This window comes from Abramis brama (genome assembly GCF_963993115.1).
Source record: "Abramis brama genome assembly, chromosome: 12".
NCBI lineage: Eukaryota > Metazoa > Chordata > Actinopteri > Cypriniformes > Leuciscidae > Abramis > Abramis brama.
In genome coordinates this window covers 23809709-23881797 of record NC_139974.1, presented here as the reverse complement: position 1 = coordinate 23881797, position 72089 = coordinate 23809709, and the positions used below count along the sequence as shown (strand labels likewise).

At 38.1% G+C, this 72089-nt stretch overlaps 2 protein-coding genes across 2 annotated transcripts; both read left to right on the top strand.

Moving 5' to 3' along the window:
• Nucleotides 1-36922: 36922 nt before the first annotated feature.
• lin28ab (lin-28 homolog Ab) lies at nucleotides 36923-50976 on the top strand (the record flags this gene model as incomplete). Its single annotated transcript, XM_084131168.1, has 4 exons — nucleotides 36923-36971; nucleotides 37797-37972; nucleotides 45980-46158; nucleotides 50757-50976. The coding sequence occupies 4 exons, from the start codon at nucleotides 36923-36925 to the stop codon at nucleotides 50974-50976; spliced, it is 624 nt and encodes a 207-aa protein (XP_083987294.1).
• A 4967-nt stretch (nucleotides 50977-55943) lies between these two features.
• pdik1l (PDLIM1 interacting kinase 1 like) lies at nucleotides 55944-70554 on the top strand. Its single transcript, XM_084130762.1, has 3 exons — nucleotides 55944-56138; nucleotides 58258-58557; nucleotides 63804-70554. The coding sequence occupies exons 2-3, from the start codon at nucleotides 58273-58275 to the stop codon at nucleotides 64542-64544; spliced, it is 1026 nt and encodes a 341-aa protein (XP_083986888.1). The 5' UTR covers nucleotides 55944-56138; nucleotides 58258-58272; the 3' UTR covers nucleotides 64545-70554.
• Nucleotides 70555-72089: the final 1535 nt, after the last annotated feature.

Sequence of the window (72089 nt, the reverse complement as noted above, 5' to 3'; positions counted from 1 at the left end):
TACAGGAGGTGTTGTTGGTCATCATCAGCAGGCACTGCTGGTTCATCATCACTGACACTGACTGTGCTGATGGGTCCAGCCTCGCTATCCTTGACCTTTGCTGTAATGCTAGAGCCATCAGAGCCTGCTGAACTGCAACTTCCCTTAGCGCCAAACGCATAATCTGTTCATTTGAAGCATTTCACAGCATTTCTCCACCTTTTCTTTTCTTCCACCTTTTCATCCATGGACAATTATTTGTAATTATCTGCTCAGAGAAATTCACTGTAACGGATCAATCTCTCTCTCTCTGTTAATGAGACGAGAAAGGGGGCGTTTCAACATACGCAATGGAGTAGACCAAACTAATTAACAGGGAGGGAGGGCAATACACTCACATGCAGACAAGACACCAAAACACACTCCTTGTCGGCCGCGCCCGCGCGATTGACTCACTCATCCATTTGCGTAGAGATGTAATATTATGATTTCCGTTATTTAAAAAAAAATATGTTTGTGTACTGGCCGGGTGGACCGGCCCACATTGGCCAGCGGCCCACCGGGAAAAGTCCCGGTGCTCCAGATGGCCAGTCCGCCCCGCTTCAGGCTAACCTCGTGGTAAACGACGGAAAAGAGGAGGCACAGGAGGAAGACATACGCAGACAGGAGCCGGTAAATGTTGGCGCTTCGGGACCGAGCGCGACATTCAAGATTCAGCCCCCAGAGCCCTTTGATTTTTCCAAACCGCAGGAGTGGCCCAGATGGATTCGACGATTTGAACGATTTCGTCAGGCAAGTAACCTGCAATCATCCACAGAGGGAAACCAAGTAAACACTCTAGTTTATTGCATGGGTGATGAGGCGGATGATATTTTGCAAGGTTTAAAGCTCACGGACGAGCAGAAGAATGTGTTCCTGACAGTAAGAGACGCATTTGACTCTCACTTTGTTGTAAAAAAGAATGTGATTTACAAGAGGGCTAGATTTAATTTGCGTAAGCAAGGGGACAATGAAACAGTGGAATCGTTTGTGACGGCGCTGTATACTCTAGCTGAACACTGCAATTATGGATCGCTACATGACAAGCTCATAATAGACAGATTGGTAGTGGGTCTGGCCGATCTCAGACTGTCTGAACGCTTGCAGCTTGATAAAGATTTGACTTTAGAGAAAGCTATTAGCATGGCCAGACAGTCAGAAGAAGTGAAAAAACAGCAATGTGCTCTAAGAGATGATGCAAAAGGAGCTCGTTCAGTTGACAGAGTATATAAAAGTAATACTGCACAGAGCAAATGGAAATTTTCTGATCAAACCTGAACAAAACAAAGGCTGAAAGTAGTTCATGTCCAAAATGTGGAAAATCTCCTTTCCATGCAAAACACCAATGCCCTGCAAAGGATGTAAATTGTCAACGGTGTGGAAAAAAAAGGACATTTTCAGCGTGTGTGTACATCAATTAAGGCAGTTCATGAGGTGACAGAGGAAAGCACTATATGTGGACCCATGGATAACTGAAATTGGTGGCAGGCACAAAAGTGAAATTTAAGATTGATACTGGAGCTGATGTAACTGCTATCTCAGAGCACACATTCAAGAACATTTTTGCACATATCAAAAAGCCTACTGTAAATCCTGTGACCAGGCTGCTCATGGGACCAGGAGGACAACCGTTGGAGGTAATAGGCATGAGCAGGTTAGTGCTGCAAAAGGGAGAAGTTGAAGCAATACAGGATGTGTATGTTATTAAGAACCTGCAAATGGCTTTACTGGGCAGGCCAGCAATAACTTGTCTAGATCTAGTCACGAGATTTGACAGTATTAACATAACGACGCTAAAGAAAACTTACCCAAGACTGTGCAGTGGTTTGGGGGTCATCAAACAAGTCATCAAATGGTCGTATGACATCAAGCTCCAACCAAATGCAGTACCTTTCTCGCTTAAGACTCCGAGGCGGATTCCTTTGCCACTTGTGTGCAAAGTTAAAAAAGAACTGCAGCGTATGGAAGAAATCGGTGTCATAAGCAGAGTGGAAGAGCTGACTGACTGGTGCTCTGGTATGGTGGTAGTACCAAAAAAAGATGGTACTGTTCGGCTGTGTGTGGATCTAACAAAGTTGAATGAAGCAGTGTGTAGAGAGAAATACATACTGCCATCTGTGGAACAAAGTCTTGGTATGTTGGCAAGGGCCAAGATTTTCAGCAAGCTTGATGCAAACTCTGGGTTTTGGCAAATTCCACTAACCCCTAACACTGCAAAACTCACAACATTCATTACCCCTTTCGGGAGATTCTTCTTTAACCGCCTTCCCTTTGGCATCATTTCAGCTCCTGAACATTTTCAAAGCAGGATGGTGTCGGAAGTTACGGAAGGTCTGGAGGGGGTCAACTGTCATATGGATGATGTGCTTGTTTGGGGAGGAACTCAGGAAGAACATGATGCACGTTTGCATAATGGTCTTACAAAAGATTCAGAATGCTTGCATCACACTTAACGTGGATAAGTGTGATCTGTCGAAAAGTGAGATACACTTTTTGGGACATATCATCTCAGCTGATGGAATCAGACCTGACCCGGTGAAAACTGAAGCCATAAGGAGAATGCAGCCACCCTCAAATGTGAGTGAGGTAAGAAGTTTTCTGGGGATGGTGAATCAGTTGGGAAAGTTCATACCCCAACTTGCTGAGAAAGATAGACCGCTTAGGGATCTATTGTCAAAGCGAAATCACTGGGTCTGGGGAGCGGAGCAGGACAAAGCTTTCAAGGAGTTAAAAGTAGAACTTGCATCTACTCCTGTGTTAGCAATGTACGATCCTGAAAAAGACATCAAAGTGTCTGCGGATGCTTCATCATTTGGATTAGGAGCGGTTCTATTGCAGAAATGGGACAACGAGTGGAGGCCTGTGGCATATGCTTCATGTTCTCTTTCGTCGGTGGAGCAGCGTTATGCTCAAGTCGAGAAGGAAGCCCTAAGTCTGACGTGGGCATGTGAACGTTTCAAAGATTTTCTTATCGGAAAAGAGTTCAAGATGGAAACGGATCATAAACCTCTCACCAGCCTTCTTGGAACACAGCCTCTAGACTCTTTACCCCCTAGAATTCAACGTTTCAGGATGAGACTGATGAGGTACTCATATTCGGTGGAGCATGTTCCTGGAAAGAGTTTGTGGACTGCTGATGCACTCTCACACAAACCCGTAAGCACAGAGCTCAAAAGTGATGCAGAGTTGTTGGAGGACACAAATATTTATGTGGACATGCTCATGAATGATTTACCTGCCAGCAATTCATACCTCGCTACGTTAAAAGAACACTTGAAAGCAGACAGTGTTTGTGCGCAGGTCATGAAAATGTGTATGGATGGATGGACTGACAAAAAGCGGTGTGAGACTCCATTACAACCGTACTGAAGCTTTCCTCACAGTTCAGGAGGGACTACTTCTGAAAGATTCCAGGCTTGTAATTCCATCTGCACTCAGAAACCAGGTTCTGGACAAGCTCCATGATGGACATCAGGGAATAGTAAAGTGCAGAGAACGAGCACGACAATCCGTATGGTGGCCGGGACTCAGTCAACAGCTGAATAATCTAGTGCATAGATGTAAAACATGCATAGAGCAACGAGTAAATCCAAAAGAACCACTCATTACCACTGAGCTTCCAGGACGGCCTTGGCAAAAACTTGGAGCAGATTTCTTCATGCTGAAAAACAAAACATATTTGCTTGTGGTGGACTATTATTCAAGGTATGTAGAAATTGCACACCTGTCTCAAACAAATTCTGTGAATGTGATTGAACATTTCAAATCATTCTTTGCGAGACATGGCATTCCCGAGACTTTGATTACGGATAATGGACCCCAATTCGTAGCTCAGGTATTAGCAGATTTTGCAACTGCATACGAATTCAAGCATGCAACTAGTAGTCCAAGGTTTCCACAAAGCAACAGGGAAGCAGAATGTGCTGTTCAAACAATCAAAAATCTCTTGAAAAAGGCCCCTGATCCATATATCGCACTTTTGGCGTACAGAGCTACTCCACTGCAAAATGGATATAGTCCAGCCCAACTTCTCATGGGGAGACGACTGAGAACAAAGGTGCCAACGTTTCCTCAGTTACTCAAACCTTCTCTTCCTGATGTTGAAATTGTACGTTCAAGAGAGGAAAAGAGGAGAAGGGTGGATTCGGAAAAGTATAACGTGCGTCACAGAGTCAGAAACCTGACTGGTCTGCAACCTGGATGTGATGTTTGGGTTACAGATATTAAAACGCCTGGGACTGTGGTGAAAGAGCACAGTACTCCACGATCGTATGTGATAGATGTTCCACATGGTTCTGTTCGGAGGAACAGACAGCATTTGATTCCTATCCCATCTCTGGAAAGAGAAAGCAAGTTTGAACCTGTGACTGGTCAAGAGCTACCCACGGCACCCACACCACAATCTCCTGTGTGTGTGCAGCCTGAGACACAGAGAACCAGGTCTGGCAGAGCTGTGATTAAACCAAATAGACTAAACCTGTGAAAAAAAAGTAGAGAAAGTATGAATGTGGCTTAACTGAAGACATGTCTGTATTGTTTTCTAAGAGTTATAGTAATCGTAACTTTAAGAGTGAAAAAAAATTGTACTTGTAATCCTGTTCTATTACAAAGTTTGGAAACTGTAAGGTGAATAATTATTGGGTTAAGATTTGAAAAGGAAAAAACAATGCTCGAACTTGTTACATGTTTGCTTAAAGAATTGTTGTAAAATAGTGGGGGGAAAAAATCAATGTTCCTGTAAAAAAGAAAAGAAATGGGAGATGTGTGATATTCGTGAGAATACGGTAGTTTGGGGAGGAGCATCAGGTGGTGCGGAATGAGAGTGAGGTGAGGGACGGCTGGAGGTTGAGATGAATAAAATGTAAGTTCCTGCAAATGATGGACTCACGAGTGATTTTCTACAAAGAGAACACGACAGAGGTCAAACCTCTGCCTACTACAGTCAGATATTCCTTCCTAAAGCCAATAGAGGGAAAACAACCAATGGTTACAAGTGTCTCCTCGCTCTACCAGCCGCTCGCTTCAAACCCCTGTTGCCAGTGACTAAACCTCCCGTCCATCCTATTAGGCTATCCATTCATAAATACAGTCGTTCGCTAAGTAAAATAAATGATGTTAGGCTATTTTGAACGAATCGGTTGAATAAAGGATTCAACTCACTCATTAAAGCAGTGACTTGCTGCCACCTCCTTTGTTTTTCATGTAAATATTTGTTTTACTAGTCTCATTAACACAACTTTTATTTAGACAAAATAAATGTATTTACTTTTACATATAGATTTATATGATCACATGAAGTGTGCAGTCTTTGACTCTGAATAAGACAGTGTAAAAAAATATTGATATAATATATATTGATATAATAACTTATTTGCCTGGCTAAAAGCGGCATCCACCTCCGACTTACGGTTATTAGCGGCAGCTGACGCTGTCCTTCTCCAACCAAGCAACCATCCTTCTCGGTTTCATTTCAGCCTCCGGCTTTTGGGGGCGTTCAGACTTGAGTAAGTCAATGTTCCGGATGGTCTTTCCTGTGTACTCCACATACTCGCTCTCCTCATCCTCTATGTCAACCAGGCTGAGTTGTGAAGGTGACTTAAACGGGGAAGTGAACGGCTCAGGCTTCCGGCTGGGAGGACGTCTTAGAGCAACGACTTCATCATGTGCAGGAGTGGGGCTTGGAGGAAGTCGTTTGGGATGACGTACTTGGGATGAATAGTGTCGGAGGGAAACAACTTCATCGGGACATGGAGGAACCGCCAACAGTTTGGGAGGATCCACTTGAAGCAGAGAACATGGCAGGGATAACACATCCTCAGGTGCTGGAGCTGGTTTCTGAGGATGCACGGGAGCAGGGCCATCGCTAGTGGGGTGAAAGGTGGTGACAATTATAGGGGCCCCCGCTGCCCAGGGGACCCCACAAAATCCAGCAGTTATACTATATAGGCCCCTGTTGTATAAATAATTATAATATTTATATTAGTTGCATGCCTGAGATTTAAATGAAAACCAGAAAAACATGCAATTTGGTTAAATATTTTTTCCAAATATCTGCTTCTCTTACCTCCCTAAAAATGGTTTTGTCCGATCTAAAGTATTTATTAATTATTAAGTCAGTGACAAACATCAGATGGACCCAATAAAATTGTAAGTCCCACCCCAGCTCGTGAACAGAACCAATCAGAGTTGAGGCGGCAGTGCCTGAAGTTAACAATGAAGTTGGTGGAAGAGCAGGAGACTGACTGACTGAAAATTTCGGGGAAAAGAAAACATAAATCAGGGTACCAGAAATGCCATGAAAAGAATGAGAGGGAGGCCAGGAGAGTTGTTGTATCCCAGTCGATCAATACGTTCTTAAAGACAGGTTGCATTGTTATTTCGCTGGGAATAAGAAAACTACCGTCGACTAAAGCCTGCCGGCCGGGTACTGTCACTTTTCATTATCGCTGCGCACCACAATCGACCGAATGATTACATGGTCAAAATTCCTCTTTTTACACTAATGTACATAGAGTTAAAAAATTTACACGAGTCACGACGCATTGCACCTGACCTGCTGGCTGATGAAGTATTTATTACATCAAGAAAACACGAATACAACACACTGCACTTGGATGAATACATTTATTAGCTTTATTTAATAATATATTACCAGTTCCATATTATCTTTATTAAAAAATAAGACAATAAATGATTTTATTTTTTAAATTTGACTGCATTCTTGTCCATTTCTAAATGTTTACTTTTTGATTTATGAATTATAACAGACTGATGGGAAGAAAAAAAACATTATTTTGCTGTTACTTTTTTAAAATTGGTTTTATTATTATTCAACAATTTCTAGCTTTTTGTTAGTTTTTATTAGTTGTAATTTTTATATAAACATTTAACTTTTAAAATAAAGGTTTTACAACAACATCACCATCTTCTGTTATATTTGGGCCTCCATGCTCATCTATTTACAGTATATGATATTGGTGGAGGCTGGCGCGGATTAATGCACAAGCTTGCCTAGGCTGCAGCCTAGGGGCCCCACGTGTGCAGGGGCCTCGGATTGGCCAGACAATTTTTTTATTATTATTTTTTTACTTAAGCGCAAAGGCACGGCGCCAGGATTCCAGTTTTGGATGGGCCAGACCAATTGTGGGTGGGCCTTAAATTAAAAACCTTATCGAATCACTGTTTAACCTAATAAAAATTACTGACTAATAGGCCTATACTGTTATATTATATGTGCGTATACATAATATAGATTTTAATAGCTTGATGCTCTTTAAATATTTTGTTGCATTGTAAAAAGTTTCGGTGCATAGGACGGACCTATCCGCGATCGCTCTCCATGGTTCTGACCAAAGAAGAGCGCTTTGGAATCTCCATTACGCATCATACGCATCATACCTGGGCTGCGTTTCCCGATAACGCTGTCTCTTAGCGCGCTACGAAGACTCATAGGTATAACTTAACTAAAGGTATACTACCACTAAAGGTATACCATTGCTAGGCGTCTTCAGAGCTATCATCCACTCGCGAGGCAGAGACGCTGAGAGGCAGAGGCGCTGGCGCCCTCCTAGCAACGGTGCTGGTCACGCTAGCTGCGCTAGCCGCGCTAGTATCCTGGGGTGGCAGAGACGAAGATATGCTAGGTGATGTGGATCTCAGCTCTCTTCATCTCCTGGTTGCAGCAATGACTCCGAGACTGTACGTGCGCGTTTAAGGTAGCCTACCTAAACAACGACTGTTGCAACAGGGCCGAGGGCTGGTTAGAACATATTTGACGTCATTATGTTTTTTTAATTTAATCAATGTTGATTATGAAAGTGAGCATGCAGCATGAGAAAGATATTATACATCATGAGATGCGCAATGTCTGGAGACATGGAGTGGGTAAAACATGATTTTGACCACTTCATTGAGTCTTGTTTTGTAGAAAGTCTCTTTTTAAAAGATTTTCGTTTTGTATAAATTGTATCTTAATTTTGATCAATGTTTTATCAACCAATTGCCTGTATTTACTAAATAAGAAGAAAATATATAGCAGACAATGTAATAAGGCGCCAACACGATCACTTGCATTGCACGTGAACTGGAGGGCGCCGAAACTCAGCTTGTGCCTCACAGATTTGAGAAATATAGGCTATCTATTATAGAAAGCTTGAAATGTCTACTTGCAAACGAAAATATTCAAAACCAAAAGAAATAGGCTTCTCTCTGAATATGTCATCTTAAATGTGCATTTCTCTCTGGCGTTCATGGCGAGTTAGCATCGTCATCTTTGCAGCGACACAGAAATCACCAGTATATCAATAAATAATGAAATGTCTCCTTGCTTTTTAGACACATTCATAATCATTACTTTTACCGGTTTTTGTGGCAAGCTTTATGCGTGCGTGCGCTTGAATGCGGCTATATGTAAACGCTCTTAGGGTATCATACCGTATAGCCTAAGTAATTAAATTAATATAAAGGGGCGATTTGTCCACGAATGGCTTAAATGAACAACTACCCAGCTAACAATTTTAGGTTATAAGAACGTTTCCATAACGTTCCCATTAAGTTATAAAAACGTTATTTCTGAATGTTCTAGAAACATTCAAAGCGTCCAGTTTTTTAGACGTTGTATTAACGTTATTTCTTAGTTATAAGAACATTATTCAAAACGTTATTAGAACGTTCAATTCTCCTGTTATATAAACGTTGTATTAACGTTCTTGCTTGGTTATAAGAACGTTGTTCAAACGTTATTGGAACATTCAATTCTTAGGTTATAAGAACGTTTCCATAACGTTCCCATTAAGTTATAAAAACGTTATTTCTGAATGTTCTAGGAACGTTTAAAACGTCCAGTTTTAGACGTTGTATTAACGTTATTTATAGGTTATAAGAACATTATTAAAAACATTATTAGAACGTTTAATTATCTCGTTATAAAACGTTGGGTAACCCTTCCTTTTACAGTCCCCTAATTACTAGGAATTTACCTGGTAAATATATGGTAAGTTATAGTTGGTTATTGGTAATTACCACAGGTAACAAGTATGTAAATGCAGAGAAACTACAAAATAATTACTAAGTATTTACTGGGTAAATATATGGTAAGTTATAGTTGGTTATTGGTAATAACCACAGGTAACAAGTATGTAAATGCAGAGAAACTACAAACTAATTACTAAGTATTTACCTGGTAAGCATATGGTAAATTATAGTATTTTAGTGTGTAATTACTTAAGGTGATTAGTATGCAATTACAGAGAAACTACCAGGGAAAAAAACACCACTGTTAAATATCAACTCAACAAAGTACTGTGTACTTGTTACCTGTTTAGGTTGGTAATAACTCAGATTTAATTGTGTACTTCCTCAGAATGTAGGCAGCCAATTTTTAGAAACACCTCCAGTATTACCCATCAATTCAAGTTAGGTGTGTACTAGTTATCCTAAGGTTATGTTGGTAACAGTCCATGTTTATTTATTACTACCTTGAAATTAAGATGGTAGTTTCCAATAAATTACTTTGTCTTACATAGTTGTTGTTCATTGTTACACCCATTTATAGAGGGTTTATCAAATAATTTACCTTACACTTACCTGGTAACTACCCCGCAGGAACAGTTTTCCCTAATGTCATGGTACATCTTAAATACTGGGTATGTTCTTGCAGATGTTTTTACAATTTACTCTGTAAGTAAAGTGCAACTGTACTGTAAAATGAAGCCTTGTTTATTTCCATGGAATTACTGGGATCTTGCCCTATAACCTGATCATTCCCTTTTCCATAGTCACATTTTTTTTTACCTCGTATGTCCTGCAACGTTACCAAGGAAAACATGACAATTTACTCTGTAAGTAAAGTGCAACTGTACTGTAAAATTAAGCCTTGTTTATTTCCATGGAATTACTGGGATCTTGCCCTATAACCTGATCATTCCCTTTTCCATAGTCACATTTTTTTTTACCTCGTATGTCCTGCAACGTTACCAAGGAAAACATGACAATTTACTCGGTAAGTAAAGTGTAACTGTACTGTAAAATGAAGCCTTGTTTATTTCCATGGTATTACCGGAATTGTACCATATAACCTGATCATTCCCTTTTCCATAGTCACATTTTTTTTTACCTCGTATGTCCTGCAACGTTACCAAGGAAAACATGACAATTTACTCGGTAAGTAAAGTGCAACTGTACTGTAAAATGAAGCCTTGTTTATTTCCATGGAATTACTGGGATCTTACCATATAACCTGATCATTCCCTTTTCCATAGTCACATTTTTTTACCTCGTATGTCCTGCAACGTTACCAAGGAAAACATGACAATTTACTCAGTAAGTAAAGTGCAACTGTACTGTAAAATGAAGCCTTGTTTATTTCCATGGAATTACTGGGATCTTACCATATAACCTGATCATTCCCTTTTCCATAGTCACATTTTTTTACCTCGTATGTCCTGCAACGTTACCAAGGAAAACATGACAATTTACTCAGTAAGTAAAGTGCAACTGTACTGTAAAAGGAAGCCTTGTTTATTTCTATTGTATTACCAGACTCTTACCACATCCTTTGCTGCTTAAACATTTTTGAAATCACAAACTTTTACCATGTGTGTTCTGCAACTTAACTAAAACATTCCAGCCTGGTCTCATTAATAAGTAGTATTAATACGTAATTTTCAAAGATAGAAAACTACATAGGCTACAATTATGAAGAAAAACAACATACGTGTAATCACAATAATTTATTTATTGCGAAAATGTCAAAACCGGTACCAAAAGTCGTTCACATGACGATGTGTTGCAGTCACAGTCCTCTCTCTCAGTATATAATAGTTTTGAATGAGGTACAGAGCATAATTTAAGTTATTAATCCATGAAAATGTTAATCCGGCTTCCCTCTGTTCTCTAAACATTAAGAGAACATTTATATAACGGGAGAATTGAACGTTCTAATAAGGTTTTTAATAACGTTCTCATAACCAAGCAATAACGTTAATACAACGTTTGGTAACCCTTCCTTTTACAGTCCCCTAATTACTAGGTATTTACCTGGTAAATATATGGTAAGTTATAGTTGGTTATTGGTAATTACCACAGGTAACAAGAATGTAAATGCAGAGAAACTACAAACTAATTACTAGGTATTTACCGGGTAAATATATGGTAAGTTATAGTTGGTTATTGGTAATTACCACAGGTAACAAGTATGTAAATGCAGAGAAACTACAAACTAATTACTAAGTATTTACCTGGTAAGCATATGGTAAATTATAGTATTTTAGTGTGTAATTACTTAAGGTGATTAGTATGCAATTACAGAGAAACTACCAGGGAAAAAAACACCACTGTTAAATATCAACTCAACGAAGTACTGTGTACTTGTTACCTGTTTAGGTTGGTAATAACTCAGATTTAATTGTGTACGTCCTCAGAATGTAGGCAGCCAATTTTTAGAAACACCTCCAGTATTACCCATCAATTCAAGTTAGGTGTGCACTAGTTATCCTAAGGTTATGTTGGTAACAGTCCATGTTTATTTATTACTACCTTGAAATTAAGATGGTAGTTTCCAATAAATTACTTTGTCTTACATAGTTGTTGTTCATTGCTACACCCATTTATAGAGGGTTTATCAAATAATTTACCTTACACTTACCTGGTAACTACCCCGCAGGAACAGTTTTCCCTAATGTCATGGTACATCTTAAATACTGGGTATGTTCTTGCAGATGTTTTTACAATTTACTCATTAAGTATACAACACTTCCCCCAGTGTTGTATTAAAGTGTGGTGAGATTAGTATAAAAGCACTGGGATGCTGTACTTGCTCATGCAGAATATCTAATTAGATTTTCTGACCATTTACAAAAAGTTTAATCTGCTTTGGAATATTGGGAGCGCCACGTCTTTTAAATTCGAACACATTATTCTCTATGAGTGTACACACACTGGCGGCAACTAACACAGTGTTGTTCTCAGTGAAATATGTTATTTAACTGAGTTTGTTAAGCAGTTTTTGAGATTTCAGTATTCCCCAATTCAAATAGATAGTACTTTCCCAAAAATAGCTGCCTAGAGGAATTGAAAATATGGCCTTCCATACACTGTATATTATAAATTAGCACAATTTACTATACTGATGGTTGTTAAAACGCGTAATTACAGTCTGTGAAAAGGGTCCATTACTGTTGTCAAGTGCGCGATCAAAATATCAAATTTAAGAGGAGCCTGGGGATATCCTTCCTTTTTTTAAATGTCACATAGCAGCTTGTTATAACCTGTAAAACTGCAAACACAGTGGACAACTTACACGATAAAATTACAAATAAGTTACAGATTTCAATATGACGAACTTGACACATGAAACCAGGGGCGTAGGAGCCATTATACGAGGGGGGGACATGTCCCCCCCACATTTCAAAATCTAAGTTTTGTCCCCCCCACTATTTCCCAATGTAAGATTTTGTTTTGCATTGCCTGCCTATCTCTGCCGATTTCGGAGTCTCCAAATGAATCCATTCTGCAACTTTTAAATAATTAAATTTTTTTAAACGAAATTATAGGCTTAAGTGCAGGGTCGAAAGTTGGTCGTTTTGTTGCTATGGTTACACTACACACACACACACAGTTGGCGGAGCGCTCAAAGTCATCTGTCAGTTGTGCAGTTACCCAAAATCTCCTGAATGAAGATAAAACCCATCATGTCACTAGATGAAATAAAATCGACTAGCAAAAATACAGGAGGCCGCCTTATTCTTGTTCAGCTGCTTAATCTCGTTGTCCAGTCGACCATGATCGCGCACCGCTCGCGCATGCCATGCGCATCTAGGTAGGCTACAGAACTCCGACACGGATAAATGTACGCAGCAATATATAATGAATGTTCCTGGGAGATCCGTAGTTGCGCGGGATGTGGAAGCGCGCAAAAGTTCCATAACCTTCTACTGCCTTGAAAAAAAAAAAAAAAAACTCACGAGCTGCTGGCCGCCGCTGCAGATCAATTTTGTCAAGTTCAGCACAACGTTGGTTGTACAAAAAGTGTCCTGGCCTTGAATGACAAGGTAAGAAAAATATGTTTGGCACATTGTATGGGTCACTATATCATAACAAGGTAATACAATGTGTTATCAAGTGATGTCAATTCCAGCGTTATGGACGTGACATTTGCAGTAAAAACTTGAAATATAAATTCTCAGAAAATGCATTTAATAGGCCTACCAATATATTGAAACTGTTTATATATCCATACTCCCTTAATAAAGAAATATCAGTCTACACATTCGTTTTATATTTAATATGAGGGAAACAGGCTACACATGCCATGGACATGACACAAAAAATCTTTAACTTTTAGGTGGCAAAATATATTTTTTGTAATTCTGTGAATTAAACTGCAAACCAAAGTACTACCCACCGAATGAAGAAGGGTCAGCTCTCCACAGAACAGAACAGAACATATTCATTTTATTTTATTTTTCACGTTCGCATTTATGAGGAAAAAACAATGTTGCGGACTGAGCGCTCTGAAAGCGGCACTAAAAGACTGTTTCACAGAGACCTCAAACAGGTTCACAGAGACCTCAAACAAAAATGAATTTCGTTTTGTATTAATGATATCTTAATTTTAATCAATGTTTCATCAACCAATTGCTAGGATTTAATAATTAAGAAGTAAATATAGCAGACAATAGGCACCGACGCATGAACTGGAGCTCGTCTTACAAATGAACCGAAACTCAGCGTAGGCTATAAGGTAGCCTACTTGCCTGACAGAACTGAGAAATATCTATAGAAAGCTTGAAATGTCTTATTTTAAACAATACAATTCAAAACGAGAGAAAACAGACTGCTGCTTGTGTAATCCGTATGAAATGTGCATTTCTCTCTGGCGCGTTCACTACTGCGAAGATCGCGAGTCAGCATCGTCAACTTCATCTATGCAGGGCACTGACACAGAAAACACTTGTTTATTAATAAACAATTAAAATGTCTCCTTGCTATATTTTACATATTCATAATCATTACTTTTGCCGGTTCTTTGTGACAGATTTTAGGTGCTTTATTGGCAGCGCCACCCATAGGAGATTTTTTTCAATCCCTGTTTTGGCAGGGGAAAAACTGATCAGAAAATGTAACGAAACGTTGTAGAAATGTAGTGGAGTAGAAAGTATAATAATTGCTGCAAAATGTAACGAAGTAAAAGTCAAAAGAAGGCCTATGCACTATTGATTCTACTTAAGTAAAGTAACCTACAGATAGGTAAAGATACAACTACGTGAAAAATGTAGCCTACTTCAGTAAAGTAACGAAGTAGGCTATTTGTACTTAGTTACATTCCACCACTGCAGCTGCTGATTAACAGTAATGTAAATACTAAATGTCCTAATAGCCTAATATGCTCTTAAACTTGCAGTTTTTCACATATCTTGGAAGACTCAATTTCTTCATTTCTTTGCACAAAACTCTCCAGAAAATGCCATTTAATGGTTTATTTTTCAAAAAAAATTCACGGGGGGGCATACCCCCGGACCCCCCTAGGGAGAGGCCCCCCCCCCCCCCCCCCCATATAATAAATCCCAATTGAACCTGGTTGTAGTTATATTAGATTGCTTCTCTGTTTTTATAATCTACCCAGTCCGTCACTGCATATACCCTCTTACAACCAAACTAAGTAGTACAGTCTCTTCCCAAAAGTCATTAGAAATGAGCATTTAAGTACTTTATATATAAAAAAAATAAATAAAAAAAATTAGGGGAATTTCCCCCGAACCCCCCTAGCATTTACTGTCCCCCCCAGGTTCAAAATTGCTCCTACGCCCCTGCATGAAACAGATAACTGGAGGGGAAAATGCCCAGGCCATAGCTAAGCTAATTGAGTTAACGTTAGCCGATTAACTTTTGAATCTCAAGAACGCGTTCAAATTAAAATCAGTTTAGCTATATTGAAAAAGCGAACAAGGACACTGGAAAAGGTGAATCTAAATAAATACATCAATGTAATTTCGCGTTTATTCTTCAGTTTTAACTACATATTTGTGTAGTGTTGTTAACTGCTCTGTGGACTGCGGGAGCAGTTAAACTTAACGTTACGTTACTTAAGACAGTTCAAGCAGACTGATGATCTAGTTAACTTCATTAAAACAGTAGCAACTGCTGCAAAACTAAGTTAATTAGCACTGATACAAGTATTTGATTCATACAAGCAAAATTCAACCAACTTACCTAAAAGTTGTCGTCTCCATGTCCGACGTCCTGTCCCGCTGACGCAGCGCTGTGTTTGATTGACGGGCCGTGCCGTGCGCTGCAAAACCACGCCCATCTTATCACGCTAAACGTTCGGATGTGGGGAATGATCAGATAAAACTACACATTCCCTGTTTCCTCTTTGACTGTAATTGCAAAAGTTATTAAAAACCCTAGTTGTAATTTTTTATTATTTTTTATAACGTTTAATGCTAACGTTTTTAGAACGTTTATCAATGAAGTTAATCAGCATTGTGATAAAAGTGTCTAATTCATACAACAAGCAAAATGCACTCAACTTAAATGAATACTGCTATTTCCTGTTGAATACATAATTATTTTATATTCTGGGATTTTATTTTTCTGACCATAAAAAATAAGTTAAATAATGTCAGTGCATTGTGCCATTAGTTGTGTCACTGGATTTACAAATTATGTTTCTGAAGTTGATTTGCCAAATAAAAAGCTGTATAACTAATTTGTAATGACTAATATATATTTTTTAACATAATAACGTTTTTAAAACGTTCCACTAACAACATAAGAATAACGTTTTAATGCTAATGTCTTTAGAACGTTTATCAATGACATATAACGTTGGCGCAACGTTATAATAACGTTACAGCAAGAACGTTTTTGATAACTTTTAGAGAACTTTCAGAGAACGTTAGCCAATGTTCTGAGAACGTTCCCTGTTAGCTGGGTACTAGTCGACTAGAAAAAAATTTAGTCGGAAGCAGCCCTTATTCCACATATTTTCGAGCCAGGCAGCAGGACATTCTTCTGTGTTGAGCGTGTGACCCTGCGGAATGAACGAGCGGAGCGGAATATTCAGAAATGCGCTCTCCGCTCACGAGCTCTGATCGGAACAAACCCGAACCTCACTGTCTGCTGAACTTGCACAGAAACATCAAAATAGACATAGCCAGCTTTTTAAAATTGTTCTTAAAACTAAACATTTAGACTATTTTAGCACAAATTATGAGCTTATTGACGATTTTTTACAATTCTTGACAAATTAAAATATATTAAAAGTTTTTTTTTGAAGAAGAAGAAAAACAAACCCATAACCGCGCCGCGAACAAAAAAAGACCCTAATTGGCCCATAAGAAAAAGAAAAAAAAAACAAGTAGGTGATTGGGTAGATGTGAATTGGCCACCACGTGACTTGAAGGAATGTAAAGGAAACATTGTAGTGTTGGCTCTCTCTTACGCCAACATATACGCCCGTTTCTACGCAAGAATGATAAATGAGGGCCAATGTGTGTATGCCAGTTCACCGTAGTTGCGTGTGGACCATGCATGGCACTACTAAATAAATTTTTAGGGGGGGCCTCACACAAAGAGCAGCCTAGGGGCCCCTGACCACCTTAATCCGCCCCTGGGTGGAGGGGGCCCACATCAATATTTTTTCAGGGGGCCCCGAATCCTCTAGCTACGGCCCTGCATGGGAGGTTTAGTCACTGGCGACAGGGGTTTGAAGCGAGCGGCTGGTAGAGCGAGGTGTCCGGAGACACTTGTAAACATTGGTTGTTTTCCCTCTATTGGCTTTAGGAAGGAATATCTGACTGTAGTTGGCAGAAGTTTGACCTCCACAAGAAGTGGCAATGGCTCTGTGATCTTCCGTTCCTTATGTTTTCTCTCCTTCCTTTTCTTTTCTCTAGCTTCCCTAAGCTCACTTCCTCCCTCCATTAACTTTCCAGACTGTGGACTACCTTGCGGCGTCTCCTCCTGCATTTCCTGTCATTGGCAGTGGTGTCGAATGCCTCACACTCCTCTGGAAGTTTCTCTACTGCTGCTAATTCTTGCGCTGCACCATAGACTGTAAAAAATATGGACAAAGCGTCTGTGACGTCACCCATAGACTTTCTGAAGAACGGTTTTGAAGCCGTTTATGGGGGGTATGGGCGGCGCCATCTTGGAAAATCCTAACCCCGCCCACCTTCTGGCCAATCCATATATGGGTAAAGGACGCGAGTCCGATTATTCCAAGTACAGAACAGCGTGCGTCACTTAGCTCGCTCTGCTACTCCGGTTATCTCTGTATGTATATTTTAGGCAACGAAATATGTTATAAAACACCATACTAACTCTTTTCATTTTCATTTAAAGAAATCTTAAACATTATAGCCACACAAATGTGGTTCAGGCAACGCAAATTGATTATATTGATTATATTCACTGCATATAACGTTTGCCTACGCTGCACACTGCTGTGCTCTCTGAGGTGTCCCCTCTCTGCGCAAGAAGTGAGCAAAACACTCAAACAGTTGTCTAAATACACTGCTAAACAGCGCCATTATGGACACTGAATGCTGCAATTGAATTCAATATTTGTCGTCAATATATCTGTAGAAAGTCTCAAAAGGTTTTCGATCTATTCACTCCTAACACACCAACAGCAGACCAGAGTCAGAGCTGTCGTTTACAGTTGCCATGACGGAATCTCCACTATGATGTCACGAGCTCACGACCCCACTGAGTGAGAACTCTGAACAAACTAAGCAGCTCCAGAAGCAGCAAACACACATTTTCACACTAATGGCACAAAAATTAAATACTGACTGTTGCCAAACAAGTTTTCCAAACACTCCTCCCCCCTCCCTGAATATTAAACTGAGATAGTAGAAATAAATTGAGATCCCTGGTTGTAGTTTCATATGGAAAAAAGTAGCCTATTGTTTCATTTTTTCAATCAATTAAAATTTCTACATTGAATCTGTTAAAACATAATTTATGCAGTGTTGGGTAAGTTTCTCTCTAAAAAAAAAAAAAAGTAATTAATTACAAGCTATTAATTACATCTTCAACAGTGTAATTAGATTAATTACTCTCCCTCAAAAGGATTCCATTACTTATTACTAATTATTTTCTCAATCCCATATCAACATTGAGCAGTCGAACAGTGCAAAGCTAGACATGAAACTGCTCTTTTAATTCTTTCAAATAAATAATATAGAATTGCAGAAATTATTCACTGTAAAAAAAAGCCAACTTACTGAAAGCTCTCCAAATAAACATAAAACAGTAAAATGAACTGAGATATTTTTATTGGAAGTGTTCATGCATCATACTTAAATGATGAAAACATACAATGTTTTGTTGTTCAAACTAAATCGTTTTAGTTTTCATTGAAGTTCGCGTTTTTTGTTTGCGCGTGCGCAGTTTGAACCCTAAACGCATGCGCAGTTTGAGACTTCAGCTACTCAGCGGTTAGGTGTCTGTCTGTTGCTGGTGAGAAGTCGGTAGCGGAGTGCTGCCTTCAATTCAGCGTTTCTGCTGAATGAATCACTGGTATGTATTAATCATTTTTATAATCGACTGTATGTTATTTGTCATATATGATGCATATTGTGCTCTTCCCAAACTGATGGCCTGATCTAATTCACCAGTAGGCCTACTGCCGATTTCGCCCACTTTTGGGTGCTTTTGCCAATGCTGATGTTAATTAGCGGTGTCCTGCCTATTCAACCCAGCGTTTCTAAAGAGTCACTGGCATGTATTAACGACATTGACGGGAATATTATTCTTTGTGTTGTTTACTGTATCGCTTGTTTATACAGGGGGTTTGTTACCGCCGGCGCTCTCTGGAAGACTACATTACCCATCACTGCCTAGAACTACAGCAAACTACGGCAACTCAAATAGCTCAAAATACACAGCACGTTTAGTTGTTTTTTTCTCTCGTGGTGACTCTCCCTGCATTCCAAATGGCGTAATGTTATGTATTTTAAAAATAATGCTTTTTTATTGTGAATACATTTTTTTTATTTTAAATTAATTCATTAATGATTTAAGTAATAAACTAGCCTAGACATTTTTGAAGTAGAAATCCGTTTTGAAAGTTCAAAACACTGTTAATTACAATAACTAGGTTAGCTGAAAGAAATATTGTTTAAAAAAAAAAAGGTATAAAGACTTGACTTGGACTTGGCCTTTACAGACTTGTGAACATGTCTGGTATTAATCATTTTTATAATCAACTATGTTTTGTCATATCAAATGAGATGTTTGCTCATTACACTAGTTGAGGAGTTCAGAGAGAGATGGCCTGCCGCCTGCACTTTTTCTAAAGGATGAGGTAAACCATTTAATACCAACTGTCGATATTAATTATTATTTTAATTATTATTTCTAAAGATTTGGAACATTTTAGTAATACTTATAGTAGTAAAACTTTGTGGTGATTCAAATTCCAATTTTTATTTATTTTTTACAGATCTCCATGGAGTTTTCATGTATCTGTAACGTCGACCTTCTGTGGAAGTTCTACATATCCCTTGAAAAGTACACAATACCTCTCCTAAAACTCTACTGGAAGAATGAATGCATTTAGAGAAGAAATCAGGACTCTTTTGTACAAGCTGGATGAACAGGTACTCTTTTAAGATCCTTTAATATATTCAAAACACTGCAGTATTAACAGCTTTCTGAATAAAACCATTAATGCAAGTTTGCATATTGTTTCTATATAATTACATTTGTTGTCCAATTTAATGTTATTGTGTTGCAAGATTAATCACATGGAAAATATCACTCTAAGAAAACCCATTACTAAGCCAATTTTTTTTTACTTTAGTTAACCCTGAAATGATGTGTATAATATATGTATATTATATGATGTTCTAAACCATTATGACTTCCTTTCTCCTGCAGAACACAAAAGGAGAAATTTGGAAGATAGAAAAAAATTCAGTAATTTACGTACAGTGATATTTGAAGTGTTTTCAAGGCCTTTTTGCATTCATTCAAAATGGTGTCTCAAGACATGCAGGAACCACAGGGATTAAAGTTCTCCATTGCTACGACGGATTTCCGTTAATTGCAGCGAGTCTATGACGGATTTCCGTCAATTGCAGGGTTCCCGTCTGTCCTTAATGTCTTAAATTCACTTTTCATAATTTTAAGGCCGTAAATAGGCTTTCATTTCCCAAATAGTGTAATAAATGTCTTAATTTTAGTTTGAATATGTCTTAAATTAAGGAAAGACGAGGTGTATTCACCCTGCTGAGGGGGATGTGATCAAAGCCTGAAGTGGAGCGAAAGCACGTTCCTCTCTCCACCCTAAGCATTCTGTAATTACTTTGCTGATGGTCCACTCCGGGTTTTCAATTCCCGCTCATGGAAAAACTGCTCCGTGTTCACTCAATTTATCTTAGTTTTGGAGAAGTGCATGTCAGGCTACAGCTGAGCGCTGATGTAGAACTATAGGCTATTTCAGTTACCATGGACACACTTATAATGTAGGAAGGCTCTGACGTATCAGAGTTCGTGGGCTAAAAAAAACAAACAGCCAGGTACGTGTCTTTGCACAGTATGTCACAGGAGACTTCAGTATGGCAATAATGGCAAAAAAGTGCTAGCTTGCCATCAATCAGGAGCTAGTCACAATGCTGCCGTTCGTGCTCTAGGGGTCCCCAACCCCCGGGCCGCGGGCCGATACCGGTCCGTGGGACATTTGGTACCGGGCCGCACAGAAAGAATAAATAACTTACCGTATTTTGCGGACTATAAGTCGCATCAATTTAGACATTTATTTCACAAAAAAAAAAAAAAAAAAAAAAAACAATGTTACAGATGGGACGGTTCTCCATTACGGACGTGAACGCTCTGAAAGCGGCACTAAAAGAATGCTTTAAAACTTTCACAGAGACCTCAAGCAGAAAGCACAAAGCCTGTCTTTAAATTTAATTTTGTTTTGTATTAATTGTATCTTAATTTTAATCAATGTTTCATCAACCAATTGTCTGTCAGTGCAAGTGGGAAAAAAAGGTGCTGGTACTCTCTTGCATTGGCAAATCATGATATTTGAGATTTCTACAGTGAAAAACAAAACTTGGAGATATTGCTGGTACAACAACAATTTATTGTTATTTATTAACAACATAAATGTATTTAAAAAGTCGTGTGTGTATGTGTGTGTGTGTGTGTGTGTGCGCGAGTGTGAAAATGGAACTCCTCCAAATCTGCAAGTTCAAAAATACATTTATGGTGAGATCACTACATTTTATTTAATTAAATGCATTTATGGTGAGATAATGATTATTATATTTTCATGTCAGTCTGTGTTCATTTTGACCACGAACTGTCACTGTCACTTTAATTCAGCGCGTGCAGCACAGCAAAAATAGACTCGGCGTGGAAACGATCGCTGCACTGCTGTATAAGCACCGCTCCTGGCTGGAACGCATTGCCGGACCGCATGCGTGCAGTGTGAAAGCTCTAACCTGTTAACATGGGTGCGGAAAAAATACGCACTGCAAATGGAGTATATGTGAAACGGGCGTGACACTGACGCTTTTTCTGTCAGTGGTAAAGTACCGGCTTGATACGAGAAGTAGCGGTACACAAGAAAAAGTACAGGTACATTTAAGAGTAAAATGTAGAAGTGCCGGTACTGTGTACCGGTGAGCACCGCCCCACTTCGAGCACTGGATTTAATAAATAAGAAGTAAATATATTTGAAAACAGATGATCACGACACAGAGGCGCCGGCGCGTGAACCTGGAGCTCGTCTCATAAATTAACCGAAACTCAGTGATAAGGTAGCCTACTTGCCTCACAGACCTGAGACATATATAGAAAGCTTGAAATGTCTACTTTTAAACAGAACAATTCAAAACGAAAGAAAACTGACTGTTCTCTGCTTATGTAATCCGTATGAAATGTAGCCTACATTTCTCTCTGGCGCATTCACTACTGCGAAGATCGCGAGTCAGCATCGTCAACTTCATCTTTCCAGCCGACACTGACTTAAAAAAACTGGTTTATTAGTAAACAATTAAAATGTCTCCTGCTATATTTTACATATTCATAATCATTAATTTTGCCGGTTCGTTGTGACAGCTTTTAGATGCTTTATTGGCAGCGCCACCCTTACATGTTACATAAACGCATCAGCACCGAAAACATGGAGATTGGGGACCGCTTCTCTACAGTACACATACTCCCTGCCTGGTGCGACAAGTAGGCTACCACAACAGAGGTTCATGCATCTATGGCCGACCGTGTGTGCGATCTAAAAGTGCGCATATGTTCTTTCATGACCTGTCGTTCACAGTCTCACATATTTTATTCATAGATTAAAATGGCTTTTAAAATACGCAAATTAATCGATATTAAAGCGGCAATATTAAAGCGGTTTAAAACATCTCCCCTTAAAACGCTATTGGTCTTGACTATTTAAATAAAGTTAAAGGAATATGACTTGGCCTGAAAAAAAATTCAGTCAGAAGAATTTTTTTCACTTTAATCCCTGGAACCAGTGGCGTTTTGCAGTATTTCAGAGGTTAAGCAATAATCAGTTGTTTTTTATTCAGCCATGAGAATCTACTTTGAACACATATAGAGAGGAAAATAGTCAGTAAAGAACTTTATAAAATCAGTTATCAATATCATAAACTTCATAATGACATCAGTCTGTTTTTCATTCAGTTTTGTCAACTGGGAAACAGTGCATGTTTTGTTGACAAATTTTATGATTTTACTTTTTTGATACCACTGTATGTAAAAGAGCAATCTGTACATTCTTTAAAAAAATCTTTGTTATGGACCAAGTCATGTGGATTTGGAATTACATGAGGGAGAGTAAAAGATGACAGAATTATCATTTTTGGGTGTGCTGTACATTTAACTGCCAAAGCAGTAGAGATCCCTATATTAAATAATTAAGAGTTAAGGTCATAGTGCATCTGCAGATTTAAAAAAATATATATATATATATATATATATATATATATATATATATATATATATATATATCCATCCATCCATCCATCCATCCATCCATCCATCTTCTTCCGCTTATCCGGGGCCGGGTCGCGGGGGCAGCAGTCTAAGCAGAGATCCCCAGACTTCCCTCTCCCTAGACACTTCCTCCAGCTCTTCTGGGGGGACACCGAGGCGTTCCCAGGCCAGCCGGGAGACATAGTCTCTCGATGTGGAGGAGCAGCGGCTCTACTCTGAGCTCCTCCCGAGTGACCGAGCTTCTCACCCTATCTCTAAGGGATCGCCCAGCCACCCTGCGGAGAAAGCTCATTTCGGCTGCCTGTATCCGGGATCTTGTCCTTTCGGTCATGACCCAAAGCTCATGACCATAGGTGAGAGTAGGAACGTAGATTGACCGGTAAATCGAGAGCTTCGCCTTGCGGCTCAGCTCTTTCTTTACCACGACAGACCGGTACATCGACCGCATTACTGCAGAAGCTGCACCGATCCGTCTGTCAATCTCCCGTTCCATCCTTCCCTCACTCGTGAACAAAACCCCAAGATACTTAAACTCCTCCACTTGAGGCAGGAACTCTCCACCAACCTGAAGTGGGCAAGCCACCCTTTTCCGACTGAGGACCATGGCCTCGGATTTGGAGGTGCTGATTCTCATCCCAGCCGCTTCACACTCGGCTGCAAACCGTCCCAGTGCATGCTGAAGGTCCTGGCTTGATGAGGCCAACACGACAACATCATCTGCAAAGAGCAGAGACGAAATCGTGTTGTCACCAAACCTGACACCCTCTGGCCCCTGGCTGCGCCTAGAAATTCTGTCCATAAAAATTATGAACAGAACCGGCGACAAAGGGCAGCCCTGCCGGAGTCCAACACGCACCGGGAACAAGTCTGACTTACTGCCGGCAATGCGAACCAAGCTCCTGCTTCGGTCGTACAGGGATCGGACAGCCCTTAGTAAAGGACCCCGGACCCCATACTCCCGGAGCACCCTCCACAGGCCGCCACGAGGGACACAGTCGAATGCCTTCTCCAAATCCACAAAGCACATGTGGACTGGTTGGGCAAACTCCCATGAACCCTCCAGCACCCTGTAGAGGGTATAGAGCTGGTCCAGTGTTCCACGGCCTGGACGAAAACCACACTGTTCCTCTTGAATCCGAGGTTCTACTATCGGCCGTATTCTCCTCTCCAGTACCCTGGCATAGACTTTCCCAGGGAGGCTGAGAAGTGTGATCCCCCTGTAGTTGGAACACACCCTCCGGTCCCCCTTCTTAAAAAGAGGGACCACCACCCCGGTCTGCCATCCCAGAGGCACTGTCCCCGAACGCCACGCGATGCTGCAGAGGCGTGTCAGCCAAGACAGCCCCACAACATCCAGAGACATGAGGTACTCAGGGTGGATCTCATCCACCCCCGGTGCCTTGCCACCGAGGAGTTTCTTGACTACCTCGGTGACTTCAGCTTGGGTGATGGACGAGTCCACCTCTGAGCCCTCAGCCTCTGCTTCCTCAATGGAAGACGTGACAGCGGGATTGAGGAGATCCTCGAAGTATTCCTTCCACCGTCCAACGACATCCCCAGTTGAGGTCAACAGCTCCCCACCTCTACTGTAAACAGCGTTGGTAGGGCACTGCTTCCCTCTCCTGAGTCGCCGGACGGTTTGCCAGAATCTCTTCGAGGCCAGCCGATAGTCCTTCTCCAAAGCCTCACCGAACTCCTCCCAGGCCCGAGTTTTTGCCTCCACAACCACCCGGGCTGCAGTCCGCTTGGCCTGCCGGTACCCGTCAACTGCCTCAGGAGTCCCACAAGCCAACCAGGCCCGATAGGACTCCTTCTTCAGCTTGACGGCATCCCTTACTTCCGGTGTCCACCACCGGGTTCGGGGATTGCCGCCTCGACAGGCACCGGAGACCTTACGGCCACAGCTCCGAGCGGCCGCTTCGACAATGGAGGTAGAGAACATGGTCCACTCGGACTCAATATCTCCAGCCTCCCTCGGGATCTGGTCGAAGCTCCGCCGGAGGTGGGAGTTGAAGATCTCTCTGACAGGAGAGGTCATTCGGGTACTCAAACCCCTCCACCACGTTAAGGTGGCAGTTCAAGGAGGGGAACCCTCTCTGTAACGTAACATTCTCATTTTCCACTAGATATTTTCCTCTACATCTCATGAGCAATTTCGATTTTGGCACGCTCTGCAGCAGCTGACCACTAAGGAGCGAATGTACAGTGACGTGACATAACTGCTAGATTCAAACTGTGCTTTCGTGCTATGGCTGGTGCTGAGCCAAAGACAGACGTGCTACTGTTCAGTGTTTTTAACCACATAATGTTTATTTTAGGTTTCAGACATTTAAATACATATAATGTATAGCAAAACAATACATTTATAGTTTGTAAAATACACAATGGTGTCAATGGAAGCAGCAATAACAATCCATTCAAATATATTTGCCGACGTGTTTTATTCATATCAGATAGACAGTGTAAGTAACTATAAAGTTAACTCTATTCTTCTCCCAATTGAATGGACGATCTGAAAGACACTAGTCTTTGGAATGGAGAACACATGAGACACAACACTATAAGAAGCCCCATGCCCAAGCCAATAGAGAAACACAAGCACCTCAATTACAGGTTTCCAGCCGTGCCTCTTTTTAATGCCAAGTAGTCTAACCAACATAGATATGGCATCTCGAGACAGTCTGAAGTCAGTCATTGTGTCCATAATTTCTTTTGAAGTACTGGCACACTGGGGTTGACCTTTGCAATTTGCCTTTGGCCCTGAAATTTGGAAGAATAAATATTTGGTTTTAATAATATGAAAAAATAACAATAACAACAATATACTGCATCTAATAATAATAATAATAGTAATAATAATAAATGTATAAGTAGGCTATATTAGTAAATTACATTAGTGCATTATTAGTATGATTATTCATTAATGACTATAATAGGATTGTTAATGATAAATACATTAATTAAATAAGGTTAAGTTGATGATTGTCATGATTAAAAGCTAAAAATGGCAAGTGAAGCTGGTTCATGAGTTTTTACATGTATGCTAATCAAGACTCTAGAGGAAAGTGAGCAGTCACGACTCACAAGATGTCCGTTCAGAGACAAATAGCTCTTTAATGGGTGCAGTTGTGGTTCAAAATAAATAGAAATAACAATATTGAAAATATTACAGATTCAAGACTAGACTGTTGCAAATAAACAACCTGAATCTGGGACTGCATCCCTCTCTGAAAAAGTATTTTCAGGTGCAGAAATTGCCAAATAATTCTGCAAAGTGACACCACCCCTAATGAAAGAGCGACCACGGTCTCCACGGCAACCTCCATAACAAGTGATCAAGGGCTTAGGGCATTCCATTTAAACCTTATGCTCACTACTGGCGGAACCGGTACTTGTGTAACATAAGCAATGGCGCACATCCGAGTGGACGAGACGGAGGGAAGTTCAGGACCAGGGCTGGGAAGCACTATCATAGGCTGTGTAGTAACAATAATCCTTTGTAATTCTTTCGGGCAAAGAATTGACTCTGGTCTTCATTCAGGTTTCAATCGTTTACTGAAAATCCGTGCACAATCAAAAGAAACAACTCCGGTCAAAAACTGTGTTGTTCTGTCTTTCTTTCATTCTTAAAGGAAACGTCCCAATCTTAACAGAAACGCCAATTCATAAAGGAAACCATTACAGAATAAACAGAGGGGTGCTCAAACAATATACATAAATAACATAAACCTAAACTAATTTAAATATCTACTCAAACATTTATGCTTTTAGTGTTACATTTTAATTATTCAAATTATGGCTCTTACATCCCCAGCTCCTAATAGGCAGACAAACTATATCAATTACCAAATTATCTAGAGCAGGGGTGGGCAAACTTTTTGGCTCAAGGGCCACACTGGGTTTTAAAATTTGACAGAGGGCCGGCCCAGTAGCAGATTATGAAACACAATCTCATGAAAGTGCGTATCTATACCACACATTTTATTTCTCGTGCCATTTATACGCCAAAAATGTTTTTTTGTGTGCATATACTGTAATATATACATAATATTTACATACACTGTAAACCCCTTGGTTAGGATTGGGGGTGTGGAGTGCGTACCTATTACACGCCATAAAGTGCGTATCATATGCACGCGAAAACTGCGTATCATAGCACTACAAATACAATTCGTGGTATTCGCACTTTCATGAGATCGGGCTGAGCAAACACATTTACGTTGTGGCAACGTCTGCGCGAAATTCAACAACTGAGAGACGACATTCTGACAATACATTTTTTATGCTAGATAACTGTTATATTTAGCATGTTATGTTTTGAGGTTAATTTTTAATTAGTCAGATGTTAGATCATTATAGCCTATACTTTTTAAATATTGTTTATCCTTATTATTATTTAATGGGCCTAACAGTAAATTAGAAACAAAACACCTGCAAGTGTACACTTAGAAGAGTAAAAATGACAGAAGGTTACGTTAATTCAACTTTATTAAAACTGCATATGGCAATCAATTTGCACTTACAAAAGTCATACATTTGTGGAAAAAACGAAATAAACGAATATCCAAATTTATTTTAAGTAAAATAAAACATAAAAAGCAAAGTCAGATCAGAACATTTAATGAACAAAACCGGGTTCTGTAACGTTACATGGCAGACAGGGGAGCGTAGTAAACGGAATCAGTCAGGATACATCCACAAATCCAGAGGAGCAAAGAAACTAAATAGCAGACAAATCAAAGGAAAAACTAAACGGGTGTACAAGCGGTTACCAAACATTTTTTTCTCTGCGAGTTTCCAAAAAAGGAAAAAACATTAACGTGCAACAAGTCTATGCGCTTAAGTCGCTGTCTGTTTGGTTTCCATGGTGATGCGTCATTGCTTGTTACATGACACACCGCAGCCACAACAGAGCTGAATGAATGATGATCTGCTTTTATGTCATTTTTCCTTTTTTACATTTGTTAGCTATGGCATGAAATATCTGATATTCCGATTGTCAAATATATGCAACGCAATATATAGGCTATATATATATATATATATATATATATATATATATATATAACGCAAAGTATTGCAAGAAAAAGGCAAAATGAATGTGATCTTAAGAAAAATGTTTAAATACTCGACGGGCCGGATTAAACAGCATGTGGCCCGCGGGCCGTAGTTTGCCCACCCCTGATCTAGAGCCACAAAGCTTTAGTTTAGAGTCTTTGGAGTTACAACTTGAACTTCCATTTAATCTGCTGTCAGACAGCTTCTTGTAGAATACATATTTTGGAGATGGGTCGATTCAGTGTCTGCTTTTTGTCTTAACACGTTGCGAACATTTCCCTTAGAGTCTGGAATTGTCTTGATGATGTGACCTATCATCCATGAATTCCAAGGTGCATTGGAATCCACAATCAGAACTGTGTCTCCAATCTCAAAGTTTCTTTTCAGCCTGGACCATCGCTGACGTTCCTGCAGGAGAGGTAAGTATTTCACTGTCCACCAATTCCAGAAAAAATCCACCAGGTATTGAATTTGTTTCCATCTATGCCTTGCATAGACGTTATCTTTCTTGAACACACCTGGAGGTAAGGCTGGTTGTTTCCTCATTAAAAATAGATGGTAATGGGTCAAGGCTTCTAGGGTCATTAAGGTCATCAGAAGTTTTGGTAATGGGTCTATCATTGTTGATTGATTCCACCTCACACAAGAGAGTATGTAAGCCATCATTGTCCAATACTGAATTGAACTCAATTGTTTCAATACAGAATTCAGAACCTTTCTTACAGTGCGAATCTGACGTTCCTAGGCTCCACCATGGTGAGATGCGCTTGTTAAATATTAAGTGTTAAATTCAGTCAATTATTTAATTGTTGACTGATTCAAATTCTACAATGCTTCACACAACTCCTTTCCAGCTCCTGTGAAGTTTGTTCCATTATCTGAACGGATTACTGAAACATGACCTCTTCCTCTAAAGAATATTGACACACGCATCTGTGTCCAGGGAAGGTGCAACTTCTAAATGAATGGCTCTAATAGTGAGGCAGGTAAAAATCACAACTTTTAAGAGTTAAGAGTTCCTCCAACTCTTAACACAGCATCCCCAAGGTAAGGATCCAATCGGAATATGCAGCTGTCTTTCCTGACATGCATCTTTCCTTTCCTCTTCTTCTGGAAATATCTGTTTCTGGCTGTAACAAATTAGATCCAGATCAGCTTTCACCATATTCTCCATGGTAGGTGCACTGTTGGCTTGTTCTTCTTCAGGTATGGACGAAACTACAGCTCTGCTATTACTATTCAATTTTTTCAGTTGGAACCCACCTTGCTTACAAAGCGCTCTGGTATCCCTAGCAAGAGTAACTGCTTTTTCTTCAGTTGCTACTGATTTAAGACAATCATCAACGTAAAAATTCTTCAAGAGTCTCTTGAGCTGCTTCTAGAGTAGTGTCGTTTATTCCATTTAAAGTGCGTAACAAGAACAACTTGGTGAAGAGATTGCACCAAACAGGTGTACACACATCCTGTACTCCCCTTCATCTTATGGGAGTCTTTCTCTGTGTTCTGTTTCTTTCGTTGTGAGTATTCTGCTTTGTCCTTGTCAGCCAGCAAAACTTTTGTGGTGAAAAAACTACCTTTGAAGCCACTCTTCTTCAAGCTCCTCCCCGCTGGAGAACTTGACTTTCCTTTTCTCTCCACTTTAACATCCTGGATATCTCCAAAGAGCGGGTCCTTCAAAACTTGAGCATTCAAGTCAATAAAGTTGACCAAATCTTCAAATATGGTTCTTCCATGTCATTGCTGGATATCAACGGCTGTGTTTCTCTGCGTTCCAGCATTTTGAAATTACTATTCTCATGTTTGTTGGGTTGTTCATCTCATCCATGAATTCAACATCCGCCATGGTATTTCTACATCTAATAAGGAATAAGGTATAGGTCTTCATTTGCTTTGATCTGTGGTCATTTCAGAGCTTTTTCGAGGTAAGCTGTAGCTATCTTCAGTTCATTGCCATAATGCTGCTGGAAGAAACGTTTAGCTTCTTTGTATCCCATAGCAGGACTCATGTTCACAACTGCGAACAAGAGCTTGTGGTTCCTCACTTGTGAACTGTTCAAGATAGTATAACCCGTCTTGTGAGCTATTAGTCTTGTTCTCAATCGCATGCTCGAAGGCCCTTGAGATAAGCTCTGCTGCTTGACCAACAATTTAGTTACTTCGTTTTAGCATTGCATCACTTTGAACACATCAAACATATCATGAACTGACTGTTGAGAATTACCATGATCTGTAATTTGTTTGCTTGGCTTTGGCACCATCTTGTGGCCTTTTCCTGGGTACGTTCGGTGTTTGGTGTTTTTAGCCCCCAACGGGCTGTCATTTGGCAGTAATCGATCAGCGGGGGTCGCTACTTTACAAGATAAATTTACAGGGTGGATACTAAATTATGAAAAAATGATTGTGGTAGATGGATATTACTTGTGATAGATAAGGATAACGAACAATTTGTATTAGTCAATTGTATGCCACCAATAACAACATGAACAATGAAATACTCTTTTTGCATATTGAATCTAGAATTCAGCATTTTATTTTCTTATATCCTTTAGCTAAAGTTATTTGGGAAGGAGATTTCAATACTGTGTTTGATGCAACCATTGATAGATCGCCTGATCCTGAACGGCATCCTTTAACCAAGGAAAACTGGAAGCAAAAAAATAAAAAAAGGAAAAAACTTCCCTCATCCACTTGACACTTCAAAATGGCAGTGGGGATCTATTCCCCGAGGGGAAGTGCAAGGGAAGTTTGCGAGTGTATGTCTAAAAGTGACTAGGCTATAGATATAGAAAGACAGTTCACTCCTATTACTTATGGATAGGAGAAACTGCAACGCGCAATATGGCGGAATACGTCCTGTTGTAAAGTGAACATGGAAGATATTTGTGTTTTTTGTAAAAAAAAAAAAGAAAAGAAAGAAACTATTCATTAAATGGAATGACATTTTTTAACTATTTGAAATTGATGTTAAATTATAGGACTATTTGGAAACAATATCCAAAAGTTAAAAGCAAATAAAACTATACAGCTGTTTAATAGCCTACAATTTTTTTTTTCTTTTCTCTATGAAATACATTTATTTATTAATGGCATGTTTGGTTATGTACTCCCTTGTGTACAATATGTTTTGTTCTCATTAAAAAACAATCAAAGAGACAAAATAATGTGCGTCCTCGCTCATTTGCTCCTCGTTCTTGGCCTGCTCGGAATGCAATTATATAGCGTTCAATTTAAACCACGTTCTGCCAGTATTGGGCACTCGTGCAACGTAGCCAGCAATGACGTAGGCTACATCCGAGTATACGTGATGGAGGGAAGTAAGTGAGGGAAAGGGCATAGAAAATTTGACTTAAAGGGGTGGTATAATGCCCTTTTCACAAGATGTAAAATAACTCTTTGATGTCCCCAGTGTGTATGTGATGTTTTAGCTCAAAATACCCCACAGATATTTTTATATAGCATTTTAAAATTGTCACTTTTTGAGGGTGAGCAAAAACGCACCGTTTTGTGTCTGTTCCTTTAAATGCAAATGAGCTGCTGCTCCCAGCACATGAGGCAGAGCTTCAACAGCTTGCACTCACACAGACATTCACTGAAAATTTCAAAAACTTTTAGCCTTTTATGTTCAAACCGGATTCAGAAAATGGAGACAAGACTCAAGAAGAAGTAACAACATGTAGAACAGGCAACAGGACATTTCTGAATGGTTAGTTGATGAATTTATGTGGCTTATGTGTAGTTATCTTCTAGTCATTGATTAACATTATTCTGTCTTGATAAGCTATAAATCGTTTTCCGAGGGCGGGGTTTATGTAATTTCTAGGGTTGGTGATGTCACTAACCCTGGAGGAATGTTGTGTAGTCCCAACCAGCCGTTTGCTGTATAGTCCTTAAAAAGCATTTTTTTTAAAGCAAATATCTTTCTTTGCTTTGAACTTTGAGTGTTGTAACTTTGCAGATGTTTATGCTCAAACAGCAACATTACACACTAACTAAAGTTAGAAAAGTCTAAATTATAATCAACCACCCCTTTAAACGCAGCCTTAGAGAACTGAGATGTCCTTCAAGATGGCTAACTTTAATCGGTTTCTGGGTCACAGGCCGGAGGGTGAAGGAGCGAGGAAACATCCATTTGAGTATTGAGAAGCACCCTTGATATCACCTAAAGTTAATCTGGTCTTTAGCGTTTGCTGATCATCTTCACATTGCATCCACCAGAGGGCAGTCAAGTCAGTTACCTGTGAATTGAACTGGAACAAAAACTGACATAGAACAGACATAGAATGTCACTGTTAAAACGCTAAAATAAATCTCATCGCCAGTTTCTCTGATATGTTTGTAATATGTGTTGGAATTTAACTCTTAATTTACCAGTAACCCTAACTCCCCCAGGAAATGCTGATTTTTCATATCCTGATTACAGTTGTGAATTATCTTAATTCTCTGCTCATTTAAGACCAACGCTCTGACTCTGGCATGTTTCATCCATATTCCATATAGCATTTTTCCCATATTGATGTTCAAAGAAAGGGGAAACAATTCATTCCACTATTATTTCACTTTTGAAAGCCTACCTAAAGATTAAATTTAACCCTTTGTAACCCAACCTGGCATTTTATCCTTGCTGATTTTTCACAATGTTCTCAAATAGTTGAACCAGCATGTCTGATCTTCAAGCATTAACATTTTCATTGGTTCACTTAGCAGAAACTTTTATCAAAAGTGACTTAAGAGAAAAGTAGTACAGCACAATCCTCAAGTGAATCCTCATGTTGAACAATGATATCAGAAGTGAGGTTGTGGATAAATATATTACATGTCTACATTCCCAGTCTTGTCTAGTCTGGTGGTTGGTGCTTAAGAGATTTTAAATAGCTGTAATACACAAGACATTTATTAACTTACAGTAAGTTTCAGAGAGACCTAATGAGCTGTCCATGGTGCTGAAACGGTATCACCCATTGCTAATATTTAGTCTGCACACACTAACAAAATGTTTTCACACAGCCTTGTTCTGCTAATGCAAAAGAAAGAGGTGAAAATTACAGATACAGGAATGAGAAATAGGTGAGAATGATACAGGAATGAAAAAAAAAACCTTGACCTAGTATTGCTTCAGTTCTCTAGTTTCTGATGGTGAGTCAGAGGACGAGTCTCATTCTTCATTGTCATGACTCACAGCCTGAGAAGATCACTGAAATCAGATCCTAGATGTTTGCTGGCCGTTCCACGGTTTCACACTTGCTTTCCAGGTATTGATTGTCCACCGATTCCCTGAGGTCTTTGAGAAAGAACTGAACTGACATCTTTCCCATTGGGATATGACCCTGATTCTCAATAGTGTGGGCCAAGCTTTCCATGCATATAATTGCAAATGTGGCAACATTAGACAACTGAATCGTTTTTTTTTTTTTTTTTTTTTTTTTTTTTTTTATATATTGCGTGTAGTCTTTCTCTAGAAAATTTCTCAAATGTTCCAAAAAGGTCATTATAATCATTATTCATTTCTACACATTGCAGAAGATCTTTAAATAAAACATGTAAATAAACATCTAGAAATATAATGTGAATCCATCCTTCACTGTGTGTTGAGGAGAGATAAAGAGGGGTGTTCCAAGCACGTGCCAGATCCATTGTCCTCAGTCCGCTCTGCTTGACATGGGTCACCTCCAGGATACCCCTCTGGTTCAGAGATTGAGTCAAGGACATTGGTTACTAAGGATATCTCCATAGTAATCTTTTAGTCTTCATTATGGGAAGCATGAATGCAGCTAGCTGCTTTATCATGATGTTGTTGTGTTACCTTTAGGAAAATGCAACAATATTCATATAGCATGATTACTTTAACTTCTTACAGCAGCCTAAACCTAAAATTAGTAGGAAGATTGTATGGGCATTTGTATGCCTTGTATTTAATACATTTAAATATAGGCTACTTAGATCATTTAAAATTTAGAGCTGAATATCCTGACATATATGTCATAGGCTATCACTGTATTTGTATTATATTTTAATAAGGCGTGACATTATGTTATCACATGACCTTACTAAGTTTATTCTTGTTTCATTCAGTGTCCAAATATCATATCTGGAGACATCAGTCATCTTATATGAACATTTTGGGTGTTCTAGTTCATACTTCATACTGGAAAGCACTGGAAGGTCATGTTTAACATTGTTTGCATTGCGGTGTTACGATCACCCCAATCAGACAATTTGCTATATATACACAATAGCCTAAATGAATTCTTTGCATGTAAGGACTTACTACATTTGCCAACACAATCGAATTACACACAATACAATGTGCTTTGATTTCCGGTGCGAAAATTTGTCTCTTCTTTTTTTATGTTTCCTCGTGGTTTTCAGTATTTTTCCTTAACGTTTATACACACAAATTGATTAAGCAAAAAAAAAAGAAAAGAAAGAAAGAAAAGAAAAAAAAGAAAAAGAAGAGATAACCAGACGCCATGAAAAATGCGACTTAAAAAAAAATTAATGTTAATGTTTTATATGCTTACATGCTGCATTCTTTTTTTTTAATTTTTTTTTTTTATCCATATTTCGTTACTTTTAATAATGCGCAGTAAGTAGTCCGCTTGAAGGCCATTAGCAATCCGTGCAGAGCCAGAGATCCAGCTGCACGTTTGATTGACATTTAATGAGTGCGTCATGTGATCCACCGAGTCATATGCCAATTATGAAGAGAGTTCTACTGGTTCTGTTCGGAATGTTTCATTATGTAAAGCTTCGTGACTAACTCATCTAACAGGTGCTGCACTGTTTCCTTCGACATGAGTCAGCAACCTGTGCTCTTGTTGAGAGTGCGTCTGTTAAGCAGATGAACGCCATCCAAGAATCTTGCATGAATATTTAATTGGAAAGTGGATGCGGCTTTAATTGTGTTTGTGGGTGACGGAACGCATGACAATCCAAATACAGTCATCAGAGCAGAGCCACAGCAGGAGCCCTGACTGACTCACTGCTCCTCATTCATTCACACACGCTCGGCCTATAGCCTATAAAATGCCTTCGAAGAGGAGGAGGGGGGTAGTTGGAAGGCTTTTAGGTTTTCGCAAGGCTGGTGTCCAATCCACATTAGTAGATTTAACAACAGAGAGAAACTTAAAGATTTTCATATCAAGATGCCCCCGGCGAATCCGCATCTGAATCACACAGGTGAGAAATTTATGATAGTCATATAGAGCATTCTAAAATAACTGACGAATAAATTAAAATACTGTTAAAACAGACATAATGTGTATAGGCTATAATAATAATGTATGCAATACGCATAAAATGGATATCTCCAGTATGAAAATATATGGAGCATAAATTTGTAATTTAGGCATTCGATGATGATAAAAAAAAAAAACTTTTACTGATATTAAATATATTTCCCTCCATGCTTGAAGGAATTATGCAAATGCATGTAACTGTAAATTGCTATGTGTGTGAAACACGACGCAATTCACATTCATTACGCGCTGGCGTCAGTGATCAATTAAATAGCATTTACACGGCTCAGTGTCTCATTGTTCTCTTTTGTGATCTCTGCTTGAGGTGTGAGAACAATAAGACACTGCGAACATGTGCGCTTCATGAAGCTCAAACCAGAACTTCTGTCATCTTTCAACTTAGTCTGTCAACATCATTAGCTACAGAGACATATTAATTGATGAGTTTATTTCATATTTTCTGCCATTTGAATACAAAAAAGTGACAAGTTACACAAACAGAACCCTGAAAGTAGCCCTATGCATTTTGTGTGCATTGATTTAAAAAAATACAATAAAAAATGTATTTTCGTAACTTTTTTAAGTGTATTATTTGTGAAACATACCGAAATACACTTTAAGGCCTATTTAAGGACAAATACAGACTTTGATTAAGAGGCACAAATGCCTTATGTTATTTTCATATAGGCTATTTCATTTAAAATATTTCACGTTCTGATCCCTCCCCCCACACACATTAACAACTAGGAAAAAATTACAGTATGTGTACCTACTGTGTTTTGTATAGATAATTCTCATAGCCTAAGTAACATATTGACCTGTTAAATATTAAAATAGGCTAACACATATTAAAAAATATAATGTTTTCGAAGAACACATTTTTTTAAGATGGATGTGAGATAGATTAACAAATGTCTTATGCAACAAATCAATACTTTATTTATGAAGAAAGTGGTCAGGCTGTTATTGCTGTCCCAATGTCTATCCACTATGTGGTGTGTGAGTGTCAGCATGCTGAGGGTCATTTCATAGGTTTAAGAGGGGAGGCCACTTCCTATTCCCCAAGCTTACTTGTTCTCAATCTGTGATTGGCTCATTGGCGAATTTGGACCCTACCGCTGCAGAAATGTGCAATTCATCAGCTCAAGTTGAGCATCACGTAGACTTGACCTAAAACTGAGGGAGGCTAGCCTAATAGAGGAGATGCTACAGTGACCCGTGTCCTATATGATTCACTCAGGAATTAACACTGACCACTGTTTTATGATCTTTTTTCGTGGTGTGAACCAAGAAGAGGTTGAAGACATCCTGGAGACATGGCTGAAGGTGAGGTCGTGGGTGATCTTCCAGTGGGGGGTCAGTGAAGAGAGAGTGGAATAAAGAAGAGGGGGTGGGACGGATCTTCTGCATTGTCTTTCAGATTTGGGGATCTTTACAAAGGACTCTTCCCAGAAGCCCTGAAATTTTCGCGTCGTTACCGCTAAAATGTATACCCCAAATCTTTTGTTTGTTCGTTTCTTCTGGCATCGGTAAAGTAGTATTATTTTGTTTGAGTTTGTTTTAGTTGGAGTTTTGAAATGTGGAGGAAAGTCTGAAGCTTTTTCACTAGCTACACGGGATTTATTTGGAGATTGATGGGCGAGATGGGTGAAATGGGCTCGGTTTATGAGCAATATTACACAGGTGAGCGGGTACATATTTGTGCTTATGATTGATTACTGAGAGTGCACGAGAACGCGCACTGATGAATCAACTTTCAGCTATTTTAGTCTTGTGTAGCCTATCATTTAATGATAAAAAGAGTAGCCTACTTTAAGGGAGCTTGATGAAAAATAGATTTTTGATTAAAAAAATAATGTCGTTTGATAATCTTTTACAATAGGTCTATGTGACGAGTTGATACTCACTGGTGACACATTATGGAAAAAATATAGCCTACCCATTTCAGGCCTATTCAGGTTTCTCATGGCCTGACTACAATATTCCCTATTTTGGAATTTGCATTTCCCAGATTTAGTGATGATTGTAATTTAAAACATAAATGTCTATATTTCTTGAGGGAAATTGAATGAATTATTGCGTTTTCACTTTCAATGCTATTAACAAAATCTGTAAAGAAATAATCTAAGAAAATTGTTGAAGTTACCTGTTGAATAGGCTTTTGATATAGCCTATACTCTCATTACAAAGTATGACATATTTATTTGCGTTACAAACGTTGTTTTGGTTTATATAGTGTAAAATAAGCACTGAACAAAGAGAAACTAAATGTATTCGCAAGGACAAAATCCATTTCGAGACGCATTTCATTCACTCGCGTTTCGCACGCAGCCTAGGCTATCTTCTGGCATTTTCACGCCAAGCGTCATGAATTCACTATGTCGAAACAGCAAAGTTAGAGCTTAGCCTACTGATTTATTTTGTTGATTTATTTTTGTCCACTTTCGATATCGAGATATTTGTGTTTGTAAAGTTAGTTGATATTCTTGTTTTTGTGCTTTTATGAAGGGGGCTGTGCAAAGACAGAGGAGGAGGAAGCCGCGAGCTCCGAGGAAGACTCGGGCTCGTTCCGTGGCGCTGGGGTCTGCAAATGGTTTAACGTGCGGATGGGCTTCGGCTTCCTGTCCATGACCCATCGTGAGGACATCTGTCTGGACCCACCCGTGGATGTGTTCGTTCATCAGGTGAGAGCAAATAAATCCTGCCGTTTTTATGGACCGGACCTGATAGCCTAAGGCCTTCCTCTGTCCCTTATCATAGCTTTATTTTCTCATGGTTTAAACGACAAAAACTCTGGTTACTAATAGCCTAAACTAAATATGTTCAGTAATAGTACATTTATAATTAGCTTGCACCATTTATAAAGCTTTAATTTAGTGTTTGGTGTTGATGCACGAACATTAACGCCTAAATATTCGATAGGCTATCAAAACCTGCATTCTTAAAAATAAAGGTTCTTCGTTCGTTCAGCAAAGAAACCTCTTTTTATCAGCAACCTTTTTTCGCTTTATAGGGTTCTTCAGTTGGCTGTGTGGTTATTTGTTAAGTCGTGCATGGTCTCTGCTGGATGTTTTGTGTGTAGTGGACAATAAGTTATTAGTTTAAAAGGCATCTTTTATTTGACATAGGACTTTAAAGCTCTAATTTTTTTGTTTCTCTAATTCTAGTTTTGGCTCTAATTGGGACCTTTATTTTTTAACATAAAGATGTTGTAGTTTTTATTTTGAGTGATTTTATTTGGATATTTGGGAATTTTTCACATTTCTGGTGGCGTTTGGAGGTTTAGACTGTGATATATTGGTAAATGCTTTTTATGAGAATTGGAAGGGTCAGAAAGCACTATCTGATTGTATTTTTTTTTTTTTTTAAATCAGGTTTTAAAATATGCCAAATTATTAAGCCATTGAAACTATAATCAATGCTATATTTATGCTATATTTATAAGTGCAATTTAATATAAAATATGTGCAGACTTTACTAGTGACACTAACCTCTCTATTTACAATGTTTAGATATGTGACCCTGGACCACAAAACCAGTCACATGGGTCAATTTTTTGAAATTGAGATTTATATATCATCTGAAAGCTGAATAAATAAGCATTCCATTGATGCATGGTTTGTTAGGATAGGACAATATTTGGATGAGATACAACTATTGAAAATCTGGAATCTGAGCGTGCAAAAAAATCGAAACATTGAGAAACTCACCTTTAAAGTTGTCCATTAATGTTCGCGATTGTGCTGCATTCACTCGCAAAAATAAATGTTTTATATATTTACGGTAGGAAATTTACAAAATATCTTCATGGAACATGATCTTTACTTAATATTCTCATGACTTTTGGCATAAAAGAAAAATCGATAATTTTGACCCATATAATGTATTGTTGGCTATTGCCACAAATATACCCTTGCGACATGTGACTGGTTTTGTGATCCAGGGTCACATATATCCTTTGTCTCAATTTTACTTGCAGGCCTGTGCTTTTACATTACTTCCAAGGATTGGCGCTGAAATATTTTGCAAAACAAAAGTGATTTAGTTCTGGTAGAGTTGGGTGAATTCCTGTAGCTCAAACTGTCCCAAAAAGATGCTATTTCTTGTCATTCTTGTCTGAGCTTTCTCACAGGGACACAGGTTCAAGTCCGGCCTGCAGCGTGTCCATGTTCCATGTCCAACTTTCCTTCATTCCCATCTAGCCCAAAAATGAAACCACAGTGAATATCTTAAATCTAAAATCACTCATATTGGCTACAGTGTATATACACACAAAGTGCTATATTTTAAAAATCCTGTTGAGTTTACTGTCTCCAGTCCTGAACACTTACCTTCTCACTCAGCAATAATTTAACAAGCTATTGCCACAGAACAACCAGCAAGTCGGCAAACAGTGGATCACCTATCGCCCCGAACCAAATGAGCTGCTGCCTCATGACTTGAGGTCATTGTGTAAAATTACCCAGAGATTAGAGCATCTTACGGGCAAGCAGCCCTACACATAGTGTCAAGTGATCTCTCTGTCTCTCTAAGTAAGAGGTCTTCGGTTACCTCCAGACTGGCTGTCTGGGAGGCTAAACAGAGGGTGTTAGGGCTTAGCATACATCACCTGTAAGTTGATTGACTGCACATTATGATGTAAAACTGTGATGGGACCAACCAAAACGTTTAAACAAAAACTGATAATTGTCATCATTTACTCACCCTCATGTCATTCCAAACTTGTGTGACTTTCAGTTTTGGTTACCATTAACTTCCATTGTGTGGGGACATTTATAAAATTATCAACGAAAATCATACAGATTTTGAACAAAATGAGTGTGAATAAATACATTTTGGGTGAATTTTGCCTTTTAAAAAATGTCCTGAAAGTATAAATGCATTAAGTTATGTTGATTTAATTAAGTGATTTGAATGCAGGGAGCATTCAAGACTGTTTTTCACATCATATACTGAAAAAAAACGTGTGTTGGATTTACATGATTTTATCATGTTCATCGGTTCTACATGAATCAATTAACACGCACATAATTTGTACAGTTTCAGTTGTGTCAACATCAAAAAATTATTTGAGTACTTGATTGGTTCACATTCGACTTACCTAATTTAATCTAGCAAACTGCACATTTTAGAGAATTACATTAATTGGAAGCAAATCAATTATTTTAAATCATAAATAGCCTAATGATTAAATCAGACAATCTGTTTTCCCCTTTTTTATGTGTTTATGTAAACCTCACATCAAGGTTTTGTGTAAATCTTCATAAACCAGCCAAATGGGCATAGTTGTGGCTTGTTGCTTATTAAAAAAATAATAATAATTGCCAGAGAGCCACCAATGAATCGGCTGATAAATCAATGAATGCATAGCACAACTCCTTAAAGCAATATTTCTCCCAAAATAAAAATTCTGTCATAATTATCCTCATGTCATTCAGTACATGTAAAACTTCCTTTCTTCTTCAAAACACAGAAAACAATTATACTTTTAACAATCTTTTAAATGTTTTTGTTTATACAATGAAAGTCAGGTGGATCCAGAATATCGGCTATCTGTTTTCTATGGAAGAAAAAAGTCACATATGACTGGAACAACATGAGGATGAGTAAAATGATAAAATTTTCATTTTGAGGTCAACTGTCCCTTTATTCACTATTGAAATGTAGGTTAACTGCGGCCAACACTTCAGAGCAAATGCAGTGAGAATTTGACTTTGTTTGCTTGGAGAAAGATTTCCAGACATTTTTGGGTGGTTTGGTTTTTAATAATCTCTTTCTGTGGATGTATTGATAATGCTCAGATTAGAGTGACTGCCATGGGACCTACCAGGTTAAAAAAAAGACAATGGCTGTCATTGTCAAACCTTCAGAAGGAAATCCTGCCTTCCTTAAATCTTTGAATCACTGAATGAATGGTGTTTGTGTGCGAGGATGACCAAAAAGAGGGGTCAGTGGAGAGAGATTTCATAATTAATGGTGAAAAATAGTTGAAAGAGAATGTTGGGAATGGGAAAAAGGGGGGCAGGGAGAGAGTATTTTGGGGGAGGGGGTTGTTAGCTAAATTCATTGACAAAAAAACCCTCTGTAGTAAAAGAGGAGGGTGAGTGGTAGAGAAGGTCAAAGGATAGAGCCGTGGATGGTTTCAGGAAGCTTTGGCGGGGGTTGGGCCTGATTCCTTCTCCAGCGACCCCCTCCTGTGTGAGATGGGTGTCAGAGCCAAGACTGACATCATGTGAGAGCCAAAGCGTGGACCACTGTGGACGTCTCACCTGGTGTAGCCAGCAGTATTGGGAATTGCTACATTGCAATGGTCAGCCTTTTAACAAACTACAGTTTAAAGAAGTTAAACAGCCTAGCTTTTTTCCTCCCAACAGAAGCTCATTGGAAAAATGTGCCTCTACCTTTTAATTTCCTGCAAAACTCCCAAAACACACATCTACAAACAATTCATTGCAGTTTCAAAACAACAACAACAACTTTTATTCCTTTTCACACAAATTATGATTACAGGGGCAAATTATCAATTCATACAGACTCATTTTCACTTGGTTCCTTGCACAATACTATATTGTCATCTCAAAATGCTTTAAGTGAATGATTTGTATAGACTAATCATATAACGGGCTCCAATGTATGGCTTTTCTGACATAGTAAACTTGCTCGGTAGCTCAGCATTGAGACACAAGTCATGCAACTTGATAAAAGAGCTCAAAGACTTGTAGAATCAAGCTAAAACGGCATGGTTACATTAGCAAATGCGTTTTTATCACTCTTTTGTTAACACTATTGGTTAGGTTTTGGTTGGGTTTAGTGTAAGTGGTGCATTATTTACAAATTCGATTGAACATTAACCTTTTTGCGCCACTCACCGGACATTTAATTTCCGAACTGCCCCAAAACACACAACTACTAATGTAATAAAATGTTGCCAAAATAAACAAGAAGAGCAGCCTGGTGTTTTGCTCTTAGAGAGAATGTGTGGAATTTATTACAGACCATTAAGGGCCCTATTTTAACGATCTGAAACGCAAGTGTCAAAGCGCAAAGCGCAAGTAACTTTGTGGGCGGGTCTCGGCGCTGTTGCTATTTTCCCGGCGGGATAAATGGCTCTTGCGCCCGGCGCAAATCTAAAAGGGGTTGGTCTGAAGTAGCTTCATTATTCATAGGTGTGGTTTGGGCGTAACGTGAAATAAACCAATCAGAGCGACATCTCACATTCCCTTTAAGAGCAGACGCGCTTTTTCCTTGGCGTATTGCTATTATAACGGCGGATCTATCTATCTATCTATCTATCTATCTATCTATCTATCTATCTATCTATCTATCTATCTATCTATCTATCGTTTGTAATAATATGATTTGCAAAAATGAAAACTGCTGCTTCTGTGTAGATTAGAGAATCAAAGTGTATGCGCGTTGTGCACGCTATACATTACGGTCAAGCATGCGCCCTTAAAATAGCATAATGAACAACGTGTGACGCGCCACTGACTTTAGACTAGGTTTTTTCTGGCCTGTGGCGCAATTGTTTTATGGAACAGTAAAATAGCACCAGGGATTGTTTGCGCCGGGACACGCCTCCTTTTTTGCGCTGAACCACCCAGGGAGCGCAAGTTCATTCCCTAGTTTAGCGACATGCTTTTGTGGAGGGAAAAGCGCGCTTTGCGCGGGTGCAAAATAGGATAGGGCCCTAAGAGTTTAATGGGTAAAACACTAAAAACATTCTTTTAAAGCATGTCCTCGCGAGAAGATAAGCAATTTTAATATAAGGACATATTTTAAGGTACAGAACCAACACTACCAACTTAGGTAAATACTTCAGTCCCACTTTATATTAGGTATATTTAACACTATGTACTAACATTTAAATTAATTATTTGATACAATGCAGTTAGTGTGTACTTTTACATTGTACTTTTATTTATTAAATGTATTTATTTAAAAAAACACCTGCATTTAATTACATATGTAATTACACTGTTGACCCTTTCCCCTCTTAACCCACCCTTAAACCTATACCTTTAACACCAAACCTGTCCCTAAACTTCCCCGTGTCCCACCTCAATAGCAGCAAGTGTTTCGCAATACAACATGAACACAATACATTTGACTTATTTTTTGATGTAAGTACATAGTAGTTAAAGACACCTAATATAAAGTGTGACCAATTATTCTCTAAACACAATGCATACATCAGCTTGATACCATGATCTCACACATACACCAACTTGTCTGATATTTGGTCTCCAAGTTGTTGTTTGTTAAGAGTACAAGCAAGAAGGTTGTTGTTAAAGGTAGATCCTTTCTCAAGCCCCATTTCCATGCATCTGTAGAGCAAGTATCTCAGGAATGTGAGCTTCCCCCACCTTTTCCCATAGCAAACCCACAGCTTGATGGCCAGGGTGAGATTTAACCAGATGGCGTTATTTTGGGAAAGCTCATCTGCCCATCCCAGTCATTTCAATAGCCGCACGTTCATTGCTTTTTCTAGAGAAACAATAAAGGTGCAAATGTGATGTTTGAGTAACATCCAGTCTCCTAAGATGCTATTGTCTGGTTGAATTTTGAAAGCAGAGATGTATCTTTCACTAGCTATGATATCTTACAATATTCTGCATGTAGGCTGCTGGTTTGAGTCTTCAGTTTCGGATGCAGCCATTGATGGACACAGATCTTCAAAGTTAATTGGTGGTGAGACCAGATGAAGAAGCCGTTTTGAACTGAGTGTTATATGAAGAGGTTGTTGTGTCGCTGCCACAGTGAAAGGGGATGTAGCAAGTAGCAACATTGTTGGGGGCAGGGAAGATTGTGTTTTTACTGGTTCTTACAGAATTGCACAGCTCTGCGAGAAAGGTTACTGCTGAAGTGAATTGACTATTCAGTGTGGCTTAGTTAAACTTATTTTGTTGAGATGGCATGCTGAAAGTGGGAATTTTGCTTAAATGTGCAGTGTACAACAGAGAAGACTTGATCTTCCACCTACAGTGTGAAAAATCTGAAGTAATTATCATGTTTAATTTTCAACTTTTTATTTGACTATACTTCCAAACGTTAAACAGATTATGATGATAAATGCAAAATAATCTTTTTTCATTGCCCAGAACTGGATGGCACTCAAAAGCAACATGCAACAACAAAGTAATATACAACATTTAGCAGAATAGAGCTGGGTGATAATTTACATTTTTCAAAGCAATCAAGCAATTGAGACCATCATTTATTACATATAATTTCTTACATGGCATAAAAAAAGATCTTTAAAAACTGCACATTTGCATGAATATTTGTACATATAATTTTATTTTTATATCAAATTTGTATTAAATTATAATTTGGCAAGAGGAGGGGCTGGTAATCATAAAAATGTGTATGTAGGCTTGGGACTCAAATTTATTCCAGTTCTGGAATCGGATACTTAAGGGGTTAGTTCACCCAAAAATGAAAATTATGTCATTAATGACTCACCCTCATGTCGTTCCAAGCCCGTAAGACCTCCGTTCATCTTCGGAACACAGTTTAAGATATTTTAGATTTAGTCCGAGAGCTTTCTGTCCCTCCATTGAAAATGTATGTACGGTATACTGTCCATGTCCAGAAAGCTAATAAAGACATCACCAAAGTAGTCCAAGTGACTACAGTGGCTCAATCTTAAGTTTATAAAGCGACGAGAATACTTTTTATGCGCAAAACCCCCCAAAAATAACGACTTTATTCCACTATTCATTTCCTTCTCTCTGGGCCTCGAGTTTTTTCACGTAGTATAACTGCGCAGCGCATCTGTGTTGTATGTCACACGTAGGCTCACTATTGGCCGACGCTGGTCATGTGTGTGATGCGTGTGATGTACAACCCAGAAGCGCTGCGCAGTTATACTACGTGAAAAAACTCGAGGCCCAGAGAGAAGGAAATGAATAGTGGAATAAAGTCGTTATTTTGGGGGTTTTTTGCGCATAAAAAGTATTCTCGTCGCTTAATGTGGGTTTAAACCATTCAGTTACAAAAAATGGATCCGTGCATTAGGTCTTAAAGTGATAGCAGCCTAATAAAGGCCCCGATATAATTCAAGTGAAATCGAAGAACAAACTGCTGTAACGTCATTTCGTACAAAATTAACTTGGTTTGGAGTTCGTTTTGGGAGTTCAGTACAGCTAGACAAAGCAAACTTTCTGGAAAAATAAACGGCTGATGATTCTGTTATTGAGAGGAAAGCGTGCAGGAGATATTTATATATTCATCTAAACGCCGCTCTCAGCAGTGTGGGTGGCATCGGATGTTCATATTTTTTCAGCTGCAACAGAATGTTTTGCAAAAAGACAGAATAAATATGTTTGATATCGAAATATTTGACTTTTTTTTACCATATTGGAATCAAAACTGGGAATCGATAAGAATCGAAATCAATAAGCAGAATCAGAATTGGAATCGAAATTGAAATTGCGAAAATTCAAATTATACCCAACTGTAATATTCATGTAAATAAATAAATTGTATGTTTATAAATAGACACAAATGATTACCAACCCTTTTTAAATAAAACTATTTCAATTTATAATAAATATTAAATAATATTATTAATAATTAATTTATTATTTATTAAGCATTTGTTTAGATGCTTAAAAGATAAATCAGCAGTTTCATAATATACATATGATCCAAGCATCTAAAGCAGTGTTTCTATTATATCTCTGCAGAGCAAGCTTCATATGGAGGGCTTCCGCAGTCTGAAGGAAGGGGAAGCTGTGGAGTTCACCTTCAAAAGATCATCTAAGGGTCTGGAGTCCTTGTGGGTGACGGGGCCAGACGGGGCACAGTGCGTAGGCAGTGAGAAAAAACCCAAGGGTGCCCAAAAACGCCGTTCAAAAGGAGATCGGTTAGTGCTGTCTGTTCTCTTCTACGACATTTTCACTTATACTATGTGATAAATGCTTCATGAAGTGCATGAATACAATACTCATCAATCTGAGAATTGAGTCTTTTCACATTCATGCTTTTACCAGTCATTCTCCTAGGGTGGGCATGGTCAATGCCAAGGTTAAACTCTCAAATATAGAATGTAATATTTCACAAAATCAATGGGTAAAATGTGTGTGTGTGTGTATATATTAGCCATATTTTTGTATTAATAAATAAATATATATATATATATATTTATTTATTATCCGAGTCCAAGTCCGAGTACAAATGGGCCCGAGTCGGACTTGAGTCCGAGTCCTTAACATCCGAGTCCGAGTCGAGTCCGGCCGAGTCCACAAAGATTTCAATGATTTGAAATTGACCTTTCACAAAGACCCGCCCCTCTTAGTTACTGTTGCTACGTCTGACAAGCCATTCTGCTCTCAATCCACACAGTGTTCTCACACAGTGAAAAATTTATTGCGGCGCAAAGAGGATACTGACAATGAGCCAACAGACAAGACAGAGCAGGGTCCTTTTGGTATAAAATAAAGTCTCAAAATTTTGTGAAATTCAAACAATAAATACCATTTTGTGGCGCTTTACTGTATAGCGCCTTAGTTCAAGCAGCATGTGAACTGATCATCTATTTTAGTTATAGCACGATTTAAACATGAATGAACATTAGAAATGCAAAAAGATGTCAATACACACCTTTTAGTTTTGATTTGGTTTGTTTGTCAGACAAAAATGGTGGATATCTGCTTTATGATTGGTCACATTATTCAGAATCTGCAAGGTAATGCTCAAGAATATGCAACACGATGCATTAAGAGCCAGGGGTAAACGTTTGATCAAGAAGATAGTGATATGTACATTTTTCTTATTTTCTTTTATGTTAATATCATATTTAGCCTCTGAAGGGCAGTATTAAATTAATTAATGAATTTTTAAACAAAATATGAACAATTTACACCAATTTACACGCCCTGGCTCTGAATGGATGTTTCCTTCTTGAGCATCACTGAATGTTTTCAGTGTTTGTAATACCAGTAGTTGTGTATGAATCCCAGTGTGAAAAGATGGATCTCAAAATCATACAATCACTGCTAGTAAAGAGTCAAATATGCAGAAGATGCTGGAAAAGCAAAGAATGTGCAGGAGCTGGAGGATTTTTCTGAAGACCATTGGGCAGTTTAACTGTTCGGGACAAAGGGATTCATGAACAACCATTACAAAAAACAAAAAAAAAACAAAAAAACAAAAAAAAAACCAGTTGTGGATCATTCAGCTCAATGACACACAGTATTAAAAATCAAGCTTATGTAATTTGTCTTGTAATTTTTTTGTTGTATTTTGTCTTGTGGACTAGGCTATAGCCTAGGCTACTTAAACATCTGTAATGTGAAAAAGATTTTTCAGGGCAGTATAAAAAAAACAAAACGTTTTTATGATCCGTATTATTAAAAAATAAATAAAATAACATTTTAGAGGTTCTGCAAGGTGTATGTAAACTTATTATTAAAGTATAATGTAACAAAAATCATAACATTATTAGACCCCAAAATGTTGCAATGGTTATCACGTTCTCATGTTGCTATGGTTACTATGTCAAATCATCGCAATTTCATGACTCACAGGACTATAATTTAGCGGGTTCACTCGCACATTTAAATGCTGTTATCACTCCTCAAACTTTACAGTGTGAATGTAACCACTGGTCCTCTAGAAGCATGAAAAACAAAACTATTATTTAGATCGTCAATAGCGCTCCCTTTAAAGCCATCACTTAGGCTACTTACCGCGTTCTGCACTCTCACTGAAACTCTCATCATAAACACTGAAGTTGTCCGCACTGCAGTGAATCTCTTATTTACATCGCGTCTAGACTTTGTTGTTTATAAGGAGATTTTTGCGAAAGGATAAAGCTCGCGCTGATTCTGAACATTTTGAGTGAATTATCCACATGGTGACTAAAACGCCTCTGATTTGCCACTGCGTTCATGCGCGTTCACATGTCTGTGATTGGCTACAATGCTCAACGCTGAAACAACACTAACGTTAGCTTCGTTTCGTTTTTGAATAATAAAATATTGTGTCCTCCAGTGCCCGGACTCGACTGTACTCGGCAAATTTTCCGAGTCTAAAATGTCTGAGTCCGTGACAATTCCGAGTACAAATTCACCCGAGTGCGTGACAAGTCCGAGTTCATTCAAAATTGGACTCGAGTCCGAGTCCGAGTTCGAGTACCCCAACTCTATATATATATATATATATATATATATATATATATATATATATATACATACATACATACATACATACATACATACATACATACATATATATATATATATATATATATATATATATATATATATATATATATATATATATATATATATATATAAATGTTCAGGATGTTGCTTTTGAATTGCTCTGACACAATATCTCGAAGAGCATTTCCTTCCAACACCCTGTGCATTGGTGACTTGACCTGCTGAATCAATAGGTTGTTTAAAATCTCATAGCTCAGAATTTAGGCACACACAGTTGCCCACCCCCCACAGCAACAACTGCAGGTTATTGATAAGCACCTCCCACAATCCTCAGCTGTATCTAATCACAGTGGTGGGTTGAGTGTGAATCTGAACCCATCAAAGCGATTGCAGTTTTGACAATTGCGCATGAATGACAGTGTCATAAGCTCAGTTACGCAGCTGTGCATTGTTGCAGTAGTGACAGTCCTGTCATTTCTACGAGAGCAGCTGCCATAATCCGCTATCGCAACAAATTCAACATGAAAATTTTCCATTTAGTAAAATGTACTTTCTCCTGCTGCTTATCATTGCTACTCCATCTTTCTCTCTGTCTGTTGCTCCTGATGGAGGATCAGATCCTGCCCTTTTGATTAATAACAGATGTAGGTGCCTGAGAAAGGTCAGAGGTGAATGCTGCCATAGCAACCCTGAGGTGTGATGTATGTGAACCGGGTGGGGGTGGGCAGGAGAGAGCAGGGATCAAAGTGCAAAGGTCATGCTGCATATTGAAACAAAGAGCCAAAGAGATGCCCAACCTCCTCTGAAGCACACCACCTTCCTCTGGCCGATCAATACCTCCCCCCCTCAGTTCTGCTGCAGGGAGACTGATGGGCTTAAATGCACAGGAAGTTTTCATTTAAACGAATAGCCAACCCCAAAATGGAAATGGTTATATTTTTAGGTGACAGACACTGGAGTATCGTGCTAAACTCCACTCTGCTTTAGGAGACTTGGAATGTAGCACAAATCATGTGAACAAATCATTGTTTATTCATTATATTTAAAATATTATAAATAAAAAAAAGTTATTGTAAACTCCACTAATACTGCTCTTATATTTACAGCTTCAGAAGACTTGGAATATAGCGCCAATCATTTGATTGTTTATTTGTTTATTTTATTAATATTTTAAGTGAATTGTGAATAATCATACTTAACTCAAATACGTTTATTTATTTATCTGAAGAGTAAATGAGTTGTGAATAAGTCCTCATACTAAACTCAAATCAATTTAATTCATTTTTATTTATTTATTTATTTATGTGAATAGTAAATAAGTTGTGAATAAGTTATCATACTAAACTCAAATTTATTTGTATGTATTTACTTTTATATTTTAAGTAAACCATATAATACTGAACTCAAATTTATTCTTTTTATTTATTTATTAAGTGACTTATCATATGTTATCATATTTAACTTATATTTATTTATTTGTTTTGTTTGTTTAAGTGAGTCGTAAATAGGTTGTGAATAAGTTATCATACAAAACTGTATCCTCCAATTTTTTCTTGTATTTATTTCTTAAGTGACTCGTAAATAAGTTAACATTAAACTCCTATTTATTTGTTTGTTTGTCACTTCATTTCAATTCATTCTTCAATTCATTAAGTCACTTGTAAATAAGACGTGAGTAAGCTATCATACTAAACTCAAATTTATTTATATATTTATTATATTTAAGAAAATCGTGAACAAGTTATACTAAAGTTGTTAATTTATTATTATTATTATTAATCATCATCAATCATAAGAAGAATAATCATAAGTAGAATAAGAAGATAGTCATAATCCTTTTTGGAGCTCAGTTGTATCCATCCCCATTCATCTTTACTGTTCACTCTGCTATTTTTTTTTTTTTTTTTGTCATTTCTGCTGAACATCATAAGGGTTAATAAATCAGTCTTGGATTCTATGGTGCTGTAGATGTACACAAAACATTGTCATTCTCCTTTTACATCATTGTCTTTACATAGATAATAAGACAGGATAATAATGCCATGTAAAACATCTCGAACTTTAAGAAAGTTGTGCATACTAGTCATATTGCAGTTCCGTTCGGTTAAGCAACAAGATGTCTGCCTCATAATCATAATCATAAACGCTTCACATGCTAAATACTAATTGGCTCTCTCATATATTTCCTACCCTGGATTGATAATTCTTTCACAGTGGCCCTTGATTTCAAACATTTGACTGCCCTCTAGTGGTCTTTCATGCAAATAACACCTTTGTTTTCCCGCACCATTTCCAGATGCTTCAACTGTGGAGGGCCGAATCATCATGCCAAAGAATGCCAACTACCACCTCAGCCTAAAAAGTGCCATTTTTGCCAAAGCATCTCCCACATGGTGGCCAACTGTCCAATCAAAGCACAACAGTTGTCACCAGGATCTCAGGGAAAATCAACAACCTCAACAGGAGAAGATGATGACATGAGCCACACCCCCTTACCTCCCGAGAGCTCTGATTAGGTGGGGGAAGGTTGTCATGGAAACACAAGCACCAATCAAAAAATGTCAAGCTGCTTTTGGAACTAACTCAGGTTTTTCTTTTTCAAACAGCAGAAATGAATGTCCCCTCTTACTTTTGTACTTTAGTCAGGAAATTAAAAACCAGATTAAATTAATATAGAAAGTTATACTAAGAAATACGATTACTATCCTATCCATCTTTAGCCATTTTGTTCGTTAAAATATCTGTAGCTCAGCTGTGCAAGGTCCTTCTGTCTATTCACAGAATTGATTTGGGATGAATTCCAGATATTTTAGATGGAGGATGATGATGATATGAATGTATTCAGAGGGCAAATCTCACAAAAACATGTCCAAGTCATGACACTTATTTGGAATTTTATAAATCATGTTTCCTTGTCCTTTTCTAAATATTATCTAGAGTTAATCCATATTTATATGCTGCAATTGTATTTTATTTTTCATATTTTTAAGTAATGCGAGTTGGATGTCACATTGCAAAAAATAAATAAAAAAATCTTAAATTATGTTTTGCTTAAATGATAATCCTATTTTTTTGATTATTGGGTAAAATGTTGTATGTAGTACAGAACTAATGTACTTGACAGGTTTTGTGAGATCTGCCCTAAAGTAAGAAGAAAGTGTTAGAGAGAAAGATTTTCATTTTCTGCCTTAGCTAGAAAAGTGTCTTAGATTTGTACTGAAACAATCAAAACACATCATGTTGACAAATTGCAATAAGCCTGGATATTATGCATATCTGTCTTTGTGCTCAAGTACAAATGATCACTTGCTTTCTGATGACAAAATTAGCTTTTTGTCATCCACCACTACATTTGAGAAATCATACTGAATTTCCTTTTTTTTTTCTCTTGCTGGTGTTGTCTGACACTCTTTGTGACTGATCTAATCCACAGGCCAAATGAATGTTAAAAGCTTGCGTTTGTGCAGATCATACATCCGTCTCTTTGTATCACGAGTGGAAATATTTTGACTGCACTGTCACTAGTTAGTTACTATACGAAAGACACAGTGACTTTCTTAGATTGTTTAATGCTGTATAATTGTAACGTAAGGCTTGCTCTCATTTAAAAAATCTGGGAAATTCTAGAAAATGTCCTGAGGAAATCGACCAAATTCCCAAATGCTAAATGTGGACAAATAGCACATTTTTTAAAACGATAATCTTTTTTCTTTCTAAGCGTTAAGTGATACTCAAATGATGTGCCAGGTTTGTCAAAGCTTATTCCAAGAGGAGATCCTGACTTCCTTGATCTCACTTTATTGTATATAATAATTGTAAAAAGAAATTCAAACCATTGTTATTTATTTGTAGCAACAAACTGACCTCAAACTATGGGATGTTGTGATGGACTCAGTTTGCTCTCAGTCACAACAAGAGCTAAATTCTTTTGCTAATTATTTCATAGTCTAACAATGTTTTTAACTGTAGTAATGAGTTGATTGACAGCTGGGGACCATTATTCACAGTGTTTAAAATAGGCTGAGACTAATTTTGTGATGCACTCATTTTATTTATGGCCTTTCTTTCAAAAAAAAAAAAGTTAGTTTGTTCTCTTTTTGACAGGGAGCAACAGAGTTGTCAAGCTTCACTGTTTGAGGAAAGCATTGTCTTTGCCAAATGAAAGCATAATGAATTGTGTATTCTTTTAGCCTTTTTGTATATTTGACGTGGTTTTCAAACTTTCAGAAACTCAGTGGAAAAAACTAAACTAAACACTTGTAACAATACTACAATTATTTAATATTGCTTGCAGCAAAGCACAAACCGGTTTGGTTTCAACTCAAATAAACTTGACTTAGGAAAAATCTTCTATTTTAAACAAGACGCAATAGGAATGGTCATTTCGTATAATCACTGCATGCGTTGAACTCATGGTTTAATGTTACAATGGTTTGTTAGTAACCTCAAAACTATCAGCACATCACTTCTCTTTCGGTTTCTGTATTATTGCATGGAAGTAGGTGTTAGAGTAGTTTAGGATTGGGTGGATGGGTCTCGCCTAGAACAACCTGTTGAAAACTTTGCAGTTTAAGGGATGTGAAGGTTTCTTTCTGATTGAATCTTAGTTCATGCCATTATTGTATATTGCATTATCATTTCAATATTTTTATTGTATTGTTTTTTAATCTTTTATTTAAAGTGAGAACAAGATACGTAACTTGTTTTGAATCTATACAAATCTACCTCAGGGTGTGTTGAAATGTATTAAATGGACGTTGTTACCGGAACATTGTCTGTTTAAGTGTGTGTGTGATGTGTGTGTGCTCTTTATTTTTATTTTTATAGGTTTAATGTATTTAATTTTGGAGGTGTGAGTTTCGGTCAAAAGTGTTTGAATTTTTGGTTTACGTTTAGACCAACTCACAAGACAAATGCAACTGTAATATTGCTCAAGTTGTCTTTTTTTAAATCTTTTTTTACTGTAATGTGTCTGAGATTGTCAACTCAGGAATATGTGTTAATTATTTCTTGTTTGTTTCTAATGAAGAGGATAATCAATGTTGGTGACCTTGATTTTTTGTGTTGTTATCATGATTATAATTATTGCTGATGTTCACTGATGCTCAGGGTTCCAAATGCTGCACAGATACGAAACCCTGCTCATGTCTAGTTAGTGTTTCCTTTGGTCTTCTTGCGTTCTCGTTGCATGTGGTAAGCTGTGGTTAAGACTGTGTGTTTCATGTGCGTTTGATGAAGACAAATATGTTTTTGTTCCAGTGACCAAAGAATGTAGCCGCATTGAATATGGCAAACGAATAGCGTGGAGCTCGGTTTGTGGAGTGTCCTCTGCATTGATCCATGTTAAGTGGTTTCAGAGAGAACTATTTCATTTTCAGTTTATCGTGACAAAGCATGCAAAGAATGTTGTGCCCCCAAAAAATGTGTTTTCAGTGTTGACAACTGCTTTCTAGTGAATAAATATCTTTTTATGATTATGCTGGTATTTTGTTACTTCCACAAGTGGTGTGATGGTGTTGGATGTGTGTGGTTAAGAGGGAGGTGATTTTGGCTTATAGCAAGTATCAGAAACTTGCAGCCTCGCTTTTATTTTCTTTATTTCCAATATCTGTTATATTCCTGCTAGAAACTTTATTTTCTTCAGTGAAAAAAATGGCACAATAAAAAGATTGTTAACAAGTGGTGTTATCTTGATTTTTCATTCACACCAAATTTAATCTCAAGCAAATTATATCAGACCTGTGACTCGTTTTTGCCGAGGAAATGATAGAAAAACTGAAATTGGACCAATCAGCTATGAGCAATGTCACTCCCCCAATTCCGTGGGCTCGGCCTTCTCAGAGCCGTGGATGTTGCTTGGGCTCATCGGCTCTTCAGCTCCACCTGGTTCTCCGCCTCCATCAGTCGTTCCCCTGGTGTCGTCAGCCAAGTCTCCATCATGGCTCCTCCCTCCCTCGACTCCACTGTGGGCCATCGTCCTGGCTGTGCTCTGGGTCCCCTCCATCACTTCAATTGATGTTCAACAAATAATAAACAGATGATTAAATGATAAAGCTTGGGTTGCTGAATCAATCCCTTTCGTCAAAAGCACTTTTTGTAAATTATAATTACAGATCATAACCTAGATGTGCTGTGTTTGACAGAAACCTGACTAAAACCAGACGATTACATTACTTTAAATGAGTCCACCACCCAAGATTACCGTTATTAACACAAGCCTTGTCTGGTTAAATGTTGTTTTTATCATTTTATCAGTAATTCTCTCTCTGTTTTGTTGCAGAATTGTACACAGATGACAACACATGATTTTATTTTTTAAGGTGTCTGATGCTGCTCAGCGAGCTAAAAGCTATAAACTACATTGAGACTCAAATTTAGATTTTTTTTCTTCTACAAAAACAACTTAATGGTCAGCATACATAACATTTGTCACATGTTGCTGGAAAGACTGAACGCATTTGTAGACAAGATCCTGTCAACCTACGCAGAGGAGCAGGAGGTTGATAATTGGACTTTACTGGAGGGTGCACATTCGATAAGAGGCTCTATGCACAGATGCTTTACTTCAACCACTGGAGGCTGAACTGAGCAGGGATGATGATTTCCATCTAACGCCAAGCAGTAGCCTACTACAGAAACATTGCTATATTTAATTGAGGTTGTATAATGTATGCACCAGGGTTCTCAATTGAATAAACCCTGCTGAAAAATCCAGCATTTCTGGTCACCAGCATAAGTTTTGCATTGCATCGGATGCTGATTGCTGCTTTGCTGGTCACCAGCATTGGAAGCAGGAGTGCTAGTGGACCAGCAACACCAGATCAGAACCCAAACTTGAATTAGTTTTGTAATAAAGCCTTTATTTATCATACTTTTTTACAATTCTTTTTTTTTTTAAATAACGCCCTTTGGTAGGCTACTTTTGGCACAATATGGCATTCATTCATTCATTCAATCAACCAACTAACCAACCATAGCAGAATTTTATTTAAATTCTCCCTTTAACTTTTTGAGCTGACAAAAACAAAATTGTCAAAATACAATGGTTACAGAGCAGACATTGGTGTTTCCTTAAACTTAAAAGTTTACAATATGAATTAAACAAAGGCTATTTTAGTTCGATTTTTACTCAAATGTCTATGGGGTGCCAATATTGTGACACACACGGTTTGAAGAAAAAAACCGTGTGAAAAAATCATATCACATTTAATTTTTCTGTCTTTAAAGGATTTTTGGATCATATTTAGCCTATGGGTGCCAATAGTCAAAAGGCGCTGTATATGTTTTTAAAATGTATTTTGTTGTCTGTAAGTTGTCTGGTGTTTTCCCCCTTGCTCTTTATTTTATAGTTTTAAGGAATTACCGAATATTCTTAATACTATTAGCCTATTAGATAGGCCTGTTATATGTTATTAGAGAGAGAGGGCGTTGTTTCTCACTTTCGCTACACTGCCCAAATTTATAAGACAGGCAAAGGGTACGCGCATTAGAAATCTTCGACGCGGACGCTACGCTGAGCGCGAGTGCGCTCACGGGTACGCGCTCACGGACATACACAAAACAGAGAAAGCGAGAGAGAGAGGCGAGGAGTGTGTGTGGCGGCCTCGCGCTTATAATGGCTGCCAGGAAAAGCAGAGCTGAGGAAAATCAGTTACATTGGCAATAAGGTCGTGCACAGGTAAATGTTTCTTGTGTTCGTGTGTGTGTGTGTGTGTAGCGGGACTCTTTGTCTGAGCATGTGTGTCGGTCTACTACGCAGGTGCATGTGCTGCTACTGGAAGGGTTTTGCATTGAAATACACCTTTACTGTTACTGTCACAGCAACATATTAGCATCGTGCATATGTTCTCTCGTATGATGGGCAGCTGCAGTGTGTAATAACACGTTTAGACAGCGATATCCAGCTGGAGAGGAGAAAACAGCGGCGCTGTGGCCGAAAGAGACAAAACCGACAGGCCTGTTACACAGCAGCACAAGCACATGACTGCATTACAAACACAACAAACGTTTGTATTCTCACGATTTCGGCTCATGTGCTTCACTGTCTTCGGCCAAATAGTTAAACAGTGAGTGCGTATTGGCTTTGCCCTTTGATCGCTGTTTCCTCACGTCAAGCTGCTTCCGCACAGACGCGCGCACACGTGTTGGCAGTGCTGTCGAGTCTGTTTACCATTTGCACTAATGGCGTGTTTTTAAATGTTTCTGGTCACTCCGGTACAAACGATTTGAACTGTTCGTGAATCCCATTTAAAGAGACTGTCATGCTAAAGATTTGTGGAACTTATTATGTCCCAGAATGATTCAAGAAAAAAGCTTTTTTTTTGAGAAATTAGAGTTTTAAGTTGCACCATATTGCACATCTGGCGTGAAGTTTTTTGTCCTATCAAATGCCTTATTGAGTCCCCTATACCACATTTTACTAACTTGTAATAAAATGTAATCAAAGTAGCAAATTATGGGCCATGGTAACTTGCCATTAACTGCGATCCTTATGTCCCGCTCTACTGTCGAATTTTAGTAGGAAATGTCAACACACAGGAAAGAAAATTGCACTTACACATTATTGATGCAAGAAGTGACATGGACTCATTTACTAAACAAATGTCTGTATTTTGTTTTATTTGAGAATTAAATAGTAAGTATCTCTTCAAACAGTTTTAACTCCCTAAAATTCCCCATCTGTCAAGTCTTTTATTTATACTTTTTTATTTATTTTTTAAATGTGGCAACACTTCATATTTTCTATGTATTACATTGTGTTTTTTTTAAATATAATTCTATGTTGATTTCTTTACCTTAACATTTCCTGGCAATTAACATTTTTCTGTCTTTATAAACTCTAGATAAAATGTCATGTGGCAAATAAGTTTTGGTTCTTTCAGTATGAGATAAACTCAACTGTTGTATTATCTTGAAGAGCCAGACTATTGACAAGTCTTTCATTATGTATCTGGCCAAACACCACCCAATTAACATAGAAGAAGGCACCTGAGTCTTGCCAACCACGGTTTGCTTTTACGTAAAATCTGAAAATTGATACTATTGCAATATTTCAGCTCATTTAAATAATGGCACAACAGTGTGCATAGTGTACATTCAACAATAAAGAAATTAGTGGCTTACAGACTAGTTATGATCCAGAGATAACTTGTTGGCTATGTTGGTGATCCTTTCCTATTAATTGACTCAATCAAAACTGAATATCTTTCAAAGATGCATGACTGTGAACCCTTAGCCCACAAATGTTGACAAATTCTGTGACGACTTCTTCGCCTACCTTCACCTCAACTCCCAGAAGTTGCATAGCGGTCAGCAAATGAGTGGAATTAGCAATTCTTGTCAATTTAGAGTACATTATGTATCAGACAGTCTGCCTTAGACTGAGACTAATTGTTGTAAAACAAAATATGTTCAGAGAAATCGAATACATCTGCTTGCTGCTCTGAACTGACTTCAGCTAGACAGCAGCCAAAATGCATATTTTTTCCTGTTTATCACACAAAACTCACACAACCAAAAAATTACAAAAACTTCACAATTAAATTGACAACAGAAAATATAAAAATCTATTTCCAAATATGAACAAAAACTATAATATATGTGTGTATATGATACTAAAATAACACCATACGCTTGCAACGCAGGTTAAGCACAAAATGACACGCTTCACCTTTAAACTTAGTCCCTTAGTCAAAGTTAGGTTTGTCATTAATAGCGGCTTTAGAGTTCCCAGCAGATACTATAGTGACTCCATTCATGGTATATTGTATGTTGTGGCTTTCTTCCACACAATACAGGTGAGGAAGAAGAGGATGGTGAGCAGTCAAGCCAAGTACGAGCTGATCCAGGAGGTGGGCAGGGGCAGTTACGGTGTGGTATACGAGGCAGCTGTACGGCAGACCGGCGCTCGTGTGGCTGTGAAGAAGATTCGCTGTCACTCCCCGGAGAACGTAGAGCTGGCCTTGAGGGAATTCTGGGCCCTGAGCAGTATCCAGAGCCAGCATCCCAACGTCATCCACCTGGAGGAATGCGTTCTCCAGAGAGACGGTCTCGCCCAGAGAATGAGCCACGGCTCCAGCTCCTCGCTCTATCTGGAGGTGTGTTTCCAACCTGCAAATACATTTTAGGTTCACATTACTAGAGTCTAATTGAAAAACTTCATAACAATGAAAAGGAAATGCAAACCACTACGTTCATATATTTATTGCTAACTATTCATATCAATTGGTAGTACTCAATTAATGGGACATATTGACCATTTCTGGACACTTTAGGAACTATTATTGAATGAAATAGACGTAAATCATTTATTATCTGCGTATTACTGCTCAGTGCTATGCATTCAGTAAGGAAACAGGAAGTGGCTAATTCAGCTGACAGTAGTTTTTGGTTTATTAAAGGGGTCATATGAAGAACCCCAAACAAAGTAGTTTGGCTTTCGCAACAAAAAACACAGCGTCTCCACGACATGGTGGCGCCGGCTGCAACAATAATACAGTTACAATAAAAGTTGCGCCTTCTTTCTTTGCGTATACATTTGGGCGGTGTTGTAAAACTCTGCCCCCACACACTGATGTAGATTTGTGGGGGCGTGTTTAAATGAAGCGTTTTAGGAAGTTGTGGCTGAGCCTTGACTTTTACAAAGAATATCTCTTTGCGTTTGAGACTTTAAGCTTTGTAACTGCAGATCTTATACATGCACAAACAGCTACATAACACACCAAAGAAAAAGGAAAACAAGAAATCGCATCATATGACCCCATTAATGGGGATGTACTAAATTAATTGGTGGGTTGTCTGAACATGCTGCCTTCATCATGGGGTAGTCGTATATAGGAGATGAGTGGGCATGAACAGCACCACAATGTTTTGAATTCTTGAGCCCCTTCTTCAACAGTTGGGATTTTTTATTTTTTTTTCACTGTAGCATTTTTGTAATCATTAGGGCTGCACGATATTGGGAAAAATTACATTGCAATATTTTATGAACTTTCCATTCATACTTTACACAACACCATTTTCAACTGAAAGCGGAAAACTTTGTTCTGAACGTTGAACAGTGTTCAAGGCTGTTCGTTTACACGACCACGGCGTTTGGGAGGACTGTAAACACAAACTTTTGAAAACCGCTTTCAAAGTGCAAGTTTTTGAAAATGATGTCATTATCTCTGTGTAAACTGCAAAACGTGAATTTGTGAAAATGGTGATGTCATGCGCACGCATATCACATGTCAAGTCAATAGGCGGATAGTTTTTCTTTACAAAGTGACATCGCCAACTACTGGCCTGGCAGCGTAATACAGCATTTAGTAGTTTTTGCGGATCCGTGTTGTTGTCTGTATGCCTGTAAACCTGCAGCCTTTTTTTGTTTTGATAATCACTCTAAACCAAACTGCAATATCGATTTTATTGTGATGTCATGCAGCCCAATTTTCTATGCTATTTATGAAGCATGGCCATAATTAAAGCTTGCCTCATTTATCGTTGATTTATTGTACTTGTACTATACTTTTTTTCGTGTGACTAATACATTACCCATCATTCTTTCTGACATTATTATAAAATATACATAAAGCATCAATTAAAAACTTAATATGCATCATTTGCTCTTTACTATGTTATTTTAGTGCTAAGATTCCTGTGTTTGTCAGTACTTGAAAATGAGAAAATGGAAAATTAAGTTGTCCCTTGCATCCACTTTATTCTGAAAATCACACATTACATTGTAATTACTACTCCTGAAAGTAGGAACTTCCCAGGAGGACTTGAAGGAGCATATTCCCTGTATAATTTATGATCATGTCCCACAGACACTGACCAGACATGTTTCTTAAGATATGGACTATAAGCGCAGCAATTGACACATTAAACAAATAAATAGCTTTTCACTGCATAATATTATCGTAGTCTTCACAAACAAGGCAGATGTACAGATCTTACTGTTCTGACAGTCTAATAGTGACTGTTAACATGGTGAAGTACAGCATGCTAAAAGCCGGTAAAAAAGTTATCCATCCTGCAAAAAAAAAAAAAAAAGAAGAAGAAAAAAGACACAAAATCACCTCCCAAATTATTCTGATGATGAATATGCAAATGGAGCAGGAATACAAACTACTTGGACTACTCTACAAAGGAGACAACACACTTTAATACAAGTGGATGATTATAGTATTGTATGCCATTTTGTGTTGGGTCAAGTTGCATAAAGACGTGAGGATGTTGTGACTGGATGGAAATAAGCCAGAGTGCAGCACAGTAAGAGGTTGTTATTCCTGGCCTTTGAGATGTGGTTGATTAGCACTCTTGCTGCTATAATTGTGAGCCTGCAGAGGGCCGTTTGTCTGCTGACCTCTGTCTGTACAAAGCTTTCAGCATCTTCTGTCAAAAGGCAGCTGGCGATGGGGAAACGTGGTTCAGATAGACACAGAAATCCCCAGAAAAACTTGTAAAGGTTCTGAACTTTTCACCACATGTTAATATCTATTTAATATCACTTTTCAACCCTAGGTAAAGCAACATTTCAAACATATCATTTTGAGGTTAACCCCATTTTGAACCTCTAGAGCCAATTTAATTGAGCATTGAATTGAATGCTACAGTTTTTTAGAAACAGACAAATAATCATAAATCAAAGGAGGTTTACCTCATTAAAGATTCTTGCCTATAGACTTTCAGGATCAGAAACTCAGGGAAACGGTAAAAAAAGACTGCCAGAGGGAATTTTCTTGACAACAGTTCCTTGACTACAGAACATGTTCCTTGTGTGCTGTGCTTGTCCAATCACTTTTATTAATCTTGTAAATATGTAAGTAAGAATGTTAGCCCAATGTTTACAATGTACAGTGTGTGAATATTACATGTATTGTATTAATACAATACTGTGGTTACTATTTTAGGTGTTTAAAGCCCTTTTTTGTTTTACTTGGGGAAATAGATTAGTGCATTTGGTTACACTAAACATAAGTGAATCTTCAATAAGTCTGCAGTTTAATTATTGATTCTGCTTAATGTAAAAAGAATTTTGTTTTGAACAAGTTTTGTTTTTTGTAAAACAGAGCTAAACTTAAAACACAAATCCAATGTGTTGGTTATCAGGGGAAGGATGTGGTTGAATGTACCAACACATGACATGCAGCAGTGTGTCTGTAACACACATCTCCTCTATGGACAGTGCTGTTGTTTTTGTTCTTCAGATTCAAGATGTGCTCTGATTGGTTCCTTGTGGAGACAGATGGTGTGGCGTTCATCAGTTAGTGCTCTGTTTTGCAACACCCTGCAAGATGGTAAAGAAAACATAGCTGCCAAAGCTGGTTGTGTAATTGATCATCCAGTCAATATGAAACTGACTAACTGTGATGTCACTCTTTTGTATAAGAAACCTCTGTTTAAAGCTACTGTTAAATGTCTAATACAGCATATATTTTTCCGTCTCGTTTTTGTGCAAGGTGACAGACTATATGCAGAGAAATTATAAATAAACTTGCACTTTTAATTCAGTACTGCAAAGTAATATTATCTAATTTAAATATTATTAATGTGCTATGTATTTTTGTGCTTATTCTGCATTCCATTCAGTCGCAATTTCTGTCTTCCTCCTAAAAATCTCAAATTAAAATATTTACAAAGATGCGATAATGTTGGGTTGAAAATGATGTACATTGACACTAATATACATTTTCTTTCAGTCAAATTAATTTGCATCAGTGTTTCCAAGTTCTAAAATGACCTCTTTAGTAACTGTTAGCAAAGACAAAGCACAGTAAATGATTCTCTCTGTTGATAATCATACACCTGTTCGATAAAAGCTAGCGTTGCATAGCATACATTGTCCTCCACAACTTGACAGGAGGCTGTCAAACATTAACAAAATATATATATTTTTTTTTCATACATCAATTTATGAGAATCTGCGATTCAACACATTTATGGTTCGAGTTGGAAGGAATATCCTACATCTAATTTTGGATGGAACACATAATTAGCATAACGCGCTAGCATCAAACTCAATAGCAGCCCATTAAGTTTTGGAACAGAGCTTTTGTCTCTCTTTAAATGATTGTGTTTTAATGGATGTTGATGTGGATAGATGGGATTTATATTCGCTTGATGGAATGTGGGTTGTAAGTCAGCTTAAGATTTCATCCATGAAGTTTGGCTTCTATCCCGGAACATCTTTAGTTTTATCCTACTAAACTTTGCCTAGAGTGTCCTCGGCAAGCAGATAATACTGAAACAGGTTGAAACTAGATATATACTGAATACTGAAATTAGTTGTTGAGAGGTGTGCTATTACTTTTCTAAGCAATCTAACTTATAATTTTTCCCTTGGTGACAATATAAGGCGGCAGGAGACTCAATCAATGGTTGCTTATTGGTCCGAGCAATGCCTTATCAACCATCCTGAACATAAAAACTCCAATTGCAACACCTTAGCAGCTGCATATGTAAGCTTTGGCAAACCACACAACACCCTGCATAATGGTGCATAGTTTTGCACAGGCACTAGCAACGGTCATGGGTTCTAATCCAAGGGAATGCATGAACTTATATGTATACATTCAATGCAATCGAAGTATCTTTGGAAAAAACTGCTGGGCACATGCATAAATGTTGATGTTTCTGTACTGAACTGTAAAAAATAAAATAAAAATAAAAATCACAATTGTTCACAATAGCTGGATATGAATTTACATGATACTTTAGACCAGGGTTCACCAATCTCGGTCCTGGAGGGCCGCTGTCCTACAGAGTTTAGCTCCAACCCCAATTAAACACACCTGAACCAGCTAATCAAGGTCTCACTAGGCATACTAGAAACTTTCAAACAGGTGTGTTGGAGCTAAACTCTGCAGGACAGCGGCCCTCCAGGACCGAGATTGGTGAACCCTGCTTTAGACTATCCGCTGATTAACAGAAGTGGGCCTTATGTCTAGTGTCCTTTCCATAATGAGAAGAACGTTATGTCAGTGGACAGTGCACATTTTCTGTTATATTGTGAATAGAGCAACTATTCTGTAAAATTACTTTTTTTGTTGTTGTTGACCATCAACCACACTACTTCCTTGTCATTAGTAGAACTGGCCATTTAAAAATTCAACCACAAGTGCCATTGCATAAATTTAAAACACCCTTCAACTCCAACCCTAGAGGGTCAGTGTCCTGCTGAGTTTAGTTCTAACCCTAACAACACTCTAACAAGCTAATCAGCTTCCAATTTACAGACAGGTGGGTTAAATTGGGATTGGTACTAAAATCTGTAGTACACTGGGCCCCAGGAATAGGGTTGAAGAGTCCTGTTTTACACAATTGGTTTTAACTTTTGTATTTCTTTATATCCACTCAGTTGGTGGAGACATCCTTGAAAGGTGAGATCACGTTTGACCCCCGCTGCGCCTACTACCTGTGGTTCGTCATGGACTTCTGCGATGGTGGAGACATGAATGCCTATCTACTGTCCCGCAAACCCAGCCGCAAGACTAACACCAGCTTCATGCTGCAACTGGGCAGCGCTCTTGCCTTCCTGCATCGCAACCAGATCATCCACCGAGACCTCAAACCTGACAACATTCTCATCTCGCAGGGCCGCACCCCGGCCGGGTCCCCCGAACCCACCCTGAAGGTGGCTGACTTTGGCCTCAGCAAGGTCTGCTCCTGTTCGGGCCTGAACCCCGAAGAACCGGCCAGCGTCAATAAGTGTTTCTTGTCCACAGCTTGTGGAACGGACTTCTACATGGCCCCTGAGGTCTGGGAGGGCCACTACACCGCTAAGGCTGACATTTTTGCTTTGGGGGTGATCATATGGGCCATGGTGGAACGGATAACATTTGTGGATGTAGAGACTCAGAAGGAGCTTTTAGGGAGCTATGTACAGCAGGGGGAGGATATTGTCCCCCTGGGGGAGGCTCTGCTGGAGAATCCCAAGATGGAGCTCCTCATCCCGGCCCGGAAGAAAAGCATGAATGCTGGCATGAAGCAGCTGATTCGAGAGATGCTGTCCGCTAATCCACAGGAGCGACCTGACGCTGTTGAACTGGAGCTCAGGCTGGTTCGGATCGCATGCAGGGAACTTGATTGGGATACGTGAAAGGAAAGCATCTTGGACATGGGGTAAACTTATAGAAAAACATGCTCTGAGCTTGGTGAACGTAAAAACATGTTGTTTGGCCCTGTCCCAAATGGCACACTTGATGTTGACGTAGGGTATTGTGGTCTACGCTCTGAAGTGTCTGTGAAATCCATAATACTCTAGCGTTTCCCAGTTGTCAATTCAGATTTTACGTCCCTTTTGCCTAGCTCACAATGGTGTAGACGATTACCTAACATTATCCGTGCTGCAAAGTATATACTTTGAGGAATATCTCGCAGGGTGAGAGTGCCCTTTGGGACAGGGTCTTTGTGGGCAGGATTGAGTTCTTAAGGGGCTGTTGCACTGGTCCTCCAGTTTAGTGCAACATTCATTGGCTGAAAAACAGCCTGTACAATGTTAAATACTTATTACTGACTCATGTTCACAAGCACATTGTGACTCTAATTGACAGGAGTCTAGATGGACTTCAGTGGGGTTTCATTAATGAAAAACATCAGATATCCACCTTCCACTGACCATAAACAACATTGACTCAGATAAACACAGAGATCCACAGAATTCCCAGAACATTCCCAGGACTAAAACATCAGATAGCATGTAGATTAGGGCTGGGCGATATAGCTACTATATCAATCTGTAAAATATTTTGGCTTTATGAAATATCCAATATTTTCCTTTGGTTTGTATTTATTTTCTTTGCTTATGAATTGGAGGAACTGGTTTACTGACATGGTCTTAAGGAATCGTAATGGCATTAAAATCACGTTTGCTCATTTTGTCACCAACAACAAAATAGTGAACATATATTCAATTATCGTCCAGTCCTATTGTAGATTTAATATAGCGCAGCAAACAGACTCATGGCTTCCATCTTTCTTGGGAACTCTTTAGTTCTCTATGAGAGCTAGTCTCACCTCACTACTGGTGCTAATTCAACTCGTAATGCAAAGCGGAAAACATGCAGCAAATAACAGCTTCTTTAACAGCCACCTTGATTTGCTTCTTTTTTTTACGGTCAATTTAGCAGTTTTTTTTTACAACAGGATCAATATCTGTTTTTCTGTAATTCACAAACAATAGGGCTTCAGGGAGTTGTATTTGTATCACTCAATCTTTTCTACAAAAAACTTAAAGGCAATAGTTTATAGTCTGTCAAAAGACAAATTATTCTGTAGTATTAATCATCCTGCTGGAAATTTGAATAATCAGTGAATAATCCCATTTTAATGAAAAAAACAAACAAAAAAACAACAACGAAGATCGAGTTTCAAGGGAATTCAGACGTAGTGTCTGATATGAACTGACAGATATGAATATATACAGACTTATTCTGTCTTTACTTCCTACTGGAAACTAAACGATTAAAGGAAGCTCTGTGTACTGTATGTGTAAAGGATATGTGTCCATTTCAGAACACCAGATGTGAAGTGGTTCGACATAATTTCTTGAATTGAGGGTCTAAGTTTTCTCCTCTGGACTGTGGATCAGATTTAAAAAGGGGAAAGCTGGCACTTTCCACAAACGGGGTATAAATGGGAGAGTAAAATGGTCAGTGAAAAACATTAAATTAGCTATTTTATTTTCTGTTGGTCTGTTTTTTGGTTCTATTTTTTGCAGCCATGGTACCAAAATTCTTAACATCTCTGAGAGTTTGATCATTAAATAAACTTGATTATTATACAATTATAACAATTATAATTGAATGCATTATAATAAAAACAAATACACCAGAATGTTTAACAGAGTGAAGAGGAACATAGTTTCACCAGCAGGGTCTAGTTTGTACCCCAGTTGTTGGTTTATAGTTTTTGAAAGACTTCAATAATAGGCTGAGTGATTGAGCTTGACGAATACTCTACAATTTGTGTAAAAATTAAGACAATAGAACAATATTTACATCACACCATGCTATACAAAGAGTCAAACTTAAGATAATGTTTTTGATTGTAATCCTATGTTAAATGATTTCCAATTTCTTTAAACAAAGTTACACCATTTGTACCCTATTTGTGGAAAGTACCATCTGCTCTTTCAGACAGAATGGCTACAATTACTTTAGCTGACTGGTCTGAGGATTCGCTTAAACATTGACTTGAATTCATAGACTGAAAGTCAGTCTGGAATGGACCATGGCGTTTACAAGTTAAATAGAGATTATTGCTCACAACTTGTGATCTTTACACCCAGTGATCCTCATATGAACGCTGTGAACAACCAGCCTCGATCAAAAACAGGAAACCTCATGTATTAGCACCGAGAGAGTTACGCACTACAACAAACACCAGTGCACTAATGCATGCAACTCCTCTCACCTTCAGGGAAATGCGTACAGGGAGTGTGAACGGATAAAAACGTTGATGCCAACTCACACACACAACCATAAGCCTCTGTGAGTTGGGGATCTCACATCTTTGACACATAATACCAGCGAGCTGAATTTGATCTCCACTTCACTGTGTCATTTCTGCCTGGAATCCCAGAGTGCAGAATTTTACCGGTAATCCCTTCCGCTACGCTCATGACAGACTAACGCTAAGCCTGTTACGTTTCTGAGGTATTAGGCTAAGACAGCATTCTCTGGGACAGAAACTGTCATTCAGGTCAACATTTTGTAAAATTTTACTGGCAATTCAGACAGGAGTCCTTGTGGTAGTAGTACCTCTGTCCCTTTAAACACACAACACATCTTTTTCCTAAGTGACAAAGTGTGTATCCATATTTTTTTTTTCACCTTGTCAAGTGGGGCATGCTGTAATTGACAGAACCAGCTACATTTTAATTCAAAGCAATGGTTTAAATCATCCCTCATCCCTCTTTTTTTTTTTCTTTTGTGGAAGCTTCTCTTCCAACTGTGGTATTATACTATAATCCACATTATCACAAGAATAAAGGATAAAGGGATTATTTTCACAGAGCCACTACTTCTTAATCACCCAAATATTGTTTAATCTTCCTTTTTCTTGTAGATTACCATAATTTAGGCCTTATTTTTAAATCCTATTGCCCTTATAAGCACTTGATTCGGCCGTGTGTTTCCTGGAGTTCTCTCAAAGGACAGAGCTATTTGCCTGATAAGCACCTAGTTGTGTTGGTTTGAAATGATTCTTTATCAAATGTTGCTGTTTGTCAGTATTAATAAGAGAACTTCATGGAAGGGACCAATCTGTCCAATTAAAGCGATGTGTTGTCAACTTAAAGGGGGTCATTTTTTTAAATGTTGTCATTTACTCGCCCTCACATTGTTCCAAACCTGAATGAGTTTCTTTCTTCTGTTGAACACAAAAGAAGAAATTTTGAAGAATGTTTGTAACCGGACAGATGGCACCTATTGGCTTCCATAGGAAAAAAAATACTATGGAAGTCAATTGATGCCGTCAACTTTGTTGTTAACAAAATTCTTCAAAATATCTTCTTTTGTGTTCAGCAGTAGAAAGAAACTCGTACAGGTTGGGAACATGGAACATGAAGGCGAGTAATTGACAATTTTTATTTTTGGGTGAACTATCCCTTTAAGAAAGAATTGAATTGCGCAGCCGCTAAGCCGACATGCAGATGAATGTCACTGGAATGTAAACTCGTGGCCCAATAGAAACATTGTGGGAAAACAGCAAAATAAAGGTGTGGTGCTCTCTTACGCTATGTTCACACTGCAGTTGCATGTGTCCCAAACCTGATTTGAGACTGATCTGTTTTTGGTGTATGAACAGCAAAAATGATCTGAGTCACTTTTGTATTATTCATTTTATTGACCTGTGTCTGGGTTAAAATACATAGTGCACAAAAATGGACACTTAAAAGGGTCAGTTCACAGACATTTTTTAATTCTGTCACCATTTGCTCTCCCTTGTGTTGTTCCAAACCTGTAAGATTTTCGTTCATCTTCGAGGAAAAAATGAAGATATTTTTAATCAAGTCTGAGCTAGTTCTATACTCTCCATTGGCAGCTATGCCAGTTTGACGCTTCAAAAAGTTCATAAAGAGATCGTAAAACGAATCCATATGAATTTAATCTGTTTAGCATATAAATCGATCGTGTCTCTTCAGAAAATTTGGACTAAACCGCTCAATTCATATGGATTTGTTTTACGATTTCTTTATGAACTTTTTGAAGCGTTAAAGTGGTAGTTGCGTATACTGTCAATGGAGGTACAAAAAGGTCTCATTTAATTAAAAATACCTTCATTTGTGTTCCGAAGATGAACAAAAGTCTTACGGGTTTGGATTGGAACGACATTAGGGTGAGTAATTAATGACAGAATTTTTACTTTTGGGTGAACTAACCCTTTAAATTTTTTATAATTTTAGTGTTTTAGAAAAAATGTCAAAGAATCGTCTGCCCTTAAATGCTGCCAGAGCTTTTCTCAAAACTGATTTCACTTCTCTGAGCCATTTTTTGCTATGACTTTTAATCAACTGGCAAGTCAGGTGATTTTTAATGGATGTATTAAGAAAGTTCTCCTTAACTTCACCTAGGTGTCCTAACCACAGGTGTAGTTCATAACAATTATGAGCATGTTCCACTAACGCTTGACTTTAAACAGTCACAACAGAAGTTAATATGTCAATGCATAGATTCATGAAGTCCAAAGTTGCAAATACTTTCATATATGGATCAAAAGTTAAGGGTCGTTAAGATTCTCTTATGCTCACCAAGGCTGCATTTATTTGATCAAAAATACAGTAAAACCAGTAATATTTTCAAATATTACAATTATATATTTTTTTACAATTATTATTATTATTAATAAATAATTATTAATAAATATTAAGATGTAATTTATTATGTGATAGCAAAGCTGATTACTCCAGTCTTCAGTGTCGCATGATCCATCAGAAGTCATTCTAATATGCTGATTTGCTGCTCAAGAAACATTTCTTATAATCATCGATGATGAAAACAGTTGTGTTGATTAATGTTTGTGGAAACTGTGAAGCATTTGGGGGGGGGGGGTTCAGGATTTTTTATGGATAGAATATTTAAAAGAACAGCATTTATTTTAAAATTGTTTTTTTTTTTTTTTGGGTAACAATTTAGAAGTTTATACTGTCACTTTTGAATAATGCATCCTTGCTGAATAAAGGAATAATAATAAAAAAAAAATCTTATGCACTCCAACTTTTGAACAGTAGTGTAATTTCCTAAAATAAGAGAATATGATGTTATAATCAAAATGCCTGTTTTACTCACACAGGTCAATTTAAGATTAGCGTCTGATATGGGACACATTTTAAAAAATTATGGCAACAGCCTGACACCTTTGGGTGTCTTATCCTGCAGTGTGAACAGACTTAAAGCACCACAAATTTGTTTTATAGATGCACCTATTTTAACCTGACATGAGTTTTTCCTTCTTGACCAATATAATATGACCCACAATAATTTTCACTTGTTTTTTTTTCTCTCTCTTCTGTACATACTGTACATGAACGTCTAAGCCTGAAATGCACAGATAACTTCCTGATGGTTTTTATGTGTTTGAATGATTGGTGAGTTTATATTGTGGGCTGGGCTGTCCATCATTGGTTGTTAGGCCTACTAGTGGCGTGCTGACATGATGTCATGCCCTTCTCTATGTTTCTGGTTTTCTGTGCTGTTTCAGTGTGTCTACTGATATGATCTGATATACTGATATACGAAGGGTAAACGTCTTGTGTGTTAAAACTGGGAGCACAACTGTATTGAAACTTTGTAAAAAAAAAAAAAAAAAAAAAAAAATCTCATTTCAAACAAGCACTACAAACTATTTCCCACAGTGCCCTGCTCACAAATTCCCCCCCAAGCCTCCAACAGCCTGACCTGATTTACAAACAACTACTGGGAACTTGGTGGTGTTGCACTGTGACTTGAAAAGTGCTTTTATTTCTTTTCTTTTTATTTTCACAGACACTTTGTGTTCTTGTAAAGTATTTTGAGATAAACAGAATTTCATGAGAGGGGATCTTCTAAGTGAATGTGTAATTTATTGTTGGGGTTGGCTTTATTAATAAAACTTTTACTTGAACCATGTTTTATTGAAGTATTTATTTATTGATAAATGCAGAGAAAGTCTCTGTGTTGGCCAAGATTACATTTTAATGACCCGTTTATAAAGTGGAAGGTCATCCATTAGCTTTTTGCCAGCGAGTACTCTCAGAAATTATAGTTACTTTATAGAGCCATAAAAACTGTGGTATGCATCATGTTCTAACAACTGAATATTTTTTACCGTTACTGAGTCTTTGAAACGCAGTATCACAGATAGCAGAAAATATTAACAGAATATTAATAATATTTTTTATTTATTTATAAATCTTAATACGTGAAATAAATTCCGGTAACACTTTAGTTTAGGGTCCAATTCTCACTATTAACTAGTTATTATATATTACTAGGATATTGGCTGTTTATTTTTTACTTATAAAGCACATATCAATGCCTTATCCTGCATGACGATTTCTACATCCCTTAATCCTGCCCAATTCCTACCCAATACATAAATCTAACAAATACCTTAACTATTAATAAGCAGTAATTAAGAGTTTGAGGCAAAATTCATATTTAATAGTTATTTAAAGTTTCCCTGTAGTCAATCGTTTTATCCATTAAAACTCACCTTTGATCACCAAAATGACATTTGTGACCCCTGACAACAAAACCAGTCACATGGGTAAATTTTTTTAAATTGAGATGTGTTGATCAACTGAAAGCTGAATAAATAAGCTTTTCATTGATGTATGGTTTGTTAGGATAGGACAATATTTGGCCGAGAAACAACTATTTGAACATCTGGAATCTGAGGGTGCAAAAAAATCGAAACATTGAGAAAATCTCCTTTAAAGTTGTCCATTTCTGTTGGCGATTGTGCTGCATTCACTCACAAAAATAAATGTTTTATATATTTACGGTAGGAAATTTACTAAATATCTTAATGGAACATGATGTTTACTTAATATCCTAATGATTTTTTGACCCATACAATGTGTTGTTGGCTTTTGCCACAAATATACCCGTGCGACGTGTGGTCTGGTTTTGTGGTCCAGGGTCACATTTTTCCTTGAAAAAAATTCTTCATGCCTTAAAATAGCTGGAATGTAACTCTACACCCTTGCCTCATTTAGTATACGCGGTTCTATGAATATGCAAATTATCCCCGTCTCCACTCACTCACACCAACTCAGAGATCCAATCGTTGAGGTAGTTAGTGACGTCAGCGATTTCAACCTGCATTTTTGAGACTAAAGTCTCGTCACTTATGGATGGCGAGACCCTAAAGAACCTGTTCTGGATCGGGGCGAACTTCCACAACACCATCAACCTTCCAGACACCACCGGACTGAGTTGGAGGTCGCGCCTACTCGGAGGGGGTGTTATGTCACAGTTTGTTTTCATTAGTCACATGTTTTCCTTTGTTCAGTTTTCCCACCACCCCTTTGTTACCATGGTCACCATCATTATGAGTTAATTTGGTTCAGCTGTGTTTGATTAATCATCCTCATTTCTTTTGCTATAAGTTGGTCCCTCACATCCATTCTCTGTCCGATCACCATTATGTTAAATGTGTG

Coding starts and splice junctions, on each gene's coding strand:
- pdik1l (XM_084130762.1), top strand. CDS start 58,273: ATGGTGAGCAGTCAAGCCAAGTACGAGCTGATCCAGGAGGTGGGCAGG. Junction 58,558..63,803: donor GCTCCTCGCTCTATCTGGAG/GTGTGTTTCCAA, acceptor ATATCCACTCAG/TTGGTGGAGACATCCTTGAA.